The sequence below is a fragment of the Pungitius pungitius genome, chromosome 9, assembly GCF_949316345.1.
Source record: "Pungitius pungitius chromosome 9, fPunPun2.1, whole genome shotgun sequence".
In the NCBI taxonomy this organism is placed as follows: Eukaryota; Metazoa; Chordata; class Actinopteri; order Perciformes; family Gasterosteidae; genus Pungitius; species Pungitius pungitius.
This window is the reverse complement of record NC_084908.1, coordinates 2,585,593-2,657,681: the sequence shown is the minus strand read 5'-3', so window position 1 is coordinate 2,657,681 and position 72,089 is coordinate 2,585,593. Positions and strand designations below refer to the sequence as shown.

The window sequence follows — 72,089 nt, the reverse complement described above, 5'->3', positions numbered from 1 at the left end:
CACAGACGCCCACTTGTAATCCAGATGGAGCTGGCGGAATTTGGGGTTTTGAAAGAGCAAGAGACCGGGTCACTCGAAATACCTTAAGATTAGATGACATTATGTGCCGTCAAGGACCTAAGAATAAGTCCCTGCGTGAGGTGCCCATCACATGTCAGGGTCCCGTTCTCCCTTCAGCCACATCTGCTTACCACGCACAAAACCTATGTGACAGTATTGTTCATGTGTCCATTTTTGATCCATTTCTCATTTTGTGCATGGGCGGTAAAACATATATTTCCATTGCATCGTTAGAGTTTTACAGGAATCTGTGCTGACACTAATGAAATAACCCAAACAAAAGAAAATAATCTTAAGAAAAGTAAATCACGCTCCCTTTCTCTCGAAGCGATGCTCGCCCACTCAAGACACTTGCTGAACGCTTTCTTTATTTCTCCACTCCTACATGGTGAACAAAAAAAAAAACAGCTATTCCTTTCCAGAGAAAGTTTTTCAATTCATTTTTTTTTTTGGTTTAGCCCAAAATCGCAAATTACAAATTTACCTCAGAGGGCTTTACAGTCTGTACACAAGCGACATCCTCCGTCCTTCCATGGGGGGAAAAAAGTGAAGGAACCTCAGTGAGAAGGTCAGAGGAGGATCCCTCTCCCGGGATGGACAGGCTACAGTGGATGTACAAAACATTCAATTCCTACAACAGAAAATCACCACCATCAGATAGAAGCACCATCCACAGAAGCTTCTGTGGGGAGGGAAAGCACAAAGACTCTAGGAAAGGCTAATGTTGGTTCATGATGACCGTAATAGTAACATGATTAATATTTAGAACAGTAATATTGATGATGATGATGATGATGATGACGGCAGCAGCAGCAGGTGTCAGCAGGGCCACGGCAGGAGGCAGGAACAGGGGGGGGGGGGGGGGTCCAGGTTGCACCACGATCCATGGAAACCTGGCAGAAGAAAGCACAACTACTCCATGGAGGAAACAAAGTTAGCGCATTCGTGTTTACAGTAATAGAAATGGAAATATCAAACCAAAATATGGACCAGAGTCCAGACGGAACCACCATCTACCGAGGCCTGCGAGGCGAGAAAGCACAACAAACGAAATTAGTGCATTAATCAAAAGGTAGTTTTGGGGAGCTCGGTGTCCTAACAAGTCCCCCCCCCCCAGAAGTCTTGGCCTGTAGCAGCTGAACCGAGGAGCCGGTCCAGGCCAACCCCCGAGCCAGCCCTCAAAGAGAGGAAGCAAGTGAGTGGAGCTCCACCGAGTCTCTCCCAGCCCCAGACAGGTGGAGTTAACCTCATCTGGGTGTGGGTTTGTTTGTACACGTGATCGCGTGGAAGCCCCCCCGTCTGCAGCCCCTGGAGAAATGAACCGCCTCTCCTGAAGTGAAAAAGCTTCGGAGAGCGATTGCTTAAACGTTTTTCGTTCTGAACGAGGGGATCTAAATCAGGATTTGCCCCCTGTGCTGAGAACACGCAGCCAGTTACAATTACGGTCACCTTGAAGGCCCCCTTTTTTTCTTCTCCCCCATCACGTGACACACACACACACACACAGACGCACAGACGCGCACGCACAAAGTGTCAAGCTCTCCCGTGCTCCCAATAATCAGGCGGCAGCCGTAATCACACCAGCACCGATGATAATGGCCGCGATGTTGCACATCTGTCAGCAGCGCAGCGATAACGCCAAGAGGAGGAGGAGGAGGAGGCGGCGGCGGATGTTCGCCGGCGGCCTTGTCGCACGCCAACACTCCCGCGGGCTCCCACTCGTAGTCGCACATGGGCCTCATCCCCGTCCAATTGTTTTTTTGTTTTTTTCGATGAGTCGTTGTAGTGGAAAGAGGACGGGAGGAATTTAGCAGTTTTGCTCTTCCTCATCTCCCTTCTCACTCGACAGAGGACCGAGGTCAACGAGGACGTGTCAAACCGCTGGCTACTATGAGGAGGCACCTGTGTAAAGCCGTTTTGCTTTTGTCCTTAAATGTAATGAAGGTAAAAGGAATATAATTTAGCCGCCATCTGTATTATTTAGATTTGAGATTGTGTGGGATTTCACACTCAGAAGTAGGATAATTAAATAACTCAAACTACCAAATCCCCCGCAGTGAGACATACCAGGGTAGAGCACTTCATTTTGTTCATTTGGGCTATTAATATTTTAGTAATACATGTTTCTCTTGGCCTTCTCCAGTGTACTGAAATCACATCAAGTTTTTAGCTGTGATTGGCTCGTACTGTGTAGCACTGACATTCCTTAATCCAGTTATCAACCCTAGACTGACCTCCTATATCTTGTTCCATGTTCTAAGAAACGGAGGCAGGAGAAATGCATTCATTACTGTGTTTTATCTTCTGTGCAATGATTGGTCGACGTCCTCCTCTCACTCGAGCGTCTTTTTAGCAGGTCACCGAGCCTTTGTCTCTCCCTCTCCCCCGGGGGGGGAAACCGCAAATGGCATGGCCTGTCAGCGCGGAGGATAGGGCCGTCCGTTTCTCAGTGAATAAAAGACGTCCCAAAGCACAACAGAAAGAAAAAAAAATCTCGCCTTCTTTGTTTTCTGTCACATAACGGAAACGGCTTTAACGAGGGCGACCGTGCTTCCTTGCCAGAAGCACTCGCCTCACGATTGACGTTGTCGGAGCAGAGCCACTTTTCCCGGGATATCTTACGAATGGAAGTGATGTGAGTTTAATTTGGTTCTCTTCATGCAGTCGTAGGAGCAAAGCGTGTCACGTGATCAATGCTGTGAGGTGGTCCATCACAGCTTTCGCCCTTTTTATTTTTCCGGCTTCTAAATCGTGCACTTGTACATTCCACTGGGTCCCTACGTGAAGACATTTCCCATTTGTTTCCCCCTCTGACACGTGGGGGGGGGGGGGGGGGGGGTCCAGAGCCTCTGGGAGATCAAGTCAGATTCATTTGTTTTGAGCGATCGCTCTGGTTTCCTTAATGGGCCCCCCCCCCCCGCTCGAGGCGCCGTCCGTCTCGTGCGTCCCCCGTCCGTGTGAGGAAAAATGACACGTGTCCGACTCGGTATCCAATGGGGTCGGACCGGTATTTAAACGCAGCGGTCGGGCGGGTTTTCCCGGGGCATACGTAAGACATAGCGCATGTATATCTGCCAACCCCCCCGCCCCCCCCCCCACTTCCTCACACACGTGGCTGCAAATAAAATCCATGCTGCATTCACATCGAGGGGGAAAAAAAACAAATGTTCACACCGATTAAATGTACTTTACATCTAGACTGAAACGCACCCAGCTGTAAGGCACTTAGTGCCTCTTCTTATATGATCCCGTGTTTGCCCACGTGAGTTATACATCTGTTTATGGGTAACCCACCGCCTGGCCATGGCGTCCATGCTCTCCTCGTCTTCATTATAGACGTGTAGGTGGTTCTGTCTCTGCCGCCACCGGCCATGTAAAAACGCAGCCTTGTAGCGTTCTTTTCGTCCGCTTGGTTTCCCTCACTTGGATCTTATTTCTTGTGTTCCCCCCCCCCCCCCCCCGCGCCCCGTCGGAGTGCAGGGAAATCCTGGCAGGCGACTCTACCGTTTACTGACTTAAGCGTCTGCAGCTGAACAAATCAATATGTGCCCATTGTCACCGAACCAATCGGTGTCACTGCTGTCAACGACCACGCCAAATGGGTTTGAGGATAAGCAGTGTTCTCCAGGACACCACGCATCATCATCATTTGCAGGACAAAGGTGGGGGTGCAGAAGGAATCAATGCTGGTATTTCACCCGTTGTTCTGTCACACTGACACTACCGGCACAAAGGGCTTCACCAAAATACTCCATTATCCAAACATTCTTCCATTGGGTTCACTCGTAAAATATAATTTTAACGCAGTTAACGTACGATTGTTTACTTCCTGGGTTCGGACATATAGTTTGACATATGTGCGTTAAATGATGGAGAGTTGAGAGCAAAGGGCACGAGAACAGCAAGAACAGTCGCTAGGCAGAATTCTGCCTCCACAATGATCTAATGTGTGTAATTTTGTGTTTAAAATAGCGTTGTCTAAAATGACTCATTGCCTTTTAAGATTTAGTCTTTAGAAGAATAAAACAAAATTGATTCATCACCATTAATCAAGATGAACAGGATAACAGAACAGAATTCTTTAAAAAATACATTATTTTGATTTAACTGGGATTAAATGTGGGCTGTAGCGTCCAATGGGGGCCGCGGCTGAAAGGGCACGCGGAGGCCCCTGTGGCTGCATCATGTCTCCATGTAGTTCACTAGTATGTGTTCTTAATCTCGGCTTCAACTGTCCTTTTTTAAAGGCAGCAAGAACTTAATTTGAAATGAATGAAAAAGTCAGAAATCAGCTAGGAAATGGATTTCATCACCTTGTTTTGTCCAAAGACCGAAGATTTTGTGACATAGTAGTGTGCTGGTATCATTATGAGACTGAATGAAAGTGGGACACTTTTAAACAGCACTCAAGGAAGCAGATAAACATTTTTTTTTAATTTCCTTAAGCTTTCAAAAGACAAACTTTCCAAACAAATAACTGTAATACAATTATATATTCATCAGCCTTTACACACACAATGGAACGACACAAAGATACTCAGATACTCTATCATCAATATTTCATAAGAACAACATCCTCAGCACAGGGGAATTGATGAAATATTAATAAGCCACCCTGTGGGATTTAATGAATGTGTTCTTTGCATGCACAGTGATGTGTGTGTGTGTGTGTGTGTGTGTGAGACTTACACAGCATGTTCCTTGTCTTTGTCTCTTAACTTGGTTCAACCCGTTGCTTCCGCGAGCCTTGGTCCAAACTGTTTGGAGTCAATAATGTCTAAAAAGTCCTGATCACGTCTCACTCAATGCATGCAAAGTGTGAAGGACAAATCCCACGTATCTTCACGTCTCATACAAATGGTAAAAGACGAGCGAGGGTTGGGTCATTTGGGGGGCAGAAAAAGCTGCAAAGTAGAAACCAACCTTAGTACTGACGTGTGCAGGATGTTGCTTGGACGTGTGCCGGTTTAGTTATCAGGTGGAAAATCATTCAGACATAAAATCATAATAGAAGCATTTCATTATTTAGTGCGGCTTCGAGGAGAGCTGCCGTAGCCGCTGTGTTTCCTGAAAATTTAAACAATTCCCACTGTTTTTGCTGCTGGATTCATCTGGTAGAGAGGGGGGGTGGGTGGGGGGGGGGCAACAACATTCGCTGCTTTAATATTCAATCAGCGACTGAAAGTTTGGGATAGTGCACTTACAGAAAGCCCCGTCGACTGTTTCAGCAAAATGCTGTTGTTTATCCCTCTTTTTTTTAAGATAAAGCAGAATGTACCCTACCCCCCAAAACATGTCCTGGGATTTATCAAAACCTTATTGTCCGAGTCAAACTTGTGCAGTGAACTACTTTTCGATGTGCGCTCTGGCTCCAGGAGTGGCGTATCTTTTTTCTCTCCGCACACACGGTTTCACCAGTCCTCTGCTCCATTAGCTGTGAACAGAACAAGCAGTTGCAGAGTCTCCTCTTTTTTCATTGGTTTGCCGTTTTCGCAGCAGAGGCTAAAAAAAAAAAAAGGGCTCAGAGTGCGACAGGTCAGCATAGAAACTGCCCTCTGGCTTATTCTGACAGCTGCCAGAACCCACCGTCTAAAATGTCCTCACAAACGGCGCAAGGTAAGCTACGAGGGTTCGGGCTAAAGAGGATGAATCCCTCTCATTCTTTACAAAAAAAGCCCGGCAGCCCGCCCCCCTTACCTCTTCAAACTCGACGACAAATCGACAGCGAGCGCTTACGCGCAACGACTTGCATCACAAGTGGGACGGGGGAAGACGAGGAGAGAGAGAGACGAGCACGGCGGCAGGGAGAGTCCCGTTAATGCCGATTTCACGTCTCTGGGACAGGAAACGGGACGCCGGCCTCTGGCGTGTGGCGCGTTGTTTCTCTACGAGCCGATGAGTGACCACGGAGCTCCGCTGGTCTCACTGCTGTCCCTCGCTTGCTCCTCCCCGACTTTCCCTCTGGGTGACAACGCAGCCACGTTCCCATGTAACGCTGATTGACGGGAGGCTTTCAAGTGATGTAGGGAAAGATAATGGGGAGGCAGAGAAGACCCCCAACACGTAAAAATGGCTCGCTTGCTTGGGGCTCAGCTGTGCACTTCCAAACATAAGCCTCCCTCATGTTGTATTTTCCTTTTCATATTTGCATTTTGTGTGTGGCATTAGGACTTTTATAGTGTTTTTCTCAAGCTAAATGAGCTTCACTGATGTGAGTCTCACGTCTTCAATGGCGGCGGAAAATGAAGCAGTCTAAACAGCCAGCTGGAATCTTCTCCTCTTAACATTTACTGTAGTGCTTGTGAACATAAAAGTCAATGTGGGGAATGAAATGCTTTAACATGATCTAATGGGAGTAAAATCCAAATCTTCTTCCGTCGAAGCAGCGCTGGTATTTAGGTTTTTGTTAAAGTCGTATCTGGGGGAAGCATTTTCCAAAAGGTTTCTTTAGCTTCATCCATATTTGTAAATCTGCAGCTAGCAAGAACCAAAACAAAATACCCATGTCCCCAAAAATTGCAAACGCTGTGTCCTCAAATCATCTGTCCTTCTGAAGCTGCGTGACACACACACACACACACACTTGTGAAAACACTAGCAGAACGCGTCACACACACAGACACACACAGCGTAAAGGGTTGCATCAGACATGGTCCCAATCTGAATTCTTCTTTTGCACTCCCTCTAAACCCCGGACCCCCGCCAGCCCGGGCGCAGAACACAACGCTCCGTCACACTAACGTACTTCGACGTGGTTTTGGTGTGGAGGAGGCCCCCCCCAACCCCCCCCGGCTGTGTGTCTGTGTGGCGCGTGAACGGCGTGAGGAGTGAAAATCGTCAGAGGAAAATGCTTCGTGGAAGACAGCGACAGCAGCAGGTGCAGGACACGGTGAGGGAGGGCCGGGGGGCTTGTGTCTGTCAAACCCAACGGGATGGTGCATGAAGACGAGTGTGTGTGTGTGTGTGTGTGTGTGTGTGTGTGTGTGTGTGTTGTTGTTGTCGAGGAGGAACGCATTGCGTTGCTTCTATTCCAGGAGGGAGGGTGCCCCTGCTGTCCGATGAAGGGACCTGTTGTCGTTGTAATTTGGCTTTGCAGGAGCAATCAAGACAATATCGCCCCGTCTCATCACTCATTTCATCAAGGAGCCGATTGCGCGGCACTTTGTCAGCAGATTAGATTAGATTAGGTCTTTTTAAATTTTATTTAAAAAAAAAAAAAAAAACAGTGACTGAGAATTAACCAGGGGAGGACAAAAGGCTTTGGGATAAGGGGTTGTTACACCGAATCTTTCTCCGTCCCGTCCCCGATCACTTTTGATGGAGTGGAACATTCCCGAGAGGAGTGACAGACGCGCTCAGCGTCAACAGGCCCCGTCCGTCTTCCTTTGTGTCTTTTTCACGTCCTCCCGTCCGTCCCGTCTCCCTTCGTGGAAACCAATCTGTCTCGACATCTGTGGATGACGGGTCGGATACCGTCAAAACCAGATGAACAGTAGATATTTGAGAAGCCGAACAAATAGAGGAAATTGAGTGAAGCGGGTTTATTACCACCACCTCCGGCTGCCTCTATTCTATCCGGTGGGGTACAAAATAGCTCATTGATCCCCTTCCCATGCAGTCCTGCATCTTATTGAATTGTCTTTTAGATCATTGCCATTTATTGTGTTTACTTTATCGCCAGCAGAATATTTTTTTGCTTCCTTCATGCTTCATGATTTGCCTGAGCCCTGCTCCCACAGCACTGCACCTCCATTCTTACCGTGCACCCTCCATAACAAACAACCCACTCCTCGGGTCCTGCCGTCTTTTTCGGGGCTGACGAGCGGCGCAGCTCTTTGCGCCGTAATAATTAAACCGCGTGTAATTTGCAGTAATTGCGTGTGGGTGGGTGAATGCTCTGGAGGGACGGAGCTGTCTGTGTGTGTCTGTCTGTCGAGGGGGCTTTGCTGTCGGGGTCGTTTCCTTTGCCGCGGAACAGGAGGGAAGCTGAAGCGAAGGGGTGTGGATGTGGGTGAACAGCGTAAATTGAGTGGTTTAAAAAAAGTTAGGAAGAGACGGGGCGTGTGTGTGCGTGTGTGTGTGTGTGTGTGTGTGCGTGCGTGTCTCTCAAATCAACTCGTGGGATATTATTTCCGGCGGGAGCGTCATGCAATCAACTAGCATGTGCGTTGGGCTTTTCTTCTCAGAGTGGGCGTGCACCTCTCTCCCTTCCTTTGGACGCCGTGTTTGGCAGGAAACGCACACAGCTGTACCAGCCCCCGGGGGGGCCGAGGAATGAGGCCGCGTCTTATACGAGCGCTTTGGGCCAATTGAGCTGCGTGTTTTTTGCGTTTTGAATGAAGTGGTTTCACAGCGGTGACGAAGGCGGTGGGGGGGTTTGGGGGGGGGGTTTGGGTTTGTATTCATTCGCACAACACAGCGGGTCGTTGCAAACACACCCGCCCGCCGCCCGGAACTCCTTTCGATTGCACCTTTCTGGTGTGGTGAGCGGTTTTTATGTGCGTGTCGCGCGGTGCAGGGATCGTCAACACGAGAGTCCCTTTGATCCGAGGAGGCCGACTGCGAGGGTTGGTGTCGTCTCACGACCAATCCTGGAGCGGAGGGGGATGCTGGGAACCACCGCGGCGCCCGTGGCGATTCTTAAAAGGGATTCATCTGCGTTTTTTCCGAGCCCCAGCTGGGATGGAAAATTGGGAAGAAGGTGTCTTTTATCTTGTGCAATCATCATCGTGTCTTCATCCTAAGCTTTACAGCCAAGAGGGATTTGGGCTTTTATGTGTAGAACAACGTGACAATTTGAGTTTGAGGATGGATTTGCCATTCGTGTGTGTGTGTGTGTGTGTGTTTTGTGTTTGATCCCTTTACAAAATGGCATCAGTCTCAACTTGATTTATCTGTCAATTCATATCCAGCACGTCCTTCCGTCAGCATTCATCAACCCATTCTCAACCCCCCCCGACAGACACAAATTATAGTTTGACAATAGGAAGTAGTATTACAGTGCAGAGCTGTCTCACAAACACATCAAGTGAGAGTTTTCATTTCCAGCGGCGGCGCTCGATCACATTTGATGTGTCGAAGACAGGAAAGTGTTTTCAAAGCCCCATAACTCTCCAGATCACACTTGTCCCTTTTTTTTTTAAATGCTATTTATGGAGTAAAACCTGGTACTAGCTCCATGTTGTTCAGCGGATTTGCTAGTCCGCCTATCATTTGTGCGGCGTAATTCAGCTCACTCCAATCAGCCGGGCAACAAAAGCCGAGCAAAGGCCCGTCCGCCCATCGGCGCCCTTTCTGTGACCTCTGTTCTTTTTACAAGTATAAAACCACACACACTCACACAGCCCCCCCCCACCCCCCCCGGCCACAATCACACTCTTGATGGAAGGAACCCGGCCACTTCAAAGCCTCCCCCCCCCCCCCCCCCCCCTGCAATCAGCCAGAATTTATTATATTCCACCTGGCACACATTACATCCCTCAGTCATGAGCCTTTTTCACAAATAGTTAATTGTTTCTATTCTAATATCATCCAATCCATCCGGCCCAAGGACTCACAGAGCTTTGAGATTTTAGGACCTTTATTCCAGCTCAGTAACATCACATTATGGCGTGAGCACTACATCATGCGCCGTTAAACATCATTATGTTATCTTTTACATCACAGGACAAATTACATCCATAACTAGGGCTCTATAACGTGGACATTGAATCTCTGTACCAGCCTTTATTTTGTACTTTCTCTCATACGTGCACACGGCAAGCAATGCAGCACTCCATCCACAGTTGAAGAAATAGAAATTTAAAATGAAGAGAAAAGGATGTGGTTATTTACAAAATACTCATCTTCGATCTATATTTGTAGGCTCACACAAAGGGAGGCCTGTATTAACGGGCAATCTCGCAGTAATCCAACAGTATCATAAAGCATATTTATGTAACAACAGTTTTATTATTAAGGCTATTAAGCCTTTTAAAAAACAATATGGAATAGAAGTAACGATACAATTATCATGAATCAAAAGACCTTCAAACACACAAATACAGCACACAAACGTCCTGCCTCTCAGTTTCCAAGAGTCTGTTTAGAGACACTCACAAGAACTCTGTTCAAGTTTCATGCATTTCAGTCCCCAGGAGAAATATGATGTGCCAGAACACTAAATATTCAGTCCAATATGGTTTAAAATGAAGGCCGGTGTGTGTGTCTGTGTGTGTGTGTGTGTGATTTATTCCGCAGCGTTCCGGTGGGGAAGACTAACACGGCACGGACTAGTCTGCCGGCAGCTTCGTCCTATTAGCACACGCCTTTGACTCTTTGAATCTTAAGTCTGCGTTTATCTTACAGAAACAGGTAGTGACTCGGCACAGTACAGCAGCTCTGTGCTGGATGCGTCACTGAAGCCCCTCCCTCGTGCCCGAAAAAACCCCCCAAAAAAACCTTTGTTTGATCTCTTGAGATAATTATTCCTTCCCGGATGGTAAATAACTCGCAGCAAGATTCACTTAGAGTAAATATTTGATTATTTGCAATCGTACGCTTTATAATTCTATTTGGGTGAAATGTTTCCCACTGCAGCCTAATTAGAACTGCAGGGCAATGACGCATTAATCGGCTTTAATCAAATATGTGCATGAACTGATCAAGGTGAGCCAATTCAACACGGAGCCGGACTCACAAATGCCTTTGTTGTTGTTTGTGTCACGGTGCGGTTCTCGGTGGACCCCAAAATGCAGAGACAGGAGACGAGATGGTCTTCAAAAGGTTTAATCCTCACAGCAGGATACACAAAAAACACAAGGCGCTGGAAACGGAGGAGACGACGGAGGTTGAGCTGGCTGGGCTGGAGTCGAGCACGGGAGAAAAGAGCCGGGAGCCACGAGTTACAGCGGGTACGAGCGGGGATACTCTGGCACTGGAGTGACGAGCAGAGCCTGTCTTTATGGCACAAGTGATTGAGTGGGATGGGAACCAGGTGTGTCTCGTTCAGCACCAACCTCGCCCTCCGCCGTCTCCTACTGCCAGGAAAATGGAAGAACACAAAAAACAACAAGTATCAAAAATCACACCACGACAGTTTGTTAACTTTTGGCTACATGATTTTGCTCAAACTGTAGTAATTTAGACCTTGAGGCAGCCATCACTATTTAATGCTGATCTGACCCCGACTACAAATTTTTCCTTCAGCAGGAACCTTAATATTACCTCAGTGTGTTATAGTGCAAGTTAGCTGGCTGACCTGCTCAGAAGTAATGCAATATTATATCGTGCATGTTTATGCATTTCAAATTTTCCAAATGCACACCAAAATGTTCATTCAAAAGGCTGAATTGTATTTTGCTAGGTGAAACAGACAGTAACGGGAGGCAGACATAGGGAGACCTTCCTCTGGATGAGTATAACATCTTATCCTTTGCATTGTTGTCCATGCTCAGTTTCACTGACAAGATCACAGGAGCTTCAGGAAGTGGAGTTATGCAAATCAGACATCCATTCCCACACTTCCTAGACTGTGCACCATTTACATATTAGTTAATGCTTTAGGTCAGAAACTTTCATTTCAATCCTTTAACCTCTGGCCCCTTTACGTTTAGTAAATTGCGCTGCTTCAGGACCAGTAAAATAGGTTTAGAAGCTTTGATGCCGCATCAAAATGCATTGCAGTGATTAGCAATGAAATGAACTTAGCATTCCCATTAGAGCGGATGCTGTTTTCCTGGTGATTCCATTGGATGGAGCACTTAGAACTTGTCAATACGTCTCCTAACCAGCAACAGTGATGGGTAAATAGGCTTATATCTAATATCCTATACAGGCATTCAAATTGGTTGTTTTTGGGCTCCTGTTTGTGTACCGTGTTTGTCCTTCTCTGGTTTGTACCTTAATGTGTGTATTTCAAACATAGAGCTCATTCATTACAGCTGGTCATTAGCAAAACATGGCAGTGTGGCTTCAAAATGACATTTGATACAATAGATCAGACCATTGAAGCCAATATCTATTCATTAACTGTTGCCTTCCCTGACTCCCTTTGCTGCACTGCTGAGCATCTCTCAGCAAGGGTTTTATAACATTATTACATCAGTGTTCATCTTACATTCATTAGCAGCAGAGCAAACCCAAATTAAAGTAGCTGCTTCATGGTTTTTGCTAAATAAACAAACTTTCTAAATGTATTTGTTAGAGGTTTTGCGGAGAACAATAATAAACTAATAAATAAACTAAATAACTTCTAATAACTTCCGAGAGAAATGCTGAATATCAAACGAGCCGCTATTTGTTCCCAGCATCGCCGTTGCTTCAATGTGCTCGGTCCTATGACATGGCACATGGGAACATCGGCCCATCATCACAAAGATGTCACCAGAGCGACCCGCCGGCGGCACACTCTGACGCCGCCATCCATCACGCGGAGCTGCCGGTGTGAGACCAATGCGTCCGTCGCCGAGGAGATAAGTCAGTGGACTTTAGGATTGGGCTGCTGGCGAAGATCCAGGCGGACAATGACCTTGCACCGGGGCGGCCCATTGGCTGTAATTACCTGTCAAGCAGCAGACACGGGGGGGGGGGGGGTTGACAGAGTGGTCGGACAGCGTAATCCAGGTGTTTGCAGTGTCAATGTGTGTCCCTTGTGTCCCCCACACTGTTCACATGTACCGATGGCCACCAAATGGAAGTGGACACATTCCCTCGGACGCTATTTAGTGACCGTTGCACTGTTTGACTCCATATGGAGTCATTTATAGCGTCCCTCAAACAGGAAGACAGCAGTGTTTGTTTACCTGGAGGGGAAACGCAGGGCGGGGCGACACACTCCTAGAAAGACCACGTCGCCCCCCCCCCCCCGGACGCCGTTATCAGCTGCAACGGATGAGCGCCCTGCACGGCCTTGAGCTCACGCTGGTTAAAAGCACGCGCAGACCGCCCAGCTGTGGATGGATTCTACTTCATAGGTCGCAAGCACAAAAACAGAGAAATAACCAAAACGTTTCTCAAGTTAAAAAAAAAAATAAAAAATGGATGTGTCCACGTGAGACCCAATAACAGCCCTCATTCTCATGTCCCAATGTCCGACAGAGTGCACAGGGCTCGGTGAAAGGGTAACAATAAGAGTCTTGCTCAGCGCTGGTTGCTATCTGAGCCACAATGTTCCCTTCCACTCGTTCTCAGCAGCCATTGTTAGATGGTAAGAGTCTGCTCTTTCGTGTTTGGGGGAGGACTTAATGACAGAGCTATCTCAGGAGAGTCCACCTTACAGCCCCCTCCGTTGTCCTGGGCCACTATGCCCGGATTCACAGACACCCTGACCCCGGCGGTGCCGGTGCAATTATCCTAATGAGGTCTTGTGGACCTTTTTTCATCCAGTCGGACTGGATTTTAAAAATCTCCCTCACTGTCCTCGCCTGTGTTGTATGAGTCACTCTTTTCTCCTTTCTGGTGGGGCAACGATGTATAAATCTCTCTGCACGCGCGCGCACACACACACACACATACACACACACAGACCTAGGTACACAACGCTCTCTGCTGAGCTGGATAAAAATAAAGGCAACGGACATCACACAGACAGGGAGGGAAAGAGGGGCAAGAACACAAGTGCCTCTGCTTAATGAGTTCCTGGCTTTTCATAAGTCGCAGTCTTCCTGGAAGTTATTCTTGCATCAAAGGGTATGGAGGTAGGCCCGTAGTCATGGCATCGGACCCGTGTGTGTGTGCTCTGGCCCGAAACAAAAGGTTTCTAACCAGAGATCGGAATGCAGCGCTGCTCGGAGCGCGCCCCCTTAGGCAGAGGAAGGGAGGGATCGAGCCTTAAAAGGTACGGGTTAGTGTAGTTATAGACAGGGCTCATAGAAATGAGAGCTGCTCTCATGAGGTTACAGAGTGGCTTTTCTTTATCAAACTCAGGTAACTGTCTGCGCGTGTCACATATCACATGGTCAGATGGAAGTCGGATGGCGAGTGTTTTGCCACGAATCTGATAGAGTGACTGAGAGACTTTTGCCTCGTTTGGCGACGAGACAGAAGGGAGGTCTCTTTGGGTCGGCTTTACACGCCCAAAGACCTGCAGCGACATGATGGGCTGCGGCCTTGACTAATGTGGACGCTGTTCTGCTAGTTTGTTACCTGCTCCGCCATCCAGCCTTTTCATCCCTCTCCTGTCTACCCCCCCTTACCCCTATGCCTGTGCCTGTGCGCTCCGCAGTGCTGGGAGGCGTGGAGTCCCGCGGCGTGCTGAGGAAGATCAGCGACATGCTGGAGGTGATCCTAAAGAGGATGGACAGCCTGTCCAAACTGGACAACAGCAGCAGCGGCGGCGGCGGCGGCGTGGACGCGCGGCGCCTGGATGAGCTCAGCTCCGCCATCAGCAGGTACGCCGACCCCCCCCCCGTTCCACAGGTCAGTCGTGCGTCTGACCTCAAAGTGCTGGCTTTGTCGTGAGGACTTTCACACAGAACGCACAAATATTTAAGTGCCGCAATGAAGTGACTTTCGTTCAAGTCAACCAGAGCTCTTACGGCGCGGGTTAAAGACATCGTCCAATCACGTGGGGGCAGGAGTCAGAGTGGATGAAATGTTAACGATGCACAGTAGATGTGTCGCTGTGCTGTTGGATGGATTCCCTTTCAAAACACTAGATCTTTGCTGTAATTAGTTGGGTGAGTGAATATGAATCAGAGTTAGTCGTATGCATCGTGTGGCTGTATTAGTGTAGGCATTGTTCCATCCCTCTTACAAAAATGGAAAAGTATAATATAGACACAGAGATAACGCTTTTATGATCACAAGTTCTTTGCTCCGCTTGGATAAATGTAGGAAGCAGCTGGCGGAGCTTTGTAAGATGTCCTTTGCAGCATAAAGTACCAATAATGCCACCATCATATTTGATTTAGTCCTGATTGTAGATCAGCACTCTATCTCTACTGCAGACGTTGTCCTTTGCTTTTCACTCCCTGGCTTATTTTATTTCCCTCTGATCTTCTCGCTTATAGTCTTTTTTACCCCCCCCGCTCGTGGAAATCGACTCCTATTATCCAAAGAGTCTTGTGTGACCTTCCCAGCGGTCGCTTTCATCCAAACGCCTCCTCTGATCGCCCCGTTCTGGACCCACAATTTTGCACGCCGCCGCCGCTCTCAGCCCCTCTTTCTCCGCTTTGCTTTTCAAACGGACTGACTCCACCGAACGCAGGTCAGTGGGGGGGGGGCGTGACGTGATGCTCGCCGACAGAAATCCGCCCTGGCTTCTTCAAACCCTTGTTAAACGATGCCGGGGTACGCGGCAGCGGGTTTTTTTTAGATCCACGGCGGAGGGATGGAGCGATTAATACGGCCTGGCGTTGGTGTTGACTGCAATCAATGTCTCGTAATGGACTGTTTAATGGACTCTCAGGGCGAAGCCGTGGGAGAAGAGTCCCGCTGAGGGTGCACGTGCTACCGTGGCAGGAATCCATTTCTAGCTGTTGCCTCTGAATGGATTAAGAACTGCTGGATTATGGGTAATGTTTGCCCCCTTTAAGGACCATGCCGTCTACCTTTCAAGACGGATGTCGTGTGTCTGAATTTGATACAAATCTACCAGGATTAGCCTATCGCGCGATTGTGCTAATTACACTAAAAGGAGCATAATGTACTGCGTGTTATTCTTAAACAAGCCATTGTATCGTTTTTAAATGATTGGTGCGGGCGCACATTCTGTCCCCGCCCCCCCCCCATGACTTTCAGCTGTACGTCGATCTTTGGATTGTTTGGGATGTCATGTGAGTTTTCAGTAGCCCTAACGAGTAAAAGTGTTCACGTTCTGCATGTTTTAATAGCATAATTGGTCTTGCGGGGTTGAAATACAGCGTGAGCGATCGAAACAGAATCCTATTAGGGTTTAGTTGGGGAGCCTGAGAGGCGCGGGGGGGGGTTTGGGGGGGGGCTTCACTCCAGAGGCCGAGGCTTAATCCCCCGCAACAGAGCCTGCAGCTCTGCTAAACACCCCATTACACACAACTGCATTCAACCTACTACCCGTTTGGAGCACAGATTGCAAAGCTGGTTTAGTTACTTTAAAGTTAAAGTGCATTTCTCACAAAATGTTAATGTTCATATTGCATTGAAATTGCAACTCTAAAAGCGGCTAAATGAAATGGAGTAAGCAACACGGATGAATGTTTTAGTCTTAATATGTGCTCACACCAACACAAATGACTTCAAACCCCCCCCCCCCCCCCCAGAGACATAAGACCATTAACCGAGCCCATCAGGCCTCCTCCGAGCTCTGAGACGTGTCGCATCAGCTGCTGCTGCGTGAAGTTCACATCTCCTCCTGCCTCTTTGAGGAGTCCTCCCTTGAAAGCCGCCGCGAACAAAACTCCTAAAATCAGAACAAACCCCCCCCCCCCCCCCCCCCCAAACGATTTTACATTTTTCGAGGACAATGTCGTTCGTGTTGCGCTGGATGGAGTGAAGCATCTTCAATAGTTGGAGCAAAACTTTTAGTTTCAGGCCGCCAAAGGATGAAAAGGATATCGACTCAGGGAAAGAACAAACCCGCCCACACACACTCACACTCTATGTATCGATGATGGTCCTTTGATAGAAGGACAATAATGTGTTTAATGAGTGTGTGTGTGTGTGTGTGTTCGTGTATTAGATCCCCAGAAGTAACACTTGTTAAAACCAGTCTGGGCATGAGACCAAGGCACAGACCCCTGACCGAGGACATAGCCTGCAGGATTAATGGCCACACGCACGCGCACACGCACACACACACACACACACACACACACACACACACAGTCTCTCTTTACTTCAGTGATTTCTCGTTTCCCCCTCTTTTTCTTTCTCTGTCTTCTACTATTCACATTCACCCTCTTTTGCTCTGCCTTTCCTTGCTCTTCATCTTACTCTTGCACCATTCGATAGACAGAGGGGGGGGGGGGGGGGGGGGGGGTGAGAAGTATGAGCGACGTGGTAAAGTGTGATTTTGGCCAGCGGCGAGAGGGGGCAAATGGGAAGAGAGAGCTTTAGAATTAAAATATATATATATATACATCCCAAATCCAGGCCAGTCAGGCACACGTTCACAAGAACGACACACACGCGCGCACACTGGTCTCCGTTTGAGCGTCATCGGTGCTGACACTCCCGTGCGGCGGCCTGAGGGCCCCCGGCCTGTGATTCGCCCACAGGGCGGCCTCTCGATAGAGCGGAAAATGGAGGGAGGGAGCCTGAAAGACAAGACCGAGGGGGGGGGGGGGGAAGAGGATGCAGAGTTGTTTCACTCCACTTTGCTGTGCAGGGGATGAGAGGGGGGAGATGCTAAGTATCCCCCGAGGTGCCTTGGCTGGACCCATATTTCTCCCCCGCGAGCGGCCTTCGTTTCCACACCGCTCACGTCACCGTCATGCCGCACTTTTTGCTGGTTGAAGGTTAAAATCCCCGCCAGATTGAGTCCCACACTGCCGCATCGACCCGACGGCCAGAAGGCGGAGCCATCAAAAAAACACGCCGTGCTGCAGCACGTCGCAGGTCACGCCGCCACCCCGACAAACATCCCAGCTGCCGATTAGGAAACGGCGTGAGGAACAGACTGCAGCAGCAGCAGTAACTCAGCTATGAAGCGGTGAAGTGCGACGTTTCAACACGGCGACCAAAAGGTGAAAAAGTCAGAGCGGTGGCGAGCCAACGGAAAGGGAGCGACATGCCGTGGCCTTGTCTCATGCATCTCTCGCCCTGGACGTCTTCGTCTGTCAGAGCTGTCCTCCTTCCCTTAAGAAGATCATCTCATTAGATTGAGAGAAAGGCACTTTTTTTTTGCGTCCTTGGAAATTCTCCCAGTTGTCATTTTCTCCGATTTTCTCGCACAGTCTTTCTCTCCCGTTCACCTCCCTTCAGAGAGTTCTACTTCCTCTCGGCATTCCGTCAGTGGGTTGCTCTTGTCGTCTCCCCTCCCTCTATAATCCCCCCCCCCCCACCTCGTTTTGTCTCCTCCGTGCTATTCCTCATTTGTGTCTTGTTCCCCTTATTTGTAAGAGAGCCAACTGTCTACATGCATCAAAAGGGGAGGAAGCTTCCATTAAATATGCATATGCTTGTATTCTTTGATCATAATCATCGTTTAATGTTTCACTCCGTGACTCACTCTGTGCTGTTCTTTTCTTTTTTTTTTGGCTTCCAACGCAAAGGAGCCGAGGACGTCTTCATTTGATTATTTCTTCTCTCTTAACACAAAGGTCCGCCCCCCTTGTACGTTGCTGGCTCGGGTTTTTTTTTTTCCTCGACTCTGGCGGTGTGCGTGTCTCTTGTACGTGTGTGTATTTTCTCTCCTCGTGCGGGCCCCTCCGTTACTTCTCAGCCCTTTTTTTTTTTTATACGTTTCTCCGACCTTGGTCTCCCCCTCGATGACTCCTCTCTGCGCTCATCTCTGGGGACGATTTCACGTGATAGCAGATGTTGGAGGTGGGATTGGAAGGTTGCGTTCTTAGGACAGATTGCAAAGTCACGTATACTCGGCTTACCCAGCGACGGCTTTGTCCTCTGAGTCAGACATATTGCAACTTTTTAAGCACTTAAGTGGCGGTTATTCTCTCCGGCTGCAAACTTGAACCTTCTGTTTAATAATGATTTTAATATCCCTTCCTAGGGGGATAATAGTGGTGGCTTTCATCATAGGACAATAATAGGTAATGTCTTTCGCTAATGCGTATTTGCTTCCCTCCCCGGGAATATATCTAATATAATTAGTTCTGTCAGAAGCTGTTTTCCCACTGAGCATTCGTAGAGTTTTCTTTTTTTTTTTTTTTAAGCTGTGGAGATATTCCCTTTGGTGACTTTTCAAAGGTGAGAGGGAGGCCGTTTTGTGCCACTGAATCAACACACCAACAACAATTTAATAAAAGGAAAAGGTTATTCTTCAACAACTGTGGTGCAGAATGCAAAAACAGTAACACTATGCTGCATAGCGCAAGCCAAGAGGTTGGAATGTGCCTTCCTTGATCCCTTCTTGGTGTGAAAAAACAAAAAAGCCACCTACGGGAAAAACCCCGGATGGCTTGTAGAGCATAAGGAGGGCGGGATGATGAACAAAGTCAGTTCCATGACTTGCAAGTATTTCAGCTCTCTGTGTGATGGACAGGTCGATTGGTCCTGCAGCTGTAGTAATGGGGACGCTTCATTGTTTTTGAAGTGAAGCCTGAGTGTGAATCTCTTTCTCTTTTAAATGAAAGGGGGTCAGAAAAGGGGGTTTGCGTGTGAGTTGGAAGCTCTCCTTTAAAAGTAATCTGGTCGTGTCTAATTGCATCCCATGTGACGTTTAGGCTGCCGGCATAAATACGAAGAATGGATGGATTGATGAATTTTTTTTTTTTATTTGTCCCCGAAGGGTAACTAGATGCAAAGCAATGAAAAGAAACCGCTATTATATTTGCAGGATATTTGTTCAGCCCTCATTCTTTTGCACCTTATATCTCAGTAGACGTCTGTCGGTTATTAAAAAAAAATGATTTTGTGTTTCCAATTCAAATAGTAATGATCACAATTTCACACAAATGGATGAAATCCGTTTTCAGACAGACATGAATGTAAATCGCATCGATGGCGCCATACAATTGCGGGACAGTAACATAGTAACTAGTAGTTTTTACAGTTTGGATAAAACAGAAACAGAAATACTGAATATTATGTCCGAATTTTACACTTCCGCCAATTGTCCAAGAACTAGATATATAACAACTTGACGGGAAGTGAGCGTATTTTACTGGACGCAAAGACGCATTTCAATGCTTACTACTTATACGTAGAAACCTGCTAATGCAGCTGTGACTTGATGGCTACCTCCTTTTGATGTTTACACTTTGTAAAACTGGAAACTTCCATCCCTGTATTCCCTTGGCCCTAGGACTTTTTTTCTAATTCATTTTTAATGCAGCTGCTGTTGTAATTTAGTAACTCAAGCCTTTTAGTCCATCCTCACACACACACACACACACACACACACGATCAATAACTCTAATCATAATCATCATCACTAATGATTTGTTATTTTGCTGAGTTTCATCTCCTGACTTTAATGAGGGTTAATACCATCTGCTGATGAGACAATACAGAGTAACAGGAAGGCACACGCAGACACAACCCAACACACACACACACACGCACACACACACACACACAATATGCGCGCTCAAATCAAGGCATTTGAATGGCCGTAATGGGCCCAGCCGCGTGAGCATGTGTGGATACGCAGCCTTGGTTTCGTGTGATGTGCAATCATGCAGTCAGTCGCTTCGGAGATATGCGGCACTCCGATGAGGACACAACCACGTACGACACTTACACACACACACATCTTATTAAGTGAACGGGAAGTCTCTCACTCTGCAGAGGAAGTGGCATTAACAGCACAGGTCTTTTTCTATTTCACGCTCCAACCAAGTGTCTAACAATTTGCATCTCCCACTAACACTTGTACATCTGTTGAGTTGTAGGAAAGGGGAGGTGGGGGGGGAAGCACAGAGAAGGAATAGCCGGGAAGAAGAAGGCTGTTTCATTTTACGGTTGTGTTGTGTTGTGTGTGTGTGTGTGTGTGTGTGTACGCGCAGGTTTCAGCCCGCCGGCCTGGTGGAAAGGATCCAAGCGATCGCTCAGAACGTCTCCAACATGGCTACCAGGGTGGAGCAGATACTGCAAAACAGCATGCTGCAGGGAAAAGGTACGTACCCATCATCATCATCATCAGCAGCAGCATCAGCAGCAGCAGCTTCGTAATTGGTGCAAAAGGCCTTTTTTGTTTTACTTTACATTGTGCTTGTATAAGACGTCAAAAAACATAACTAACAAAAAATGAATTAACTGCAAACTACTTTGACCATCTCACAATTACAATCAAAAGCGATACACAACTGACACACACACACACTATAAAACAGTATTAGCAATAAGCAGTTCAGCCACTACACAGAACTAACCCGAAGAGAGATTGTATTGCATACTACAAACTTAGAAACATCCGTTGAAAGGGAAGAGAAGTTGCTGAAAGGGTTCTTCCTCAGTAATGGTGTAACTTGTAAGCGCAGCTGGGCTCATGCTCAGCTGTCAGCTCGTGTTGGAGTTACACTTCTAATTGGTCGTAACACAACAGAGGAGAACACACAGCATTTGTGCACACACATGCTGGCTAAGAGGGAATTTGGTCTGCGTCCCGTTACTATACAGTCAGATTATCACTAATAATAAGAGGCCTGTTTATAAAAAAAAATCCCTTCAGATTAAAGAAGGTATTTTTGTAGAAAATAAGATCTGGGTTTTTCTGTCAGATCATCTTCACAAATGATCACGAATGAACACCACTTCAGGCATCTGAACCAGGCACCCGGAAGTGCAAAATGGGTTTTTCTTTCTTTAATTTGATCAACCTAAATTCTAAATAAGAGTTTCAGTAATAATTTTCGGGCTTAACAAAAATCAAAACTAGGAAAGCCTGAAGTTAGATTGCAGATTGATATAATTTGTTGTCTGAATGTAAGACGGATGTCTCCTCTGGCAGCACGTTGTGTTTTACATGTGGGACACCGAGGTCATCTCCACAAAGCTCGTCATCCCTTCCCTGCTTCCATCCACCCCTTGTCGTTTTCTCTTTTTACATTTATGAATCAATAAATGTTGCAGGCACCAATAATACAACCCACACGATGATCCTTCTTTCCTCCATGTTGTCCCTCACTTTTCCCTTGAGTATAATTGCCCAAGTCTTTACATGAGAATAAACGAGTGTTAACATCTCCTTTTGTTCCTCCCTGCTGCATCCGCAGGGACGACGCCGCGTTCTCTAATCACACGTGAATAGAAACTCTGCCGGCAGACTTTATTATCATACGGCTCAGTGGCGGTTTATTTATCTCGTGGTCAGGCGTGTGCGGGGGGGGGAGAACGACTGCTGACAGGGACACACAGGGCGACAGAGAGAGGACCTGATTACAATATCCCCTCCCCCCTCGAGCAACAAGGCTGTTGTTTTTTGTCTTGCAATGACGGCAGTCAAGTTTTTTTTTTATCCAGTTAGTTGACCACGTTTCCAATTGCTCCCGCCGCGCTCGCTGTCGTAATCATATTTGAGAGCGGTGTGTCTGCAGTCGATTGGAGAGCAGCCCCGGGGGGGGAAGACTTATGTGGAGAAATGTCTCACTTTCATTAGGCAAATGAAAACAAACGGAACCTAAGAGAGAGAGAAAGGCGCCTTTATCGGCCCGGGAGAGAAGGAAAAAAAAGAGAAAGACAGAAAAACAATGAGATATTGAACCCTGGACTGTTTTTTTTTTTTTTTTTCCCACTTGGACGACGTCAATTCAATCTCCCTTTCTCTCCATCTCTGTCCCTCTCTTCCTTTCCCCCTCCCCCACCCCCCTCACATCAGCAGCAGTTACTTAAGCCAGCGGAGCAATGAATGCAGCGAGTGTAGCCTAAGCGAGCGGACGGATGTGGATGCGTAACCGTGGGACGGTTGGCAGCAGCGCGGGAGGGGGGCAGGGGGGGGGGGTGACGGGGCCTCGCGAGCGTCAGGCCCAGTGAACGCGCTGCAGCGTACGCCGGGAGCCGCGATCGCAATGTCGCCGTAGGAGTCGCTCAAAGGGGGAGCGCAAAAAGCCATTAATGGCTCTCACTTTGTGTGAAAAGGATGCGATTGGAGGCTTTAAGGCGGCACCTTTACGCCGCTAAATGAGCTGCGTGATTGTGTGCTGGAGTTGTTTAATTGTTAATTGTTCTGATAAAAGGGGACTAACGTGAGAGCAAAGTCTTGACTGACAAAGCCGCTGACAGTGATTGCAAACTATCCCCCCTCACAGGAGTTATGTGTTGATTCATCATGGAGCTGAGTATTTGAAATAAGGACTGGATCCCGGGGTGTGTTTTCTTACCGAATTTTGTCTTTTCAGCAGTGAGAGATGGGACGTCGAGCCAGTGTGAGGTACCGAGAGACCCCCGCTTTCCTGAGTGCCCGGGGAAAGTAGATGTGAGTGTCCACCTGGAGATGATAATAAAGATATTAGGTTTAAGATGTAAGGTCCAAGACACATTAGACCAGTGGTTCTCATCTGGTCTGGCTCCGGGACCCACCATCCCCCCTTTAATAACAAGCCGCGACCCAAATCGAGGAACATTCTCAACTTCTCAAATTTATTCAAAATCAATCATTCTATATTCAGGATGTTTAATTATCCTAAAAACCCAATGTCTCCCCCATATCAGAATGGTTTGACCCAACCTGCCACACGCTGCTGAAAACATGGACGAGCCGGCAAAAAAAAACGGCACTCCCTGCATTAACAAAAGTCCCTTCAAAATAAAATCACAGGAGGATTTCTTTTGTGATTTTTTTAAATTTTTTTATTCTAATTTTTAATTTCCCATGCAGAGGCGGGTCGCGACCCACCAGTTGAGAATCACTGCATTAGACCTTTCACCTCTGACCAGCCACTTCAGACCAGACTATATTTCTTGGAAGGCATCACAAGATGTGATGCCTAAAGATACTGTGAAAACAAACTGTGTCAAGTTGAAGCTTTAACATCGTTTAGCTAGAGTTTTACATATTTGCGACCCAGCAGCAGATCCTCTGTGCACAATGCTGTTAAAGAAAACAATCCATATTCTTTTTTTTTTTTCCTATGCTTTCGTTGGTTGATGCGCTTCCGGTGTTGCCTGTATGCCGTCCAGTGGATGCGTGCGCGTTGGACTTCGGACCCCTGCTACGCCTTCTACGGCGTCGACGGTTCCGACTGCTCCTTCCTGGTCTACCTCAGCGAGGTGGAGTGGTTCTGTCCCCCGCTGGCCTGGAGGAATCAAAGCAGCCCGCCCACCCAGTATGTACCGCAGCCCAAGGCCCCCAAGAGACAGGTGAGAGGGAGACACCTGGCAGAGAGGCATACAGGTATAGCAAAGAATGCTCATGTTAAGTGTAAGGGACGCTGTTATCCCTGTTAGAGCTCATTACTTTCAGTAATTCAACTTTAAAGGTGAAAATAATATATTATATAGACTCATTACATTCAAAGTGAGATGTTCCAAGCCTTTATTTGATATAATTTAGATGATTATGGCTATATATATATATATTAGCTTCACCTTTGGTCTTCACCTTTCGAGTTTCACCTGTATAGTAATTGGTTGGTTAGTTACTGATGGGCAGGTGCCTCTGTGTGTGGTAGGTCCTGCCATCAGTGTATGAATGGGTGAATGATGTCATGTAGTGTTAAAGCTCTTTGAGTGGTCAGAAGACTAGAAAAGAGCTGTACAAGTACAGTCCATTCTTTCAGGGGAATTTAATCCTGTTTTGAATTTAAGGTTGAAACTGTTGCCAAGACAGCAGAGGAACTGCTGCTCTGTTAAAATAATGCAGGTCCCCTTAGTTGTGGTTTTTATGATCCCTTTTGTTTGATTAAAAATACCACATCAAATGAACTAACTACAACGTACAATGCGTGCAACGGTTATGTCAAAATACTATGGTTGTACAATTGATTTTGGGATCAAGGCGACTGTTCCATTAAATTCATACTGTGAGTTTAGAAATGAGGGTTAAATAGTGCAGCTGATTATTTGGAGTAGCTCTTGTTGTATTTAATCCTGTTCCTATTTTTCTCAAGTAGCTGTCATGTATTTAAGAACGAATGTAATAAATGACTCCTTTTTGCAACTGGTGATGCTTTGTGGATGCTGGTTTGGATGTGGATTAGTTTCCAGTGTAATATGGGTAAAGAGATACTAAAGATTTCAAATTCTATAGCAACCACATGAGAATGGGAAGTAAAAACCAGTTATGAGATGAATAAAACATTTTTACCAACATACTGAATCTTCCTCTCCTTGGAAACCACTTTTTGTTAGCAGCCTGTAATAGAGAGACAACAAAAATGAAGAGGGATTGAATGTGGTCGTTAAGTCATCAGAAAAGAGCTCACAGTTCTTTTGTTGTGTTCTGTGCCCTCGTCACTACATACAAGTTGACCTTCACTTGACCCCCTTCACTCCCTTCTAATCCAAACAGGCATGATCCCCTTTATTGTTTACTTCCACCCTCTATTTTACACAACATTAACTTTGAAATGATGGCATGATACTTAGAATTCAAGGATGCACGATATGGATTGCTTTTCACTCGACACAGATAATCAAAATAGGATAACTGGTAATTTCCCATTCATGCTTTTTATAGCTGTTCGTATAGTGTTTGGTGAATAACAAACCAACTTTAAAGGCGGACACGGCCACCGACTGTATCAGACTGTGTGGAAGCAACTTGACTTCATATTTGTGGCCGCGATTTTATCATCAACAGTTTAACTGTCTGAATAATAACCAATAATTAACATTTTCCATCACCAGCCGCTGATATATATCAGCCTGAGGTACGTCGCGCGTCCCTCCTCGTTCCTTACAAAGGCCAACTGACAGTCAGGATGCGGGGTCACACCCACAAAAATCCCAGCACATTCTATTTTTTACAAACAAAGGAAACCCCATGAAACGTAAAAGGTGTCCTGTGTGTCTTCACAGTGATAATAAAGAAATGGGTTTAGAGGTTTATTAAAAGGAAAGGGCGTAGTTCCAAGTGCCAGCGGCCTGGTCAGCCTTCTGCAGGGTGCTTTGGGGTGATGTGTCGATATATACTAGTGTTTTCGGGGGGGGTTTAACCTCGCCTTTTTTGTGCTTTATTTTTGGCGGCAGTGAATCTTTTCGGGAGGGTTTTCAAAATGTCACTCTGAATGAAGACCGATATCTCCGCCTTCTCCTGTGACCCAAATTACTGAACTGTGGATTGCGGTCTTCCTGCATCTCGCACACAAACAAGGCTGAGCCAAAGTTGTTCTCAGAGGACAAAACTGTGAAAAAATGTGTGCTGTGCTGAAACTTTTATTGGACAGGAGCCTGTGAAGCCAGCCTCTGAATACTGTAGTAAAACAAAGTGAACATGGACCTCCGAGGACTCGTAGAGATGTAAATGCCGCGAATGTTTTGTTCTTTAAACAAAGACACCGTTTCTGGGTGTTTGTCTGCCCCTTAAAGAGAATGAACATCACCCAAGTCGAAGCTCTCTTCCGTGTCGCTGCTGCGAAATGACAAAACTGACTCTCGATCCGTCCACCCGCAGGCCGCCTTCCGCACGGACCTGTCCGTGCTGCTGGACCAGGTCGGGGCCGGGAAGGAGTCCCTCAGCTTCATGAAGCGCCGCATCCGCCGCCTCGCACCGCAGTGGGCCGTGGCCGCCAGCCGCCTGGATGCAACGCTGGAGCGACGTTGGAGGGACCAGAAGAAGGTGAGCGGTGGCAAAGACTGGTGCCACAGTAAAGAGATGGCATGTGTGGTGAGGGGATACTACGGGCAGTACAGTACTCAGAGGGATCTACGAGTGCCTCGCCGTTAAATGGAGGATTCCAGGTTAGATCAAATCACTGTTTGCCACTCAGGTACATTTTTTGATGCGTCTTGAGGGTTCTCACTTTGGATGGTGATGGGATTTAAATCACAGAGGAGGTAATGATAGCATGTCCGAGTGTCTTTTTGTAGCCGTTCTCAAAGCTTCATTTTTCAAAGTAAGAATTTATGGCGTTATCCAACTGCGAAGGGAGTTCAACCTCATTTACGCCGCGGTTTACACAGCTGTGCAGCGTTGGTCCTGCTGTCGAGCGCGCGTGCCGAGGGCTCGGCGTGGGCCAACGGAATAGCGAGAGATGCAGGAACGGAAGAAAGAAAAGGTTTCAAAGGTGGGAAGTGATTACAAACTATTGTGATCACGATGAAATGCAAAATGAGAAGAATGAAATGAAAAGGGATTGACAAGAGGCCGATAAATGATGGGAAGGTATTTTAGAATGTGGATTTAGGATATGATGGGGGGGGGGGTCACAATGGGAACAAAAGAACAAAAATTCATAGCTGAGAAGATAATGATGAATGAATGTGTTAATGTGGAGGGGCCGACTACACACATTCTGCTCCTTTTACCCTAAAATGCTTCTCTTCGTCTCCATTTCTCTCTAAATGAAGTTAACAAAGGTGAAAATAGTGTGTTCCTGCGATCGATGTGCTCCTCTGTTGCAATGCACCGAGGGGTTTTGTTTTCCTACATCACGCCACGCTGTTAATGTCTATTTAATGTAATAAATGTACAATAATGTGCCGCAGCTATCTGAGCCGTAGATGTCTGCGCTGGTGTTTGCAGGAGCAAACCTTCCCCCCCCCCCCCCGTCGAAAGCTGTTCGTCAAAATGATTAGAAATGAGAGGCAAATGCGTTTGTGTTTGCATAATTTGCAGTAAAAGCCAAAGGCTGAATCCAAATACGTTTCATTTGAAAATCTAATCTCAGTCTGAACTAGTCGAATGTTAACATTTTTCATCCGTTTCCCCTTCCGCACACGCGGAAAAAGATGTATGCTCACCTTCACTTTTAAGTAAAACAAAGGGCTCGCTTTTAAAATTGAAAAGGAGAACACTGTTTGATTTTAATTAACTGCAAACTCTGCAAAAACACTGTCTGATGTGAGCCGCACTCGCTCCGACCTCCTGTCTTTGACGGAAGCCCTCGGTTCCCGCGGCCACTCGCGCGTTCTGCCGGAGTGTGCAGTGTCTACAATTCCAACGGGGTTCCCGTTAGTTCCGTTCCGTTTCCTTGTTTGTTTGGCTTTCTCTTTGATTGTGAGCGGAGGGGATGTTTACTCAGAATAAGAATAAATTAACAGAGCAGAGAGGCAAGCTTCCAGGGAGCGAAGGATCAAGAGAGAGAGAGAGAGAAAAAGCAGGATGATTCATTTGAACTCTCAGTGGGGAGGGACGGGGAGGTGTGTGAGGTTGTGTGTGTGTGTGTGTGAGATGACCGTGAAAACTTGGAGAAACCAAATTCTGAAGTGGAGTCGTAGACGTTTCAGAGACAGTTACATGAAAGCCGCCGCGTTGAACGAGGCACAAGCCCGCCTTCAAGTGTTCTCGGAAACCTCTTATTTTTGGGATTGATCCGCAGAATTTGTTTCCTCTTTGATCCTGGAGCTCAGGGTGAAAATATATAATCAATCTCTTTCCCCTGCACTTCGCTTTCAAAGCAGGCCCGTTTGTGCCGCTGTCCAACTCGATCAAAAGCCAGGGTCAACCCATCCAGCCGCCATTTTTGGGGGCGGAGCCAATTGCGTCTCTCTTTCCCTTCCGAGACGTCACGGCGGAAACGTTCGAGCGGAGGCCCCCGGCACGGCGGAGAGCTTCTAAGAGACGACGCTTGCACGGATCCAAGGACGCTGACCCGTACCTTGTTGCGCGTCTAGAGCAGATCTGTGTGCCTCTGTGGCCACTTGGCGAGCGTAGCATAGGGTGTTTGTCAGCATCCGCCCGCAACCGCTTCCCTTCTCCCCGGGTCTGGCCTCTCGGGAGTTAATTGACCCCCCCCCCCTGACTGATGAAGTGCGGACAGAGTAGGTGATACGTTGTGGGAGGGGGGGGGGTGAGACGTGAGGGGAAAGCAGGTGTGTGGAGCGCTGACTCGGAGGATGACGGAGAAGGTGAACTTGAGGTTCGGGCAGCGATGGGGTGGCAGCGGCAGCGGCAGCTTGCCTTCGCCGCCCCCGCCGCCGCTGCCTTCCATCCGACAGCTGTGACCTCCATGAGGGCCGTGGTGGCACGGGCGCATTCCCCCCACCCACACACACACACACACACATACACACACACACACACGTGCATTAGCATTCCTCTGTCGTTAGCCTGTTAGTGATGAGTGGGGAAGAGTAAGTGGGGCCCCATACTTGAGAGAGAGAGCCACTTTTAATGTCAGCGCACCAAGGACTTTTCAAGGATTCGACATGTTACATGAAACGGTCCCCGAAACATGAAGGACGCCGTATTTTACTCTTCCGCACCGTATCTTATTAGTTGTATAACTACACATTTCCAAAGCGCACATTCTGAATGCAGATTTGAGCACGAGAGTGTTGTCATGGTACCCCCCCCTCCCCCCCCCCCCCGGCGGAGCTCTGCGGCTTCGGGTTCAAACGGGAGAGACGCACACACACACAGTTCACCGAGGCATGAGAGGAGCGTGTGGCACACAAAGGCACGCAAAACAAACAAACAGACGCACACTCAGACACACGCCATCTGGTCCCTGGAGGAACCCCCCCCCCCCCCCCCACCCGTCTTCATGGTCGAGCGATGGCACCCAGGTGCGAAGCCCACCCTTCACTGGCTCTGCCTCTCCTCTCCGTTTCTTAGCTCTCGATTGGGGCTCTGTGATGTGGGGGTTACTTCTCCGGCGCCGTGTCACCGAGCTCCGCGCTAATCCGCTTCCCGTTCGGGGGGGGGGGGGGGGGGGGGGGGAATTAACATTTCCAAATAGAGATAAATACGGCCTATTACAGAGAGCGAAATCCCCCCCCCCCCCGGCACTCTAGATCCCTGGTGCAAGTTGCCAGGTTTGGTTAAGCACCCTTACCACCCCCTCCATCCCCCCGCCCCACAGTGTGATGTTCCTGGGGTTTATTTAGCTCCGTCTCTTGCGCACGTGGAGCTCGCCTCCCTCTGACTCCGTCCTCGCGTGGTCGCCTGTGTTCGGGCCCCGAGGGTCGGGCACTCGCACTGGCGCCACCAATTCTCACTCTCTGCCATCTGCCACCCAAACTGTAATTAAATTTCACTTATCTTCTTTTTTTTTTTTTCTTTTTTTTTTTACGAAGCAGAAGTTAATAGAGCAGCCTTATTAAATCAGGGGATTTTTCACGCCAGCTGGAGTCTCTGGAGCTTGTGGCCCGCCATTGTCCACACATTTTGTCCATGTTAACTTTAGTGGGATCACTTGAGCCATTCAACTTGGATGATTACAGCTATTACACTGCATAAAAGGACAGCCCATCACTGGATATATCTTTTTTTTTAATCTATATTCAATGAGTAAATATAAAAAATGGAATTTCTCTGTTATTCAGACACAGTCTTGGCCAGGGTCATAAAATGTGTGCGGTTTGTTTGCCGTGCGTTGCCACGGTAACCTTCAAACATTAGTACATTGTGGCTAACGTGCCTTTATGGAGACTGGGAGAGCGCATTGAAAAGGAGCGCACTGCGGCACGCTTCTGAAAAGCTCTTGGAGGCTTTTAATCATTACCTCTCTGGTTCAAAGCTGCGAGGGAACAAACACAGGACCCAGATGCACTTAGATACGAGCAGCGAGAGAGAGGGGGGGGAGGGCAGGCGGATCGCGAGGCATCCAAACTTTAGCTTTCAAACTCCCCACAGTCGGCGTCAAGCTTCATCCCCGTGTGTCGCACGGAGGTGCTGATGCCGCGCCGGCTAATCGGGATTAACGCACGGCCACGGACGCGTCTAATCCCCCCTGCGAAAAGGCAACGTGTCGCTAATTTCTCGGGCGGGTTGCACTAATTGCGAAGCAGCTAAGGTGGACATGCATGACGGGACCGTGGCCTGTAAGCACAATGGTGCGACATGTAAACTGGGGTAATTCCCTCACGTGTGTTGGCGCGGGAGGGGGGGGGACTTTGTCGCAACAGTTATCTGCGCAAGCGCACTGGTGCTTCGTGTGGAATGAGTTGTCCGCGAGGAGGGGATTTGGACACGACGCGCACGCTGTTCCCGTTGGAGCAGGAGACCATGATTCATTTGAGGATTTCCAAGAACTGCTTTTCGGTTTCCATCAGTTTCTGGTGGAAGAGTCTGAAATTCCGATGATTTTAATCCCCAAACTCATTAAAACAGTTTGCACAGCGAAGGCTTAACTTTCAAGGAGCTTAGCCTCATGCAGTACACTATGCACACATTCATGAATGATATAATATAAATCAGATTAAATTAAATGTGCTTGATGACATTGTGCCTGTGTGTGAGTGTAAATTACGGCACCACCATGCACTTCAATAGATTTTGGTAAATAATTTTGAATGATAAATAAATAAAGAATATGGCGTCTTTGGATACAAAGTCAGGCCTTCTAAGCTGCACAACATCATTCCCAATTAGTCCATTTTTCGAAGGGATCATTGTTGGCGATGTCACTAAATGGTTTGTTTAATTAATGTAGTCTTGTGACAATGCCCAAAATAAATTGTAAAAAGTCAAAAGAATGAGTTGTAAACATCCATCACTGTTATAGACCACCTATACTATGCTTAAACCCGATCCCGATCGATTTGTCTTCGAGTGAGTAAGTGAGAAGAAGAAGTCTTCGGCGTGACGTGTCCCCGTCCTCTTTTCAGATCCTGGTCCACGTGGGCTTCCTAACCGAGGAGTCTGGAGACGTTTTCAGCCCCAAAGTGCTGAAGGGGGGTCCTCTGGGAGAGATGGTCCAGTGGGCCGACATCCTCACTGCGCTCCACGTTTTGGGACACAACCTCAAGATCTCCATGTCCGTCAAGGAGCTGCAAGGGTGAGTTAACTGCAACTGCGCTTTAAGCAAATGAATGTGTATGTTAATCCCTTTTATCAACCAGTGCTTTTCTCCTCAATAGAAACTGCTATTAAGAGGAGATTCAATAGATGAAGGGATCATTAAAACAAGGCAGCATACTGACTGTCGGGGTCAAGGCTATTAGTAAACGGAGCGACCCCTTCTCTTTCCTACATGTTTGATCAACTGATTTCATTCATTTTCATTAGGATTCCACAAAATGAATCTGAAAACCACCTTTTTACAACCCTCTTGATTTCCCTTTGCTCTTGCACGTACTCATACCGCAGTTGAAATGTTTGAGGGTGCGTTGTGCGCTGTAATTACACTACTTTTCCAATTCGGATCATGCACAAGGGCCCTAAGGTCCTGTTGATTTATTTGCAGCTGCATTGATCCCGTATGGACGCACTGCACAGCCTCCTGTCAGTGCGACTGCATCGGCGTGTGTCTTTTTATCCCCTGCATCAGCGCGCTTGCATGTTCTGCTGACGGATACAGCTACAGAGCCAACACTCACACACACACACACACACACACACAAAAGATTGGACTGATGTGAATCAAGCCTGTGGGGCAAGATCCCTCCGGCTTCTTTGGTCCAGTCTCTGCTATATCTACTTCCCAGTGGAGACTGAATAAATCCCACAGGTTGTCAGGCCCCCAGTGAAGACGCATATGACTGACGCTGAAGTTTAGACTACCGAGTAGTTACGAGTCTGAGGTCACAGCTGAACCACGCCGCAGACGTGCGATGTCTTTGTTCAGCCGCGATTGGGGTAATTTATTTATTTTTTTCTTCGGGTTTGAACTATAGATCAATATAATGCCATCCACAGAGACCCGGCTGCACCGTCCTCCCGCTGTGTGAGTCATGAAAGAAGCATTGTATTGACCGCCAGCCTTCGGCGGTCATTTCGTAGACGTATGACACCTCTGCAGGGAGCAGGAGGGAGTACGACAGACAAGAGAGATTTTGTTCTTTAAGAAATGGCCGTAGAGGTAGCAGGGACCTTCAGCAGGCCGCGCTCAGTTGCCAGTCTTGAAATTGATGTCGGAACCGTTTTTAGGGCTGTTGTGTCACTGCAGTGTCTCTTGACCCTTCGATTTTAAAGACCAATCTTTCTCGCTTTAGTGCAACAGTGAGCCGGTGTATCAGCACGATGAATCGCTTCCTTCACCTCGCCCCCACGTGGCTTGGCTTCTGGTTGGAGACCTACCGCTGGATCTCTGGATTACTCGGAGGAGCGGTCTACTTTCTCAGCTTTTGGATCGTAACTTTGTGCTTAAAAGACACCAGTTGGAGAAACGGCAGTAAAGTGAAAAAGAATTAGGGTTTTGTGGTGTGTCCAATCCGGGTTTTTTTTTAGCGTCAACTTTTTGTTCTCACACATTTCATTTGCCTTGATCCCTGCCTACGGTAAGATGAAAAAAAAGGTTGAGTCTCCACACAAATATATCCGGTTTCTCTATTTAATCTGTGGCGACCCTAAATGTCATCAATTCTGGGCGAGCAGATGCTACCAGCACTGATTTGAACAAGTTGTGGCGCTCTGATCATTTGTAGTGTCAATCTTTGCTCAAAGGCATATTTATTTGCCTTTTCCGCAAAGCTACACACCCAACTACATAGGGATCTGTGATTTGAAAAGCACGAGCATCGATTACCAAACCTTGCGAAAAAAAAATGGATTTAGGACTCAGCACGGAGCCGAATGTGATGCATTAGTCCTTTTGTATCACTCATTCAGGAGGAGTCCAACGAGAAAGCACCTCGAGGCGCTCACAATCAACTCATTCGGATGGAAATCATTAGACGCATTGTTTCCAAACAGATGGCTGACTGATTGATTGATTGTCAACAGAAGGAGACATGCTGACTAAGGAACAATTTCCTGTTATTTTGTTTATGGTAAATAATTATTCTACTCAAAAAAGCAACCTCCTATTTCATCTCATATTCATTCCTGTAAAACTCTGTCTCTTTATAGTTGCAAAAAAAATTTCTCTGCTTCTTTTCTCTAGTTCCCAGGATTTTCCCGCGACTTTCGTTGTTCCTCCCGTCACAAATAACGCGCTTACAAAGGCGCACAAAGACAGACACGCACAGAGAAAGACAAACTGGACCACTCGTCCTGACAAACCATCGGGAGAAGTAGGGCCGACCGAGATGGATAGAAACCCCCGGACAGGTAGACCCAAACATCCCAAACGACGCTGCCTAGTGGGCAACAAAAAGTTCCTCCACATCCACATGTTACACAACTTTTCAATGGCACCTGTGTGTGTCCGTATCCCTTTGTGTCTCTGATCGTAATCGTAGGCCTCTGAGGTGGAAGCAGGAGGAAGCTGTAATTGGCCACTGAGGGGATGCTTTGGTCTAGGATTGTGTTGCTGTGTACAACACGCACCCTGACTTGTCGTTCCCATTCAGAACCAATAGGAGATGGGCCCGGGGCCTCATTCACTAGAGATGCCTGATCAGAGCAAACAGAGACTCGCTCACAACACGCCGCGGCCCCAAAGACAATGCCTGAGAGGTAAAAATGAGCCAGAACATATGGACAGAAAACAACTTCTCTCGATTCAACCGGGGAAGCAATATTTTTCAGTGGGAAAGCTCCGCTGCACTGAACTCAAACATGTTTTCTGTGCGCCGGTGATTGTGTTGAGGCCTGCACCTCATTCTCATGGTGGGATTCATTCATTTTGAATGTGTATATAGTATCTGTGATTCATCTCAGTCTGTGCAGGATGAGGGGCGGATGAAGAAATATGAGAAGTAGGGAGCAGTACAGCAAAGCGCTGAGTTGGCATCTGTGCAGTTTCTTTTTTGTGTTATTTAAATATGCAAATAAGGCCTTTTTTTTTAACGCTCCCATGATTGCCGTCCCTTTGTTTGGGATCTTGTCCTGTCCCACCGTCCCTCCTGCACAGAGCAGAAAATATCACTTACACCATTCACCTGCACACACACACACACACACACACACACACACGAACAGTTCATTCAATACAGATTTGTGCATCTTCCCGTCTCTGCTGAGTGTGCACTCCTCACAATGTGGCCCAACCGAGCAGCTCGATTAAATGGAGCTAAATTTGGAGCCTGAAATGCATTTGTGTGAGAAGGTGTAAAGACCGGGCTCCGGCCGCTCTCCACGGTAAAGAGAGATGTTGAGCGTTCCATGTTGCTGAAACATTGAGCCGGAGATATGGCCCTTTGGATTCTGACTGTACACTTTCAGAATTAAAAAAGCTTGTTGGAATTGCTGTCTCTCTCGCAGCCCCTCTCTATCGAGGCCTCCGATTTGAGGTGTGGAATCACACAATCTCATCAAAACTGCAGGTGATGTCTTAGTTGCCATGGAAATCAGACTTTGGGACATTTGGGGTCGGAGGTGGAAGTTAAAGCCAATAAATGACAGAAAAGGAGTCTCTTTTGTCCCTGTAAAATACATTGGATAGCGGGACAGTATTTAACCTTCCTATCACTTAGCTGCAAACTTTGTAGACTTCTTTACACCTGAAATAAACATGGAGAGAAGATGAATACGATCATCATTCTATGGCCGAGGGGGCCGTTGTGACACTGAATGCCCTGGTGAGGATCTATTTGGTCTGCTGCTTTAAAGACCACCTCTTCACGAATCCTTTGGACGACCAAGTTTCATCCTTTCATCGCCATATAAAACTGCAATTTATGTACCCTTCCCCCGTTTTTGAGTAATTGCACTTCTCCTTCCACTGGAGCTTCCCGTCTTTGCCTTTTTTGACAAAATATCAAGGTCAGCGCCCCGGTGGCCTCGAGCTTTCTCTCGTAGTATTACAAGCATGTAGACAGACCCCCCTCCATGGTCTTTCCTACTTCGCTCCACCTCAGGAACGTCCGTACCCAGACGGGTCAGCCTGTCTTGCGTCAGAAGATGGATTTTCAGAGAGAGATGCTTGGCATGAGCTTGTGAATCCCTGTGTGTGTGTTTCAGAACGGGAGCACGTGACTGTAAAAGGACTAAAGCTAGTTTGCATCATAAGCTCATTGCTGTAAGTCGTAGTGATTTTGCCCGAGCATAACCCTGGAGATTAATGCAAAAAGAGCCGTCCCCCGGCTTACGTAATGCTGAATAAAATCGGATTGGTCTGCAGATTCTGTCGTGGTTGCACACTTGTTTTTCTCTTAATCCGTTTCTTACTTCTCTTTTTCCGTCTTCTTACGGTGTCTCGCTTTCATCCGTTTGGCCACATTAGTGGACACTAAATGTATTCTGACCTGTTTAAATGATTGAGTCTGAAAAGTGCCTGGAGGATCTATTTCAAGTGAGAGGTTTGGATCTCGCCGACCCCAGCAGCTCAGACCCACATGCAGACATAGGATGCTGATAGAGGAATAAGGGAGTGGATGTGGTTGTGGGAGCTGCTGTTCTTGTCTTTTCCCTCTGAGGTGTTTTATGTTTTTCTCTGTTCAGTGTGGCTCTGTGACCCATAAAGCCTCCTTTTATCTCCCTCTCCTCTCCTTCCATCTCCCCCCCCCTTGACCTGACTGCCTCACCTTTCGGCCATCATTAAAGGGGAGCCTGTAGAGGGACTGGAGTCGGCCACTTTGGTTCACCTGCTGCTCAGCCACAGGCTGATAGGAACACACACGTATCTGCTTATTTTTTCATCCTGATCTTACTTTCCTTTCCCCTTGGCAGTTAGACTGTTATCCCTTTTTATTAAGTCGCTGCTTTCTCTTATTTTCATTTCGTCACCTATGATGTTTTCAGGTTTAGGGCTGGGGTGCAGGGAGAAAGCAGGTTGACATTATTATACACTAACGTTTTTCTAAAAATATCCAAATCTTCAGTTAGGATGGGAGGGTGTGTCGGCTCTCTTTACTCAAAGGGAAGCTGCCGAGGCGTGTGGAGCATCTAAAGAGACTTGGATAAGAGAAGCTTTTGCACATCAACACGAATTAGTTTTTTCTATCTATGAGTGCGTGTGGGTTTGTGTGTGTGTCAGATGGAGCTTTAGCTCGTCTCTTTGTTAAAAAAACTAGAGCGTGCAAATGAACGGTACGCTCCGTCTGCATCGTTATGTCTGCGTGAAGCTCCTCTCCTCGCTACTCCTCGCTTGGCCTTGTGTCTCTTCGTCTGGCTCGTTCTCACTTTGTCTCCATGTTGTTTCCCTCTAAGCTAAAATCAATGTGCTTGTTAGCAACTTCCCAGATTTGTACCGCGTTTCATCACCCCTACTCGTACTTCTAACCCCTTAAAGAAGACACACGCCCTGCTTGGTAAAGGATTTTCTCAATCCATTGTCTCAGATTTGATGTACTGAGGGGGCGGGACTTTGTGTTTCGTTACTAGTGTTGCTCTGACTTGCATCCCTACTTCTAATAGTTTGCCAACTGGGACAGCGACTAGGACCAGTTTCTGCTCATGCTTTTCACGCGTCATATAAGTATACACCAAGAATTGGTGCTATTGAAAATGAATAAATCAATCAATCAATAAAATGAGTGCTTCAATGCGGCGCTTCAATTTAGTAATGAATGAAACGAACGTGATCAAAATTGGACGCCCGGTTGGGGAAATCTGGAAGAATTCAGCCAAACAGCATCTCTGGTTCTGGTAGATTTATTTGTCAGATCACAGCTCAAGTAACATTATGTTTTGTACTTGTTGTCGGATATAGAAGAAAAGATTTCTATTGGCCCTCCTGCCGCAATACAAGACCCAATCACGTCCAATGTGTGGTCTCCTGACATCAATGTAAACATCTTTGTCATTCGTTAATTAATAATTCCAAAGGGTTTAGTGGCGTCCAGGCAGTTTCATGGTGTGTGGAAAGGCTCAGAGAGGTCAGCCTCCACCGGCTGCAGGGCCAACACAGCTAGAGCTGAATCAAGTGAGCGGGGAAAAGCAGCTAGACAGACAGGTACAACGGGGTGTGTGTGTGTGTGCGTGTGTGTGCGTGTGGTTTGTCAACCCAGGCACAGGCGCTGAGGGCTTTTTCAATCTCCTCTTACTGGAATGAAAGCAGGGGAGGGGAGTTTCATCCCTGAATAGACTCCAAGGCCCGGGGAAACATTGAGCCGAGGTAAAACCCCCGCTTTCAGACATTCATTAACCTCATTTCCCTCACCGAGCTCTATTCCTCACAGGAAGCTGACAGAGGTAGATAGCAAAGGAAATAAGGAAAATCACATTAAAAAAAAGAAGCTTGCAATGTGTATATATAATCAAATATAATCTTGTGTTGTAAAATATGACCTTTCCTAAAATGGTCTGTGACCCCGCAGCAATAAAGACCTCTGCTGGTCTCTTGGCTTGTAGCCCTTTCAAAGACAACGTGGTTTTGTCTTCCTTCGTCACAAAGTCAAAATGTCAACTCAAAGGAGGCAACGCCACGCCAAATAATTTGACAAAACAGGTATTTTTCTTTCAAAATGACCTGCCGACCCTTCATTGATATGGAGTATGCAGTGACTTCAATACTGCAGCCTGGTCCTGGGAGAACATATTCCATTTTACAGAGTTAAGAGAAGCAATGAGCCGTGGCTTATCAACGTAATGGTTCTTAATTGTTGTCAGTGCAATGGTGCATTAACACAACTGAGAAATCCTTGTGCTGCACCTGCAGAGCAAGTCATCAGTTTTGATTTAGGGGAAACATGCAGTCATGCATTAAAGGAATATATCAATAGTTATGACATCCATTATGTGCATCGCATAGCGTAAAACTTTAATAGAGGATCCAAAACATTACGCGGTGCTCACCTTTGGCCTTTTTCGTCCTTATTTTACCCTTAAAAAAAAAGGGCTCAGAAATCTCTTGTTATCCTCTTATCTCATCTTGACAGTGCTCGTTAGTTTTATCAGAGCCCCTTGTGATCTCCACGTTCATTGAAAAGGGAATGCAGCGGATGGGACCAGCATAATTGGGGTCTGGCGCCTGCGATGCTCCTTCGTGGAGTTGTTAACGCGGGAACCCGGAGCATTTTGCTCAACGACGCTCTCCGTGTTTCCTCTCCCTAATGGGCTCGCAAAGGCGGCGGGCTGTCAAAGAAAGGCGCCCACCGGTGTCGATCCACTTGATATCTCTGTGCTCTCCCTGAGGAGAAAAGTGGCCCATTTCAGGGCCGCCAGCTTTGAAATAAGGCTGAGCAAGAAAGGGCTCACAAGAAAGGTGTTGATTTCGCAAAATGTAAGTTTCACTGTCTCTCCTCTGCCCCTTTCCTCTTTTTTTTTTTTTGGACTTGAGGACCACTTTTCTCGCTCAGCCTTTCCTCCCCTCTCTATCTCCGGTGTTAGCAAATCGTAAGACTGAAGTGAAATGCAGTTATAAATCCCGCTGGCCACCGCTCCAAATTCATCGCAGCTCCTTCAACGCTCCTTGGTCCGACAGAGAGGTGCGAGCAGACACCTTCTTCTCCTGTGGAGCTTTTTCCGACCAGACCAGCATTGACCACTATGGAGCCCGACTTCTGATTCTGTTTTTTTAAAACAACATTGACTCTGAGCATCAACGCAAGAAGCTAACAGTGGCTTTTCTTCTAAAAAAAAAGATTTCCCTCTTTGAACTCCTCCTTGTGAAGAATTTACATTTTAATAACAGGCCGCACGCTATTTGTCCCTTAAGTGGAAATATGTTTTGTCTCAAGGCATTTGCTTGAATGACCGATGCTTGTTGTTTTTCACGGATAGACGGCCCCTGGAAAAAAAAGCTCATGGTGCGACTGAATAGCCAGTGTCAGATTTAGTAGCTGGGATGCTTTTGCATAACGTTTGAACAAGCCACTTGCCAATTAACGCTTGTCAAGTCGCGATAGTGAGCGAGGAAAACGGAGCTGCGGACGTTTGCCTGCATGCTGGGTTTGTTGTTTATTTGTTTCCTCTAGAAGAGGCGAGTGTGGGTTTGAAGGTTTTGATTTCAGGTGCGAGCCGACAACACGCGTCAATGAGAATGAGTTCTCAGCCGGCGCTCTGCCGAGTCATGCTAATGAGTTAGCTCGAATATTCTGTGTGTGTGTGTGACGATCCACACGTCCACCTGACGTCGGGTGACTTGCGAGTGTTTGTTCCAACGCTTTCATCCACATGTGTGCTGTTGGGTTCCGCTCTGGAGTGAAAGGCCCGCTGCGCCATCGTTTTGACTGGCAACCCTTCCTCCTTTCCTTCTCTCCTCGGCGCGGGGTGGAAGGTTGCAAAGAGGATTAATCTGATCCCCCCCCCCCCTCCCCCCCTGTGTGAGAGCATAACGCGTGTGGTCTTACGTGTGCGTATGTTTTCAATTCCCTCGACTTCTTCCGTCACAACCGATGGCGACTCTTATCCTTCTTGATTCAGTGGGATTGGATCCAAAGTCGCTGACGAAGGGAAAAGGGGCGGACTGCCCGGCGCCTCGGGAGACAAAGCAGGAGCCGACTTTATTAGCACAGCGTGTATATGCTGTGTGTGCATGCGTCTGAATTCACAATTAATTCAAAGTATTGTGAATTTAAAAAAAAAATTCACAAAATGACCAGAAACACGGGGCAGATGTATTTACCTTTCTTATTCGTGCTGTACATTTTCTTCTCTCTCTTTTAACGCTCGAATCTGTGTCTTCTTGCTTCCACTTGCCCCTTTTACCCTCTCTCTCTCTCTCTCTCTCTCTCTCTCTCTCTCTCTCTCTCTCTGTCTCTCTCTCCGTCCCTTGCAACTGGCTTTAATTTGTCCTCACCCTGCGTCTCCAACTCTCCCCCTTTCCACTGGAGCTCCTCTTGCGATAATTGCATTATCTCTGACAGGAGTGGTGGATTCTTTTCTCTTCCTTCTTTCATCTCTGATTCTCCCATCCCCCCCCCCCCCCCCCCCCTCTCCCTCTCGTATTGCTGTTTATGATAGCTGGCGGCTCCCTTATCGTGTGCACCCTGCCTTGGCTGATAACCGAGGCCTGTCAGCTGATTATAGCGCTGCCGCATGTGTGTGTGTGTGTGTGTGTGTGTTTCGGTGTGTGTTTAATGGTACGTAAATATCTGCTCATGTGTCTGCACTTGTGCGCGCGCGCTTGTGTGTGTGTGTGTAAGATAAACGTTGCTAGCACGCACACAGATTGCCGTCCCCTGGGTGTAATCAGAGGCAGATGTAGAAACTGATGATACACGGGTGTTTAAGTCAATTATTTGATTGCACTAAAATAAGAACACGTTGGTTTACAACCATGTTTAGGGCATTTAAGCGATCTCTGCCTCCCCCTCCCCCCCCCCCCCACACACACACACGCATCACTGAGGCAACTTCTTGAAATTGAAAGTAGACCCTAAAGTGGTGATGTTATGCCTCGGGGATCCGCACACGAGAGCAGGTGTTGCACAGTTTAGTCGTCATGTTTTACGGTGTTAAACTTTCAAAGCAGTTTGTGACGTAGTTACTTTTTGACGTTTGCCTCACTCAACACCGAGGCAACATTTCCGTGACATTTGGCACCGTGACGTCCAAAATAGTTATGTAGTAACGTAGTTTTTCTTGCGGAAAATTGACAATAGCTTTCAAAGAAATTAGCTAAATAACTCAAACTTGGGACATCAGAGTACAATGTTTGCTCTTTTTTATTTATGCTTTTTTTTCCACTGATCACATTGAGGTACATTAAACAAAAAACTCAGTCTCAGTTTTGGCAGTGTGACAACACGAGAGCAGAGTGGACGCGGTCTCAGCTGCTTCCATCCACTGTGCACTGTTGACCCGGCTCGCCCCCTGTCAGCCAGGACGGTGGGGATGACATTAGCTGTCAGCACTGATTTCAGAGTGCCCTTCAACGTCTGTGTCATGCAGACAAGCGCACACACACACACACACACACACAGACGCCACGCGTACACTGCACTCACGCTCACAAAACTCTACTAGTACTACTACTAGGTGCACACATCCCTGCGGCCAGTATGGATCGTCACGCACACACACACACTGGTAAGAGAGGCACAAAAGTTGTGCATTAAATCATACAATGGGTACAGAGCTGGAGGGAAAAAGCATAAAATATCTGTATTTCTGCTCTGCTTTATAAAGCCACACACACACACACACACACACACACACACACACATACAGTGGTGGACCTAAGGGCAAAATGATAGATATTAACTCTCCACCAGTCATACACTGTGTTATTGCTCATATTGTGCTTTTGTGCGTCCCACAACAGCCTGCTAAATTGCTCCTTAGGAGATCAATACAGTCATTTGGTATTGAATGGAATAGCTATATAGCACCGTGCACAGGAAAACACAAGCAGAAGCACACAATCAGACAAAGAACAATTGCACACACGCGCACCGGGATTCTGCAGGTTGTTCACATACTGAAAGAGTTTAACGTTTTTAAAGCTTACCTCGCCCGTGTGTCCTCACACTCTGCGCGGGGGTTGTGTGTGTGTGTGTGTGTGTGTGTGTGTGTGTGTGTGTGTTCATTCTGAGGGCTTGTTGATGTGATGCCAGCCCTCAGACAAGAGAACCTTGGGTAATTGGACTCCTGTGTGGCCCTGCGTGGCACTCACATTGTGTTTGGGACAGCTGCCATCCTGTGTGTACGTGTGTTTGTGTGCATTAGTGAGAAGTCTACGTTCAACCTCTGTGCACAGTCTTTTCTGTTTATCATCCCTCATACAGTACATTTAAAGCAACGTGTTGATACGTACAATGTTTATACAAACAATGTGCTGTGGTTACTTTAAAAAAAAGAGAAATCTTTTTTTCTCAACACAAAAACATGAAAAAGAAGATACATTGCTTTCTTTGTGCAGGAAGCGTATAGAACAAATGTAACCAGTAAAGTATTTATTAACCATAGCTGTCAGTAGTAGATTAGAAAGTAAAAAGTAAACAGCCGTTTTCAGTTTATCTGGTTTGTTAAACCTGTTAGAGAAGAAGAAATGACACCGTTATCATTCTCATTGTCACATTGCCACAATTTATGATGCCATAACGTCCCATCCAGCCCAATGAGGTCTCATGAGCCTGAACTGGAATGAATTGTTAGCATTGAGTATGAACATATGAAGATACGAAGAAATGTTCTTCAATTCTTTTTAGGGGGCAGAATCTTGTTTGGAGCAAAGGTTAAGTGATGATCGCTATCAGCCAATATTGCGATTGGGGGAAAAAGGCATTCATGCTTTTATGGGCGTCGATAAATGCCACAGTGTGGAAATCAATGTGCTTATTGTTGCATTTACGTATTGGTTGAAACGCGGAGTCAATACCTCGGGATGGTCTTGCGGTACTTTCTGTCTTTCTGTGTATCTTCCTTGTTTTTTTGTTTTTTTTCGATCATTCTTTTGAATCATCCCGGACAGCATCACTGGAATTATCCAGGCCCGTTTCTCACTGCATTGTTAACGTCCAGCCTGCTATGGCGGTCAGGCCCACACATGGAGTCACTGATAGACGTCTGCAGGCAAACCAAAGGCCCGACGGCGCCGCTGCACTGTGTAATGAAAATGAAGTGTGCGTCCTATGTTACTTCTGCTGTGAACAACCAGAGATGGCGTGGGGAAACATTTACAGTTTTCTATGCCTCCGCGCCTGCCCCCAGTCAAACCTGGGGACCTTAACCTTTCGGTCCATTTGTTCGAGAACAGGATTTTTCGTGATCGTGTCTTCATGTCTGGTACAAAAGTCCACTTGCACACGAGGATGATGTCATTTAATTTTGGAGGTAAAACAAAAAAGTCAAAGGTTGCTGTGACCTCACGGTGGATCCACTCCCCTGAATGCAATCTCTCAGCAACGCCTTTAGCAAATGTTCTCATATTTGTCACTCCCCTCCCCCCCCCCGTTTTCACGGTGTTTGGGATTTTCCAGTATTCTGCATATCCCTGCCTCTTGTGCTCCTGGGTTAACTTAACTTCCCGCCCTTGATCGAATCCTCCTGTGTCAAATCCCCTACACCTCCCCAGTGCGTTCAAACCATTTTTGTGTCCCACGTCTGATAGTCTGTTCCTCACCTTACTTTTGGATGTGCTTGGATGTGTCTACTTGCTCCTTTGAGTTAGCTTGTGTTCCTCTCGTCCCTGCTGGCCTTTTCGAATCCTCATTTTTCATCGTCTTGTTCTCCTGCCGTCGTCTGCGTTTGAGTCCTCCACTGCAGCCGCGTTGACAGTCCTATCCATTTCACTGCGGTTTATAGTAGGACATCTTTCACTTCAATGACCACATCAAACTCTGCCTTCTTTGTATTTTCGCTGGTGTTTTGTGCTGTTTTAGAAGCTGTTTTAGAAGCTGTTTTAGAAGCTCATGTAAGTGCTACCGCACAACACTATCCAGTGCAGCCATAAAGACTCCAGCGTAACACTAGCATAGCAGGGTGAAACTCACCGGGGGTACGAATCGCATTACGGCCCCCATTAGCCTTTGGCCTTATCTGTCTCGGAAGGAAGAGCTAAGTAAGAGCTAGCGGTCTGCTCACAGGTCGGATATCCACTAGCAGGTCGGTCGGCATGGTAACAGAGAGGCCAAACAAGAATGGGAAACTGTACACAATGGATTTCACACTTAACATCTTCTCTACTTTGTGTTATTCTGGTGTGTGTGTGTGTGTGTGCACCATCACAGCAGGTGTACATCACACAAACACTTATACAGTTATCCACCTGACAGACTCGTGCACTAGCCCAACACATCAGTTACACTGTTCTCTCTCTCTCTCTGTTCCTCCATCCATTTACCATCTGTTGTTGTTGTTCGGCTCATCGATGTCATTATGCATTCAGCTCTTTTCATCCTGTTTGTTTGAATGATATTTTGCCAAAGGCCTCCCCGGTGCTACCTGGTTCGACTTTGATAGGAGTCAGCACAACCCACACGATGCCATCTGAAACACATTTTTACTTTGATATGAAGAAACGTTTCCAAGAACAGTGGCAGATGAACACTGATGGGTATTTGGTTATTTGACATCGCCTTGTTATGTGATTTTGCAGATCTCTTGCTGCTGGCGGTCTTAATCAGCTTACATTCAATGCAAAGAATTACCTCAAGTGCGCCTGCGACAGTTCATCTTGGTTTAAATTCCTCTTCTTGCTGGGCTAAAACTCTGGCATCAAGCAGCCATCCATACAGTTTCTCCCACTTGTGTCGGTGTGGAGCTCATGGGCTTTCATTCATTCAAGAGGCATGCATGCTGAAAAGGTTTACTTCTGGTGCGTTTTCTCAAAAACACACCGGGCCATATTTTTCTCACCCCCCTGTGGTGCGGGCACAGATTGGCTGTCAATCTAACAGGATATTCTCAGGAATCAGGAAACATTTATTGCCATAGTATGTCAGACATACAAGGAAATCGACTTGGCGGTTGGTGCATGACAGCAGACAACATAGTGCAGGAATAAGATAAAAAATATAATAAAGTATAATGCTATGGGTTAGTACGCTAAAGCTATGGGTAAGTTAATAAATGAAGTGCACCAGCCAACAGAAAGTGACAAGTGAAGTGACAAAGTGTATGTGCATGTAGAGAGTCAGCCAGGGGGGGGGCCCGGGCTCTGTCTGAGGAGCCCAACTGCCGAAGGGAAGAAACTGTTCGTGTGGCGGGAGGTCTTAGTCCTGATGGACCTCAGCCTCCTGCTGGATGTGAGGAGCACAAACAGTTGATGTCCGGGGTGAGAGGAAGAACATCCTCTGCTGAGCCTTTTTGGTGATGGAGCTGATGTTCAGCTCCCACTTGAGGTCCTGGGTGATGGTGGAGCCCAGGAAACGGAAGGAGTCCACAGTGGTGACGGGGGAAGGTGGGGCTGCGTTTTTCCTGAAGTCCACGACCATCTCCACTGTCTTTAAAGCGTTGAGGTCCAGATTGTGGTCGGACTCCAACTTGTAGGCGGACTCGTCCCCACCAGAGATCAGTCCAGTGAGGGTGGTGGTCATCAGCAAACTTCAGGAGCTTGACGGACTGGAGGTGCAGCTGTGGGTGTACAGGGAGAAGAGCAGAGGGGAAAGAACGCAGCCTTGGGGGGAACCGGTGCTGATGGACCGAGAGGCGGAGACGTGTTTCCTGTCGGACAGGAAGTCAGTGATCCACTTGCAGGTGGAGTCGGGCACGTGCAGCTGGGAGAGTGTGTTCTGCTGATGAAGTTAATCGTGCGGAGCTGGCGCACTTTGTCGGGTCAGCTCCATGCCGTGACATTCCATCCCACACTTTCCATTTCCTGGAGTGGTTTGACCAATCAACAGACTCCTGTGGTGTTAAGCGACTCAAGCGACTTAAACCCATCGCTCTAATATTAGAGTCTGACAGATGACCGGTGATGACTCACAACATAATGGACTATTAGACGCAATACAAAAATTATCAGTTTGGCGGATATTAATTCAATATATAACACTGAAATAAATGCCCCACTGGGTTATTTCTACATAAACATACTCCAGCAAAGGGGGGTGATCCGCAAAATAAAAAAGGTATAAAAATGAACTGCCAGCATACAATGCTGTTCCGTGTGTTTACCTTCTACCACAGTGAGTAATAGAGTGAATAATGAATGCTTGCACCACAGTCGTTGTGCTCACGTTATTTCCGGGGGGGGGTTAAAAATCCGTTGGCCGTGCGTTCCTGCTTGTCTAAACGTAGTATTTTTTTTTTTTTCCTCTCCGTGTGGCAGGTTCCTCGGTGTGCCCCCAGGCAGAGGCAGCTGCCCACTGACCGGCCCGCTGCCCTTTGACCTCATCTACACCGACTACCACGGCATGCAGCAGATGAAGCAGCACATGGGGCTCTCGCTCAAGAAACACAAGTTAGTGGGTGTGCATTGTGATCGTGTATGCTTGTGTGGATTTATGTATCTCTGTTTTTTCCCTTAATGAAAGTGTGTTTGGCAGCAATCTTCCTGGCAGATGGGTGGCGTTAATAGTTGCTTTTATAGATTATATATTGGCGGTAATAAGTTGCACATGTCTCTGTCCAGATGTCTTCTTGTGATTCACTCTCATATAATATATATGTATATGGGTGAAGTCAACAAAATGAACCAGGATTTTATCCGTGGTAATGTAGTGAAACAACTTCACCACACACACTTGATTCCATTAATCACGAGTAGTACGAGATTGGAGGCATATGGGAAATTGACCACTCGACATGCACGTACATTTCGACACGAGGGGTCATGCATGGACCTATTTCCAATCAAACCTTTCTACAGCTTGTTATTCCTTTTGTTTTAGTGCACCCAGAGGCTCACTGTCAGCAGAGAGAGGAAGAGACGCGAGTAAAAACAGGAGACATCTGCCTCGAGAGAAAGAGGGAAAGATTAGCAATAACTAAGAAACAGGCAAAAGGGTTGTTGTTGTTGTTGTTGTTTTTGTGCCGTTACTAAATTGTGCTTAATGGCTTTTGGCATTGCTATAAAGAAGGAGCAACTTGGAAACTAGGCCATGACAGTCATGAGACTGCAGCAACAAAAGAGTGAAGTAATACCCAATTGAAGAACTTAAAGCGCCCTAGTGCATTCGCAAGAAATGATATTAAAAACGTCAGCTACACATCCCTGCAGAGCACAGCCGTACTGGGTTTTATCTTCAGAGGTCTTCCATGTTGTTTCCTCAGAACATAATGCACAAGATTGAAAGTCCAGCCCCTTAAAAACAGCTTGCAGCCCTTACATCTCTGTCCCCATCTCACGTAGTGGTGGCAGCCAGTGACACGTTGCTTTGCCTTGTTCTTGCTTCCGGAGTGAAGAAACAACAGTGAAAGATAAAAGAGGGAGGCGGGCCTCTGTGAGCAGGAGGCCAAATGAGGGAGGAAAAGAGCGGGGAGGAGATAAAACCGCAGAAGTGAGTGGACGGATGGCAGCAAAGGAGAAAGAAAAGAGGAACACAGAACGATACCACAGAGAGCCTCAGTGTGTCTGGCACCGCGTATGAGAGGCTGCTCCGCGTTTGTATTCTTAAAATCCAATTATGAGAGGGAGAGAAAGCATTAGGGGTGTGCTTACGGGGGGGGGGGGGGGGGGTGGTGTTTCTCCCAGCACACAACCTGTTTTTGCTGCTGCTGTCATTCTCTTGATTTGTCACACACACACACACTCATAATTTACCCAGACAAGATGCCAGTCAGCCCGCAGTTTGCACCTAATTGCTCGCTGATGTCAGCAGTCGTCCAGCTCCTTCGTTATGGCGCAGAGAGTCTTGATTTCCGCCCTCCCTCACAGAAAGACTGACTGACAGGTGACTTTTAGTGTTTGTAGCAGCCTCTCTTTTGTTGGACCAGAATTATCGGATTGTTTACCTCAATGCGGATCCTAATGAGGAACATCTGTCTTTGCCGATTTCAATTAGGAGCAGAAGGAGGATGGAGGATGCCCACTGGGGATCTTCAAGTGCGGATTTATTAACCTCAGATTTACAGTCAGGTGTATAACGTGTCACAAAGACCAATTATTTCTATTAATCAACAGTACAGCAAGAATAATACAAAGCCTTTTTCAAAGCTCCCCTGTAAGGTTTGTACTTATCAGGCCTTTTCCCCTAACCTCCTGATCCATTATTTTTACCCAATAATTCCACAATCCTCAGAGGTTTAGGACAGGTCAAGGTCATCCTATTCGCCTCTGTGCCTCCCTCCCTCTCTCTCTCTCTCTCTCTCTCTCTGTCTCTCCGTGTCTCCCTCTCTTTCTCGAGTTGGGTTGGAAGGCATTATTAATCAAGTGCTCCGAGCTTCGGGGCCCCTCGGTTCCCTTTTAATTACTTTTTCCGTTTTTCCCCCCCCCCCCGACATCCACAATCATTTATTGTGCACGGACAACACACGGTGCCGTCCTGTTTTCGGTGTGCTGTGTTTTTGTCAAAGCGTGCGCCCGAGAGTGTATTGCTTTTCGTAAAAAAAGATGGGGAAATCGGATAGAAGATGCTTAAATCACAGCCACTTATCTGATAATAGGACTAGCATATTGATTTTCTCAGCAGGTGTAATTTACTGCTCGGATAACGGCTGATCAGAGGAGATATCCAAGGAAGAAGAAGAAGAAGAAGAAGAAGAAGTTAGTAGCTAGTGGCTTGTTGTTGTTAGTAGCTGGTTGTGATTATGATAAAGTTGTCATCTGTCAACAGAGGTTATATGAATACAGAAAATGGAATTACCTTCTGCTTTTGCCAACCAGTCAAGTTGTAGTTTAAATCCACCTATGTACAAAATCTCAATGTGCAATTTGCACAATTAGAAAGAAAATTCAAGCCACGTTGACCTGGTTTGAAGAATTTACCAATCAGGCAAGACGGACAGATGAATAGTTATGAAACTGATAACACCAAGCGTTGATTTAAACGAGTCTTGACCACCGTCATCTGAGGATGCTGGAATGCTGCTACGGATCATGAGTAATAAAAGGGAACGACCCTGCGCAAAAAGGTCAACTTCACATCTCTGAACACATAAATTAGAAAAATGCGTTCGAATCAAAGGCGGAACCTGGATGTCACCTCAGCAGCTCCTCTGACATGATTCATATCTTTATTCCCTTGCAAGCTTCTTTGCAGCTCGGTGCAACATATTATTCATGTTTTTTTTTTTGTTTTTTTTTGCCACAACAAACAGTGGCCCCTGGTCTTCATGTTTTCTTCACCCGCCTATTCAACCTGGGTTCGCACAAACAGTGAGGTTTATAGCCCTCCAAGATAAACAAGAGGAGAGGGGATTTGACCACACAAAGGACTTGTGCCGACATGATTTTTTCAAGTGTGCAGCTCCTTCCACGGCAGCGGTGGCTCTCGAAATGAAAAAGATGAATTCCCTTCTCACCACAAGCTTCAGCAAATGACTGCCTTTAAATTGTGCACATGAAACCAGACCGAAGATCACAGATCACACCGTTTCTTTTGAAAGTGCCGTAAGGGTACTATTATTATTATTATTATTATTATTATTACCACATACTAGTAGTATGTTAGTGGACGAGGCTGTATGTAATCACACATTGAAGCTCATATAATGTTATTACATTCAAAAGACCCTTTGCTTTTAATTTTATTATATCACAGAATATTATTTACAATCTATCAAACACACACGGCTATCTGGAGCAAAAGCTGATTGCTCAGTGGGCCAGGTAGACCACGGTGAATAATAAAACCGCTTAAAATGAGAGAAACTGCTTTTGTAAAGTCAAATCTTGGTTTTGTTCCCCCTAAAGTTGAAGCCGGAGCCCCGATGGCGGGCACCAACACCCCCCGCCCGCCGTCGTCCCTCGACCCCGGACGGACGGTTTCCGCCTCGCTGAGCGGCCCGTTTAAATCAGATTCTCCTCCCCTCGTCTTCCACTCCGTTTGTGTTCTCCCTTCCTTCTCGGGAAACTCTCGTCTGTGGGCAGAGACGTTTTCGACATTTAATTTCAGGTTCGGAGATGGTTGTGAATTATTCGTCAGCTCGCCGTGACCTCCAGAAATACACATCATCTGCAAAACTCTAAACAAGGCTGAGCAGACGGTTTGGAAATAACAGCATGTTTATAAGCTCCTTGCCGAATGTCCATTTTGGGTTTGCTTCTTGGATGCTGCAGTCACTGACAGAAATCTCTTGGAAGTACCAAACAAGATAATTATATTTATATATATATATATATATATAAAAATTAAGAATCAACCGAGTCAGTGCTTGGACAGCAGATCCCTGGAAGAACAAAGCTAGCTGTGTGTTGAAATGTCGAGCATTAAACGAAGGAGAACATTTAGATGTTGTAAGATGATATTGTGTGTTCAATAGAATACATTAAATGGAGAGAATATACAAGATACAAGAAGGTAATAATGCATTCTACTGTGAGCAGCTTCAAGAGATTATAAAGCAGAATAACAACAACATATTATTTCAGTAAGTAGGTGGTTAAAACTTCATGTACCAGTAGCTAAAGCAAATATGGGAAATTGTGTGCTAAAAGATGTGCGAAGTTAATCAAAAGTGGCATTATCATATATTAAGACATCAAAATATATAAATATGTTAGCATGTTAAAAAAATAGATGCCTCGTGTACAACTGCAGGGCCAATGGTTTGCAGGAGAAAGTTACGTGACAGTTCTGATGCAGAATGTCACTGCACTATTACAGACACACACACACACACACACACAGAAACACATTGTTATCTGGCAAGGAAACGTCTCGGGGCTGAGGAAGTTGAATCTGCCGTGCACCTTTAGCTCCTGTTAATCCCCCTGAGCTAACAGACTGCTACAGACAAGGGCATCAGGAGATTTCTGGGAGTGTGTGCTTGTGTGCTCGTACAGCTGTCTTTGCGAGGACCAATTTTTAGTTTCAGATCTCGGAGTGGGGACATTGTAACCCCTACTTTGTGTGGAGTGTTTGGTTTTAAAGGTTCAGAGGAGAATTGCTTAGGGCAGTGGTTCCCAAACTTTTTCTGTAGAGTCCCCCCTTTGATGGTATAGGAACATTGAATATTGAAGTCGATTTATTGGGATTTATAGTGTCTGCCGTCAGCATGTTTAAACACTCCACACACTGGGGTCTCTCTTCTTGGCCGACCATTGAGCTCAGAGAGCTACAACAGTTGTACACAACAAGGATGATGATGATGATGATGATGATGATGATGATGTGTTGGAGATTAGATACGCAAAACACAAATGAAGATGTCGTACATGCTGGGCAAATGGGGAATACTTATTTCAAGTGGTTGTGCTGTGTCTACACAGATGTCATATTCGAGTGATTGACACATTTGGGACGGAGCCAGCTTACAATCACGAGGAGTACGCAACGCTGCACGGCTACCGGACCAACTGGGGCTACTGGAACCTCAACGCCAGGCAGTACATGACCATGTTCCGTAAGGACCACACTGCGTCTACTGTCAGCACAGCAATGCTTCTGCTATGGATGGGGGTGTTAATCTGGTGTTTCTTTCATTTTCTTTCTTTGTTCTTATTTCTTTAATAAACAATTTCACAATAAATATATTCTTGCAGCCTGCAGCTCACTATATGGCTGCGTTTGACAGTGGCCTTTGTGCTTTGTCAAGGTTGATCCAAACGTCCAAATTTAAGCCGTATGGTTCCTTTTCTCATACTTGGAATATTACCCCCCCCCCCCCCCCCGGCTCTGTAATACATTAAAACTTACCTTAATAGGCTGTCATATCTATTCTATAAAACCAAAGCATTTGAACTTAAAAACTCAAGTTGAAGTTAAACCTGTCCCACAGACACACACACACACACACACACAGATCTGTCACCAGTTTGGCAGTGCTTTCACTTTCTTTGACAGGTCTGTCTGCTTGTTCGCATTCATTTGGATAAATGTGTCTAATGCAGCTATTTTCAGCAACACCGCAGCATCAAGCCGCATCTGCTCTTCATCACGTTTGCGTTCCTCTTTCTGCTCCATGTCGCACAATAAGTCTGATGTGCCGTCTTCGACGCCCCCGTTGTTGTCTGCTTTCTCGCTGCTCCTGACTGAAAACACTGACAGCCGAGCCGCTTCCACATTCCCCACTCGACAATGTCCCGTCAGCAGGGTCGTCACGGGATTAATACGTGGCCCACTTCCACCGAGCTAAGCTCTTACTGCTGGCTCGACAGTTATTAAGGGCTCCGTGTTACCCGAAAGAGCAGCACAAGCCAGAATGGGTTCGTTTTATTAATTGGATAATCATCTTAAAAAAAAAAAAGATAATTGTCAGCGAGGTGGCAATAGAAAGCTGTTTTTGTTAAAGTTAAAGACAGCACTTCAAAAACCATTTCTGTGCACCTCAGATTCACGTGGCCCGAAGCAGCTGGATTCATGACCACCGCTAAGACTCAAGGGGTCAATAATCACACCGACGTAGCCAGTAACACTGAAGAGAAAAAGGATTGTGCTATTTTTCTCTCTTTCACCACTGTCTCTCTGTAACAACTAAACTTTATTTCCCTCTTTCTGGTTTGCTCTCTCTCTCTCTCTCTCTCTCTCGCTTTACGACTATCCTGCTTAACCTTACCACTCTCCCACGCACGCACGCGCACACACACACACACACACACACACACACACACACACACGTTCAGCCCACACGCCAGACAACTCCTTCATGGGCTTTGTTTCGGAGGAGCTGAACGAGACTGAGAAGAGGAGCATCCAGCAGAACAAAGTCAACAACATGGCTGTGGTGTACGGGAAAGAGGCCAGCATGTGGAAGGTACATCACCGTTCACTGTTCACACCTACCGAGTCAAGGTAGATACCTGGAGGGTCACAAAGTGTATCCAGAACCAGCAAATAGACACACGCACACACACAAACGCACGCTGTCCGTATATGTGGGAACAAGCGGGAATAAAGGTACACACACACACACATACGATAACTTACCTACGCACCCCATTGCTTTGCACCGTTACAGCTCAGCATTATGCCGCTCAGTTCAATACACACAATTGTACAGTTTTAATTTACAGGCAATTTCCCTCTCAAAAGCAGCGTGCGTCTTCCTCTGCGTATCGCAGAGCAGCACGTTTGTTCCTCCATTGTAAAGATGCTATTCGCAGCACTTCCCTCATTGTGACAATACGTTCCCTGGGTTTCTTTATCGCTGTTGCTCATGAAGGAGACGAGAAAGGAAGTGAGATGAGGGGGTGAGGGGAGGTATGAACGCACAACAACTTAATCTACAAAAGCCTGATGAGAAGGCACGATGAGTACATTAGTGATTCATCTCTATCTGCTCTCTGTTCTTTGTTCTCCCCATTGTTGTATGTCTGATCTCCTCTTTCTGTCTGGCGAAATTCGGATGGATGCCCTTTAGCTTCAGGTAAGAGTCAGCCACTTTCACCACATATCGCTCTTAAGGCCACATCACAGCCTACAGCACAAGGAACCCTAAGCCATTAGCACGTCGAGGACTTATTCAATCACCATCATTGGATCCGGAGAAGTGGTATCTGAGAAGCAAGTGCACTCGAGATGCACCACGGCATTCACAGGATCAGCCGTCATTCTTGGAGAGCTCGACGTATTGCAGCGATTATCTATTTATCCCCTTGTCAGAAAGCACAAGGACGGGTCCGTTCAGTCACAGGAAGGATGCACGTTTTGCCTTAGAAAACCGTGGCCAATGCAGCACTAATGACAGCGTCGGCCTCAGGTTTTCCTCTGCCTCTGAAATCAAGAAACCATTGTTTCATAGCTCCACAACAGCATCGTGCGTTCTTTGCATACATTTTATAAGGTGAGGCTTTAGGGAGCTACAATGTTTCAGAGGAGGCCCGGATGACCCGCTTGTTAATTCTGACATGCTTTCATGAACATTTTTGGAACAAAGTTGTCCCCCATCATGGGCTTTCTTACACAGAGACAAGAGCGTGCGCATGATGCATTAAGTTATTAAACTTGACTAATTTGGCAGCCAGCTAGTTATCTACCAACCTTGCTGATTCCATCCTACTTTAATGCTACACTGGTTAACTCTACAAGCCCAAGTAGGGGCTGGTCTAGAGTGAGGACCTGTACATATTGTGATACAATATAGCCATTATAAGAGGAATAACATTATATATATAACACTCTTTAGACCTAATCCAATGCACGTTGAGAGACAGCTTGGACACACAGAGCGAAAGCTGCATGTGCAGGTTCTGAAATCTGCACCCGTGTTTCTCCTTCTGCTAATTCATGTCGTGTGCTGCTCTCGCCGCCTGGGCTAATCTCCTAATTGGCCGAGAAAATCCGCACAGAGGAAACTATCGATCGCCACAGCCTCCACAAACAGAGTACAGGGAGACAGTAAGCTGCTCAACATACTTCGGCCCAGGGGGTCACGCCCCATTTCCAATGATTCAGTTTTTTCTGCGGACTTATTGGGTGTTTGGTTTTAGTTCTCGCAGTCATCATGCTCAGCCTCGACTTCCTCACGTCTGGAGAAACAAGCAGAGCTGTTAGTGAGTGCAAGTATCACCCACACATTTCCCAGCGCAGTCATTTTGCAAATTAGATATCCATCCGCTGCGGTCAATTACATTGGGTTTGTTTTTTCTTTTGGATAAACAGCCTGTCGATTTCATTTAAGTATATTCAGGGTCAAGTAGATTATACTCTCACTAGGGAATAAAATAAGTAGGATCCGTCCATCCAATGGACATTCTCTGTGTCCAAAAGCATCTTTATAATAAACACAGGGGAGACAGGGGAGTGGTAGCAGGAGTAGTTCCACGATGAGAGAGGCGTTATTTTCATTCATGTGAGTGTTTACCATTCACAGCCTGCAGCTGTTAGTTTTTCCTCTTTATCTCTCTCTCTCTCTCTCTCTGAAGTCTATATCAGTAGCAGTTGTTTTCTGGTTGGACTGTCATACAGAAACACGCACACCCTGTAGATAAAACAGAGACGTCAAAATACAAACATGCCCCAAAGAAGGTGAGTGCGCCACACAGGCCGTGTTTTCTTCGGGATCGTGTCGGTTGTCAGGGCCTCTCGCAGTATTTGATCGTTGTGTCATGGATTTTGGCATCGTGTATCACATGTTCATGTCTGACACGAACGGGAGAAAAAGGAGAGAAACGATTAGAACTAAACGATGAGTTCGGCGGGTTGGGTTCGACCTCCAACCTTTAGCATTTCGGTGTTTTTCCAGACCTGAAGACACAATTGTAGAAACAAGTTGATACAAGTCTTTTCTTAAGATGTATTCCCACACTTGAAAAATTAGAGACAAACATGAATACACTGCACTGTAAAAACAAAGACGTAACAAACACAGCAGCCGGGGCTCGGACACGGATTCTTTAATCCTCCCCCCCGGCCTGTCGTTCTCTTCCCACACATCGTCCTCAATCCCACCAACCAATCCCTTTCCCCTCCTTCTCCTCCAGCAGGGTAAGGAAGGTTTCCTGCAGATTCTCCACAGGTACATGGAGGTCCACGGCACGGTGTACTATGAGACCCAGAGGCCTCCGGAGGTCCCGGCCTTCGTGAAGAACCACGGCCTGCTGCCCCAGCACGAGCTGCAGCAACTGCTGCGCAAGGCCAAGGCAAGATCATCTGCATTTATACCCGGAAACGGATAATGTCACAGACACTCAACAACACGCCACGATACTGACCTGAAGACATCTTGAACTAATTATCATAATTGCTGCATAACCTACCAATAATAAATCAAACTAACTAACTAATAAACTAACTATTGTTCTTCTAGCTCTTCATTGGCTTTGGTTTCCCCTACGAAGGCCCCGCCCCCCTGGAGGCCATAGCCAATGGCTGCATCTTCCTGCAGCCCAAGTTTCAGCCGCCTCACAGCTCACTCAATCATGAGTTTTTCAGGGGCAAGCCCACATCTAGAGAGGTAAGCTCACCACGTCCAGTACCCCCTCCACCGGTCAGTCACCGATGACAGTATTTTGGCCGCTGCTGCTTCCGTTGGCGGCCAAGTTGCCAATTAGCCTGTTTAAATATATCAGACACATAAGATATTTGTGTTTGTTAAATTAATTTAATACCATTCAATATAAATACACAAAACAGTAATCACATCATCATCATCACTGTTAGGAAAGGGGATGATCTTTTGCTTTTAGAAAGTGTTTGTGTCATGTGTTTTGTGCAGGTGTCCTCCCAGCACCCGTACGCAGAGCAGTACATCGGCAATCCTCACGTCATGACAGTGGACTACAACAACTCCCAGGAGTTCGACTCCGCCATCAGGGAAATCATGAGGACCAAGGTACTCTTAGAAAAGGACACGTGCATCTTTTGACTTCTCCTTCATGTGAAGCAGATGTTCCGCGCCGGCACCTCATGGAATCCTCTGCATTGATTTACATATGAGCCCTGGCAGCAGGCCTGTTGGAATGGTCTTTTTCAGGTCTTTGATGTGAATTAGCTCGGCATTAAAGAAGAAAATTAACTATTTAAAAAAATAAATAATACAATTTTGCAACATCAGATGAAAAAAAACAACTGTTCATTTACACAGTGAGGCGAGATTTATAGTGGTCCTTTGTTCTGTTTTGTAGTTTTTGTTTCCATTCACCACAAGGGAGCTGTGATAAAGCTACGCCAACGTGCAGCAATGGCATTACGCAGGACGGACGGGTTGAGCGAGAATGTGAGGATTGTGGGAACTGCCGAGTGTGGGAGAGAGGTTAATTGAGGAGTCAACCAGGGAGATTAAATCTTAAAGAAAGGAGGGAGGGAAGAGGAAGTTTGAGAACCAGATCAAGCAAACGTTTGAATGGTCTCAAAATCGATGTGCTCTCATTAAAATAAAGGGACACATAAAGTACCGTATTTTCAACTAAAGCACGTTTAGAAAAGTCACGATTTCAAGAGCATCAAGAGGGTGAATCAGCGGATCACTGTCAACATTGCATTTTGTCAAAATATATATATATATATAATATATATATATATATTTCTGAGGCCTAACTGGACACACAAGTCACATTGTAGCTGTGAAGTCACAAAACGCGAGCATTAAAAACGCTTGGGTCTCGTCTGTGTTGTCAGACAAGATTACAGCTCGGCGGCCTCGGCCCGCTGCTCCGTCTGCTCTGTGGGACCACGAGGGGAGCGCTGATGGACCTGCTCACCCTGCACCGGAGGCACGGCGCCCCGGCAAACGCACACAGACGAGCGATGTTATTCCCCCTCGCGTTTATAACGGCACTCGGAGCCTCACCCACACATTGCAGATGTGGACTTCAAGACACACACACACACACTCCAACAGTCACGCTGTGTGTGTGTGTGTGTGTGTGTGTGTGTGTGTGTGTGTGTGTGTGTGTGTGTGTGTGTGTGTGTGTGTGTGTGTGTGTGTGTGTGTGTGTGTGTGTGTGTGTGTGTGTGCGTGAGAGAGAGTTTCAGAGGCTCATGGTCAGTCATGCAGGACAAAGCAATCTCTGGCTCCCTGACAAATCCTCATGTTCCAATAAATCCTTTCTTCATCTCATTCATTGTGTTTTTTCTTCCTCTCTGCGCCTCCGCGTGTGTCTCCTTTCCCTTCAGCTTCAGTCTTTCTCACTCCATCCACCTTTGCACAATCTTTGGCCAAATGATGCCTCAATATCCAAGCCTGCAATCGATTAAAAAGTATTTTACTCTACTACTGATTCTTCTTTAAACTGCTGACAAAATACCTTTGACGAGTCACTTTGCCTGGTTAAGTAAATAGCAGTAGATTGTGAGGTCCCCCCCCCCCCCCCGTGCACCTGTTTACTCTCTCCTCCGGCTTCCAAAGTGAATTAACGCAAGGCTTTGATCAGATTTTCAGTGTGCAGAACTTTTTTCAAATTGCATCATCCCGGCGTACTTTCTGCACTCGAATTGGGCCACGTCTGATTTCACACATGGTTGAACATCATGACCGTTCTTAGATCTTTCCGGAGATGCAATTTGGGGAGTCGTGTGTCATTTGCGGAGGCGTTAAGGCAAGCCGCTTAAATCTCTGCTGAGATCAACGAGGAGTTTTGTTTAATTCTCCATTTGTCACACTTCTGCAATAACGTCCTTTACGTCAATGATGAAACTCTGATTGATATTTTAATGGAGTGTGGCAGATTTCTAATTAGGATATCAACGATACAACACAACAGCTAAATCAATGTGCGTTAATCCAGGCACTGCAGTCGGAGCTATTTTACATCCGTCCAGCATTCGTGTTTATCAGCGTGAACTGGTACTAGCGGGAAAAGAAACGTTTCTTTCTTCACTTACAGTTCATCACTAATTAAGATTATTTTATTCATACAGCAAGCCCAGCAGGGCATGATCCATTGGTATGTAAATAAGGCCTAATGAGTTTCAAAGAAGGGTTTACAGGAATCTGAGGAGAAATCATCACCCACCGAAACCATCAAAGAGCGGAGACAACTTTATTGCCGTTAGTGTGAACTGCCAGCAACAAAAAGTACTGCTGTATGCACAATATGAATGTGGTGTGAACTGCGTTTGTCATTTCCAGGTGGAGCCATATCTGCCTTATGAGTACACCTGTCAGGGGATGCTGGAGAGAGTTCATGCCTACATACAGAATCAGGTCAGTCAGCGTTCTCCCTCACTCTCATACATACTGTCTTCAGCAGCTCTCAAACTCCCCGCTCTGCTTCATATTTCAGCACTATGTGCATTCAACACCCAGGACATTATGTATGTCTGCTCCAGTGTGTGTGTGTGTGTGTGAGAGAGAGTCATTATCTCTGTACTCCACGTATGTAGACTTGAGATTAATCTACATGCTAAGTCTCATTAAAAACCACATATCTGCCCCGGAGCTCTGAAGCAGAAGGTCTCCTGACACTAATGAGGAGGGATGAGTAAGGAGAAAGAGCAGAGGTGTGGGCATGAGGATGATGGAGGACACGAAGAAAAGAACTTTCCCACTCTGGACTTCAGACAAACTGCAGAGGTGTCTCTCAACAACCTTCGTCTGCTCTTGTCCGGCAGCTGGTTTTTGGATACAGAAATCTCTGCTGCAGCATGTATTCTGTGGAAAGAGGAACAGGAGAAATTGTTAATCAAGATTGACCATGAAGACCACTGCGTCCATGTGGTAAATACGCATGGAGTGATACACACAGGCCTGCTGTAGCAGCTGAGGCTGACCACACTTCTCCTACCTCGCCTCACTCTTTCTCAGACGTTTGGCATGTTTTTAGGTTCCTTGCCGTCGTTTTATGGGCTGTAGAAGCTTTCAGCACCCTTCACTGTTTCCAATGGAAACACGCTGTGCTACTGGCGTTAAAGTATCAGCGGCACAAAGCGCGCGCGCGCGGGGGGGGGGGGGGGGGATTGGTGCTCTCGTGAATTCACAGCTTGATGTCGGATCCAGGTAACCATGGGAAAGCGTTGCTGTTATTTGAGTCTCTCTGACCAAAGCGCTATTGTTAAAGGGATAGATTCACATATTATTTATCTCTTGAAACAATGAAGCAGTTTCTCCCTGCTGAGATGCTTCCTCCAAAAGAGATTTAAGATGATGTTTAACCAAGTGGATATTCTCCAAAATGTGGCTCTTTGTTCCCTTACTGTCTCCCTCTTGCCGTTGGTGTCCCTCCGACAGTCTCCCACAATGACCTGATTGCACAAATAAAGGTCACCATGTCTTGCCCCTCCAGGACTTCTGCGCCCCTGAGCCTCCCTTCGTTCCAGCCAACTTCTCCAGACAGGTGTCGGCCGGTGGCAGCCGGATTACAGGTTCCCTGTTTGGGCCCCGGGACAATTCCACAGCGCTCGGCTGGGCGTCCGACGCGACGGCGCCCGCCGCCTGGCCTCCCCTCAGCTCCCTCAGACTGCTCATATCTCAGGAGGGCCAGTCCTGTGTGGAGGCGTGCCACTCGGAGGGTTTCACCTGTGAGCCCGCTCACTTCCGCTTCATCAACAACAAGGAGGCGCTGCGAGGGTAAGAGACAAAAGTCCATCCGGGTCACGTGGACCCCGCCTGTCACAATTCCTCATTTGCGGACTTCTGGTGATACTTACTTGTTTAAATCCCCTCAAAGACAAACAAAGGGCTCCTGGTGATTACATTTCATCGACTCAAAGTCACAGGTTCTAGATCCACCGCACAGGAGGGATAACGTCTCGCCACGTATTTATTCACTGTTCTGTACCAGCTCCAGGCTGCTGAACCACAAAGCTCCTCTCCTCCAAAACATCCCTCCACTGACTACTTTCAGCTCAGACTCCAAATTCGTTGGCCTTTTCATCCAAGAGTGTTCTGTGTTTAGTTCTCAGTCTTGGCGCTCTTCTTTTGTTTTTTCTTTATCTCCCTTCAAAACTCAAAAGTCTGCTCTCAGAAAACAGACGTTTTCTTCCTCGCACTGACACCTCGTACCTGCCTTGCAGTTTTATCCAACTTCCTTGTCACTTCTCCACTAAATTTCCTTCTCTTTTTAAACTGACAACTGAAGTCTGATGAAGGTGAAAAAAAACAATTTGCTTTTTTCCTGTTTTTCGCTTGCGGTTACCCCAATTTTATTTCTCCTGTTGCTTATTTCATATAAAAAATGACTTCAGCAACATGGCCAAACATTGTCCCCGTCGTCGAAACCTGATCAACTGTGGTTTTAGGGTGACGCCAGAACGCTTCTCCTTCGTTTTCCCCCCCTCAGGTTGAAGGTGCAGTGCGAGGTAGTCGACTCCGAGGCCAACCACATCCTTCCAGCCTTCTCGGCGGCACGGCGGGAGTGTGGCCTCCAGCGGGAACCCCTCCTCTTCAGCTGTGCGGGACACTCCCCCAAATACAGACGCCTTTGCCCGTGCAGAGACTTCCGCCGTGGCCAGGTGGCTTTGTGCAGAGACTGCCTACAATGAGGGGGGGGGCGGGGCGGATGGGACGCACGCCAAAGAAGGACGTAGCGACCGGCGTCGTGGTTTGAGGCGGAGACGGGCCGTGGAGCTGTGACGCGGATGGCGATGACGTCGCAGAGAGGCTGCTAACACCCCTCCCCCGTAAAAAAAAAAGTAAATGTAGAATAGTGGGTGTGTGGAGTCAGAGAGCTAAAGGCAGGTTATAAGTGAGGACTTTGGTTGTTGTAACTTGCCGGGGTTTTAAAAAAATACCAGTAAGACGTTGTAGAACAGGGCTCTAATGATAAGAGGTGGAAACTGGGTTACCATTGCCAACAAACCTCCGACTACAGAACCAGCGTTCTTACAGGAGGTTTTCCATCCTTTGAAGCTGCGTCGCACCAAACTGTAAGCTGTTTAAGTTTGGGAAAATGTGTTCTCGAAGAAGCATGTGACTGCAGCAAAACTCAAGCATTGGGGACTATTGTCTGATTCCGTGACAAAGTCTTCAAATAAGTTGGCGGCCTGAAGAAGGCGAACCTCGGGTCAATATCCAATCTCCTCTCTGCACTTGGACAAAAGGATGATGGACAACCAGGTTATCTCCCTCGCTTTTACTCTCGTCCCCCAATGATGGACAGAGTAATTTATCGGACTGAAGCGAAAGTCTGAGGCGGCGTCGGTCAATGCAATCATCGCTCGTCACAAAAAGGAGAGCAGGAGAAGCGGGAGGACAGAGCACAAAAATGAGGAGTTTGAGATTATTTTTCATAAAATATTCTTTAGAGCTCTCAACTGGATTTTTAGAAACTCCCCCGGGCTTTATTATGGAAAAAATTGAAATGAAAATTAAAAAAAAAAATGTGAACAGATCAAAGTGTGGAGGTGGGTTTTGTGTTCGCTGGGGGGTCTCCTTTCTTGTTTCTTCTGTTCCTGCTCTTACACCCATCGATTACGATCCTCCCACACTACAAACTCCTCTGCATGTCCATCAATCCAACAGGAGGGAGAAACGTTCTTCTCGTGTGGCGGGAGATTCTTAGATTAATATCCAGTATTTTGCTAATACGCCATAATAAAGCTAAAAGTCTAGAGGTCCCAAATAGTTCTCCGTCTCCCTCCTCCTTTTCACCAGATGTTTCAAAAACTTCCACACGAAGACACCCTTTATTCAACTCTGATGACTTAATAATCTTTGCCAGAGAATCGGTGTTGCTAAAGGCTCAAGGACGTGGCTGCTGGCACTCGCCTGTCTTATTCTGCCTTTGACTGGCGGCCGACTCCTCACTCATTACTGGCAGCGTGCGTCCTCCAGCCTCAGCTGCTGCGGATCTGCCCTTTACTGACTATACATTTCCTATTGTTTATTTACAGCCAGATTGGATTAACCGTAACCGTATAGTCAATGCACGGATCTTTGATTAACTATTGTGTCTGTAGGTTGGCGCGTGTGTGTGTGTGTGTGTTACTGTGTGGGCGTGTGTCTGCGTTAGAGAAACAGAAAAGCTTTTGGTCTAGGTCCCAGTGAAAAAGGAATGAAAGGAATAATGAATCACAAATGTGAATGCCAAAGTAGATTCATCAAATCCTCATTGACCTGCTACAGTATGGGGAAAAAGGTCCCCACTTTTTCACCAACGCACTTTAATTTCGATTTAACACTAGAGGGAATTCAACTTGCAGTGACTACTTTCCATACATCTTCTTGATTGATATATTTACAATGATCATAAAAAAGCACTTAAGCCCTGTGTAGAAAATCAACTTTATTCCATCAGCCTGACAGCAGGCTGCAGCCAATGGAAAGGTTCCAATAGCAAGTCAATGGGCATCATTTGTGATGACGACGCATCACAGTTGATCCCATGTTGTATTAGCTACAACTATAAGACGTTTATTCCTATTCATATCCCCTTATGGAAAATTTTGAGGAATACGCTGAGGTATTGACAATTGCAGACTTTTCAGTACGACTCACTGAAGAAGTTAGATGCTTTCTGGGTACCTCGCTGTCCTGAACACTTTTGCTTTGAACTGCTATTAAATAGGGCTAATCCATGAGAGACCTGGTTTTAATGGCACTGTTTGGGTCTCTTACAATTGTGTCCATCTGCTCTGAAGGTGACTTTAAAACTTTATTCATGGCTGCAGAGGAACCACATGGGAAATTCTTTCCACAGCTGTGTATTTCCTGTTTTTGTTGAAGCCCCCCGTCACAGCATCTCTTGACAGACTGTGTCTGCATGTGTGCGTTTAGAAAGATGCTCCACACAGCTTGAACCTAAACGGTCTTTAAAGTGCCTTTAGGCCACAATTCATCTTGAGTGACTGCTCCATCCAGCAGACAGAAACATGTAAACCAGTAAAGCAAAAGAAACAAATGGCGCAGAGACAGCATGTCATAAGCGTGTATTTGGTCACAGCATTATGTCGACTTCGTCATGGTAGTATCTGCCACTCAGTCAAAAGGTGCACAGTGGGGAAACCACAGAAAAAAACAACATTACATCTGCTTTAACATGCACAATTGTAGCAACAAGATATTGACACGTTAGTAGTTTGTATTGGCTAGACTCTCAACAGAGTGATTGTGTACCGTAGAGCTGGAGCTGTTATTATTATCAGTCAATTCACAGAAAATCAATTATTCATCATTTTCTGCTCCGTAATTTCTCCCGTCGCAAAGAAACACCATAAAGCTTTTGACTAGTCATGCTATGCTAAGGTAAAGGTAAAAAAAAATATGCAATTGAGACTCTAGGCTCCACAATGTTAACATAGATAATAAATCAAAGTGAGATTTATAGTTGTTATTTTTCCTCATACAGTCTTTTTTAACAGTAACTTTAAATCGGCTGAGCTCCTCTGGACTCAGATGGTAATGAAAAACCGTAAAGAGCATGTTGAGTAGTGCTGCACTATACGCCATCTCAATATTTAGTTGGATTATTATTACTGATGCATTTTAAAAGTACCTGGTTTATTGTAAAGCAGTGATTTGTAGTGATATAAATATAGCAACGGTATAAATATTATCCTAATTATGTACAAGAATGAAGCTAAAGGAAATGTGTGTCTAATCCTGGTCCATGTGATTGTCTCTGGCTCGTTGTTGTCTGCTTTCCACAGAGCAGCATTAACCAGCTTATTATCGGCCCTGTTTGGGCTGTTTTTTGAATCCAAGAATATTACTTATGCTGTTTAAACAATAATTAATCACGAAGGGAGCAGATTGATTTACACGGCTGAATAATTACTGAGCCACAACACAGACAGTGAGTGCAGAACTCGAGCGAAAAAGTGTTTGTCTGAACTTGCCGATCCAAGGTACTGTGCACACTTGGACCAACACCATCTCATTTTTCTAACACCTCTCGGTGGTCCAATTCGCCGACAAAAACAACAACAAAAAACGCTGGCAGTTTTTTTTGGTTTATTTGTTTGCTGTACATCGATTAGCGTGCTTCCCCTCGTCTTCACCTCGGCCACGCGGGGCATCGGCCCCCAGTTTGTGCGTGTGTGTGTGTGTGTGGGCGCGTTCGTGTGTGTTTATGTTTGCATGTGTCCGAGTGTGGAAGCAAAGCCTTTGTAAGTGCGGACACTCGTCCGTTTGTGCCGCTTCCTCGCGTTTACTGTCGCCACTTTCTTTTTGAAATGGAGGACGCATCCAGGGCCTTCAGTCACGTGGTCAGTTGGAGCCTGTTTCGGGTGCAGATTTAGGAAAACCATTGTAATACTCGATTGAGCACAAACTAATTTCCGGAATAATCTCCAAATCGAATAAGATGGAGGTGTGATTCATCTTTGTTTGGACTGAAATGACACCAGGGGGGGGGGGGGGGAATGGGAGATCACGGGAGGGAGAGAGAGAGAGAGATGAAGAAAGAAGCCAAATGAAGGTCGCGGGTGATCAGATATGAGGTAATTAGCAGAGGAAAAAGGCTAGCGTGACAAAAGGAAAGAAGATGAAAAAGGGAGGAGAGGGAACGAGGGAAAGAGGAAAGAGGAGAGAGGAGCGGGGGAGACGGAAGCCGACGGCATCCTCGTCAATAATGGATTGTAATTGGCTGACTCCTCTCGAGCGGCGGCGCGGCCCTGAATAAATAAAGTTGCGTGTAAATGAAAGAGATGCTCAAAAGGAGACGCAAATCAATGAGAGGCCCCAGGTGAGTGCCCCGCTCCCATCTCCTCGCATCTCCTCCCCCAGCCCCTCTCGCTCTCTTTCTTTATGCTCTTCAGTATTGAGGCTGTGTGGCTCAAAGCTGAGGTGTAACGATAACCTGTGCAGGCAACACCTCAAATATTCCTTTAAAGTCACAATGTGTCGAATTTAAACTCATTTTGGTTTTCAACGCGGTACAAACACAATTCTCACCGAAAACGTCAGTTGTGGACTGACATCTCCCAGAAGCCCCTGCTGCTGATGTTTGGAGCACATCATTGGAGCAATTTGTAACAACACAAAATGAGAAAAAGAGATGTGAATCCTTTGTTAATGTCTCTTTCGTCTACGGGAGAAATTGGTTTAAAACCAACAAAGACAGAAAAAGCGTGAGACGGCATGATGAAAGATAACAGTCAGTAGAGGGGGGGGCCGTGAGGGGGGATCAGCAGGAGGGCTGAAGGGGATGAAGAGGGGCCTCTTTGGAAAGGATGGGAGCGAGAGCGTCTTGTAACGTTCGTCCAAGGCTGCCCGTGTGATGTCTGAATCATCCTTGAACGCCTCTCACTTCACACGCTGACCACAGCAGACAAAAAGGGAGTCAGCGAGCGAGACAGCAACCCACAGAGAGCAACCCACAGAGAGCAACCCACAGAGAGCAACCCACAGCGAGCAACCCACAGACAGCAACCCACAGTGAGCAACCCACAGAGAGAAACCCACAGACAGCAACCCACAGCGAGCAACCCACAGAGAGCAACCCACAGACAGCAACCCACAGCGAGCAACCCACAGACAGCAACCCACAGTCAGCAACCCACAGCGAGCAACCCACAGAGAGCAACCCACAGACAGCAACCCACAGACAGCAACCCACAGAGAGCAACCCACAGACAGCAACCCACAGACAGCAACCCACAGCGAGCAACCCACAGAGAGCAACCCACAGACAGCAACCCACAGAGAGCAACCCACAGCGCGCCAACGGGTAAGACGTGTTTGCTGCCTGGTTCAAGCTGATTTCACACAGTACGTTTTCTATAGCAGGTAATATCCTGCCCATTGTCTTTCTATGTTCTCTCTCTCTTTAAAATGCATGAAGCTTTTACTGTCTTCAGGCAACAATTCACCGAAGGAATGAGGACAGTGGAACCCTGATAGGAACAGAAAATATTTGCATTTCTTTCTACCAAGAGTCCCATTTTTGTATCCTTTATTGCTGCTGTGTCCGTGTAAAAGTGTAAAAAACGTGTTCATTTCATCCTATAACGGCCTGCTTTATCTCCATTCTAAGCCCCATGGCGCTCAATGACATGTTTTAGTAGCGCCGAGTGCAAAACGTGGTCGGTGGTAGGATCAAGCCGGTCCCAGCTGGGTGTTTAGCGACATGCAAATCCCACGTGACGTTAAATGAGTACCTTCGTGGCCGTGGGTCGTTAGACTGGTGACGGCGCACACTGGAAACACGTCAATAACACCGTGGTCTGGATCAGTGTGCGTCAAAGGTTTTGAGAAGAGGAGGAACTACAACGCCAGCTAAATGATTACCAATAAGAAGGCGGAAGCCTTCAATGGGAAGACGCAGGCGAACAGCAACTCTGAAACACGAGCACCTGACCGTAAAATGACAGCAGAACTTCATGTTTTTTTTTTTTTAACCTCACCATAATTATTCTACAGTTTGAGGATTATAAATATACATGAATGAATCACAAACTCATAAAACAAAACTTCTTGAGATTTATAGAAATGAGTTTGGCATCGATGTGTGTCTTTACATGGAGGACAGTCGGCACAAAGGAAAGTTTGGGGAACGCTAACGGAACCAAGAAGAGTTACGTAGCAGCTTCAACCATTTCAAGGGACATTTGGAGTTTTCCAGCTGGGTAACCTAAATATGGTTTTAAGATTGTGTAGCTCTATTACCCAGTTTAAAACATTTGTTTGTATAATAAATCAGTTACATTAATTTGAATAAATGAAATGAACTGAAAAGGATTAAAATAGATTGATTTTTCAGTTGTACGCTATATCTCAATGTTTAAAAAGTAATTTCTGTTTGCTCATTATTCATGTTTTTATTCACATTTAGCATTTTATGTTTCATTTTGATACTGCAATCTGATTTGGGATATTTGTTTTCCCGCCACTTTTGACAGGCTGCCTCACCCTGATTAGTTTCACCTGTCACTCGTTAGTCTGCTCACCTGACCGCACCTGTTCCTACTGCCCTAACGAGTCTTTCCCTTCATATACAGCCCTGTTTGTCTTGGAGGTGTTTTGTTTTTTGTTTTTTTTGCTTTAGTTCCTCGTGTTACCACTATTAGTCGTACATGATGCCGTTTTCTCAATGAATCCTTGAAATCATTTTCCACCTCTAAATGATATGTTTGGTTCCAGCATGTCACTAATGTGTCGTCTTCAACACTAATCCGTCAGACTTGCAGGGAAACCCATTAAGTGCTAGAACAATATTCCTACTCTCATCATTTGAGCACTTAATAGCGTGACACAGCTTGTGTTTATCCATGAATGAGATTACGCTTCAAGCTTTTACTTATTAATATTTATCCGGCCAGCCAAAACGCTGCCGTCTCTTTTCTTTGTATCCTCTCTGTTGGGTCAGTGCCAGCATTGGTTGCCACTGGCAATAGAAAGTTAAACGGGAACCAAAAGCTTTTTGTGCGTAACAATCACCCAACGATGACAAACAAGCGGCTGTAGACGTGGCAGGAAAACAGGTTTACCAAAACAATCTGTATTGCAGCATCAAATTACTCACTGGAATGTAGTGAATGTCACAGAATAAAATGGTATTGGATCTTTTGGACTGAACCCAGTGCACGTTTAAGATATTTTCCTATCTTAAAATGTGTAACATGCAAGCTCAAATCCATGTTAACTTGAGTGGTGACAAGGGTTAGCAAGGCACGGAATATTTCCATGTGAAATTAAGCTCGGGAATTTCTGAGATTTTGACAGTTGTCTTTTGCAACAGTTCTTTGCAAAGGCATACGACAGGGAACAGGAATGTAGTTGAGAACGAGAATATGCAAGTCTAGCTCAGCTGGACCCTGCATGCAGCTGGTTGGGAACGGCCAGTTTTACAGCAGGGAGAGGTTGCACCTACGTCCACACGAAAGTACACCATCACCTCCATTATTCACGGCTGTCAGGGTCCATCAAAAAGGGCATGTTGGCCGAATAATAATAAATAAAAGCAATTAGTACAAATGAATGTCTGAGCAAAAAAACATACCTATTTTTTAAAGCTGCATGAAATACACCATTTTATTGAACGTTCGTGTTTTTGTTATATTCAGTAAATTTTGCAACCCTAGTGGTGACTACAGGTTTATAAAACACAGCAGCAAGCCGTGATTTTTGTGGGCTTTTATTCTCTGTGTGTGTGTGTGTGTGTTTTATTCAAGAGTACATGCTCAGAACTCCTCTAGAGCAGAAAGCATCTTTGATCAGCCAGGTGGACATAGTAATGGTGAAGGATGTTGTAGAGTGTGTGTGTGTGTGTGTGTGTGTGACAGGCAACACACATGGGATAAGTAATGTAACTATTTCCCCCCCCCCCGGCTCTAAGGCCTGTTAGTACATGCTGGATGATGATTATAGAACATTCAAAGTATTCTAAACACTCTGAAGGGATAATTGGCAGGATTATAGTTTGACTTTATTATGCTTTTCTGTTGTCAAGATGCTTCTCATGAAAATCGGGTTAAAAATGCCTTCAATTGCTTCGAATGTGCCGACTGAGTACTGAAACATCAGCAGTTCTATATATTTGACGACCTCTACAATGCACTGTGCAACGTGTTGATGCACTATTACAAAACATAGGAAAGCGCTAGGCTCATTTAGTCTTCATGCTGAACCAGGCTTTATCTCGCTCCGTCCCAGCCTCATACTTAATGCATTTCGGAAACGATAAGAGTATAATATCAATCTCCTCGTACATAACTTTAAAGTAGGGGAATATTTCACAGAGTTTTATTACTTCTTTAAGCTCTTAGGTTTTCTTTCCGAAGAGAGCTGCAGGTTGTTTTGAGTGTGTTCCGCCAACCAGCCAGAATAGCACATCTTTTCAACCCCAGTTCTGCATATGTTTATTGTTTAAGTTGCTTTTTGAGGTCTAAAACTTATTGATATGAGTTCATTTTAATTTATTCAAGGTTGACCTCCAACATTCTTATTTTTTTTAGATGAAAATGCTTCAGGCAAATAGTTGTTGTAGTTGTATACAAACTACAATGACTCTCATTGTCCTGTCAAGTGTTTACTTAGCCTCCAGCCATTTATTTATACCGTATATACAGTATTACATTGTGTTCATACTGTACAATCCTCTCCTGTAGATCCTCCGCTTCAGTACAAACCAGGAAAGCAGGTTGTTCTAAATTAACATGTTAATCATTAAAAGGTGTTTTACTTTCTGTAAATCCCTCCAAGCTGTAGGTGTATTCCACACAGATTAAGAATACTATTACTATGATAAAAGGCTTGAGCAACATTTTCAGTTCTTGACAGTGAATGTGAGAAATAATCAGACTACTGGCGTCAACGTCGTGCTTCCTTTGTCAGAACCCTACAACGTTCACTCAATAGCTCCAACAGATTTCTGGAGGTTCTGTGAAGGTTCTGTGGGTGTTGAGGGCGAGTAGCTGCGAGGGCAGGAAAACTCTTTCCGATATCTTGCATCTCACGTCTCTGTACTGCAGCGCAGAATCCTTCACTCCCTTAAACTCTCGTCCCGAGGTTCAGTGGGCTGAGGTCGCTGTGTCGATTTCGGGATGAAGGGTCTCACGCAGGGACACCGAAGGCTGCGATTCCATTTAAAGGTAGATGCTTGTACGCTGCGGCATCTTCTGACATTCAGCGGCGGTTGCTTAGAGACCCCCTGGTCCATGGGGCCCCCTGTGGAGAATCCTTTTGTGAACAGGAGACAATAACTAAATAAAAAAAACTCTCTGACAGATGTGTGAGAAACCAACACACGTAAGCATACAGTACAAAGGTGTAGTTTCTGACCTTGACCTCACGCTAGAGCTTCATTTGGAATGTCATCTCTTTCTCAGAGACAAAGTTGACCCCCCCCAAACCAGTCATCGCCCCCCTTATCCTTAAAATTTCCTTTTGCTCCCAGTCGTTTGCGATGCCTGATGGTTTCTCAGACAGAGATGTGAGTTAATCTGAATTCTGCAGAGCTGAAGCGACGAAAAAAAAAGATGGAACCTCAAATTCTCTTCATATGCACCTGGTTGATCTTCTTCTCTCAGCGGTGGCTGTAATCCAAATGTGTATTTTCTCTCTGCAGAAGTCCACTTTGCAGTCTTTGATATGCTCGGCACTCGGTCTCATCCTATTTGCATTTGCCTGAGGACGGGCGCTTCCCCCTGAATATATATACGGACACGGTCTCAAAGTTGTCTTCTGTTTTTGGTGTTTTTTACTCTGTGTATTTCACCGTTAATTATTTGGCTGACATGCTTAAGACATGCATCAGGAATATGTCCTCTGAATACCATTTTCAATCCCTGAGACAAGAATCAGACTCGTTTTATCCGATGAAGAGTGATGAGTGAGGCGAGAGGCATGAGGTGCATGCTGTTGTTTAAAAAGGAAGTTCTCTTGGCTCAATTATCAACAGTCAGCAGTTTGCTTTCGGCTTTTTCTCCTCTAAAGCGTACGAACATGGTGCATCGAGTTCAGCTGTCGGCAGAACCCGAGAAACACCTGTTGTCATCTCCACCGTCCACCTGCAGCTCTTCTCTGTGTGAGCAAATACGATGTAGGTGGTTAATCGTTCTGCATTTGGCAATCACCAAATCTGTGCGGGAACATTCCAATGGCTCTGTGAATGCAAATAACACGGGCAGTAATGGAGAGTCTGACCTCTGCTGCTCTGGGCAAGGTGATGCTGTTGGCTAGCGGCGGCAAAGCTTCTACTGTGCTAGCAGTAGTGGAGTCAAAACAGTTATGGAAGCCTGGAAGTTGAAATGAGCGCCAGGCGGCACGGCGGCCACGTTCCAGGCCCTCAGGGCATCGCTGAGCCGCGCTGCCCTCGCTGGAGGACATTCATCCAAAGGGAACCACTAAAAAGATTTCAGCACACGGGATGTGGTACTTGAATGAGGTGGCTTAATCCTATTGGGACTTCAAGGTCATTATAATTTAAAGACCTGCACATGTCAATATTCATTTCCACAATAAATAAAACTGAAATTGCTTTTCTGATTCTGATATATATATATAGATATATATATATATATATGAGACGGAGCAGTTTTATTACGTAGCGTCATAGGCTATTAAATCTTTGTCTAATGCATTTCCGCTCTCCTAATCTTGTCATCTGGAAACATTATACCCACTAACAGAACGCTCTGTCTTCCAAACAGGTGGACATTTAAATAAGTGGATTATTGAGTGTCTCCAGAATGTTAATTGGCTTCTTTTGTAACTTTTATAGCAGCGAAAATATGGAAAATATTTAGATTTTTAACAATAGTATATTAACTACGGTGTAAAAGACCTCTAATATAAGTGAAAGTCCTGTGAACTGTAAAATCACAAAATACACTCAGGTCTGTCAAATTATGGGGTTATAATACGTGTTGCATTATTTATTATATTGTATTTTGTATTAGTGAAGTTCATTTGCAAGGTAACTAAAACAAATTAAAGGCGAGTAAAGAGTAGAAAGTTAGACAGATGGGGGAAAAAGCTAGTTAAGTAGCACTTAAGTCATGTGCCACCCGGCAGCTTCATCTGAGTCATGATCTGCAGGCCTGAGGAGACCTTTCAGCCTGAGGGAGGCAGACTGGTCCATTCTCAGCGAGCGAGGTAAACACACGTTACGGAGGCCGAAAATCCATTTGGAGCAAATCTTCAAGACAATCAGACGGATGGATGGATAGAGGGGGGAGGAGGGGGAGTGTAAGTGAAGAGCGAGGGGCATTGTGCACGTTTCGGTGGCGACATGATGGGTTGAGTGCTTGTGTGTGTGTGTGTGTGTGTGGTGCTCACTATAATACTTGTTTTGGCTGCTCATGGACACATAAACACATCTGTACAGCCACAAGATCCGGTAATAATTCTAATTTTCTTCTCTTTTTGACACACACACACACAATGTACTTTGTCTCAAGCTGCAAAAAAGCTTTTGAACTGTGAAGCCTGATGACAGGAAGGACAAAAGTCA

The 72,089-nt window shown here is 46.3% G+C and overlaps 1 protein-coding gene across 1 annotated transcript; it reads left to right on the top strand.

Moving 5' to 3' along the window:
- The first annotated feature begins 14,238 nt into the window (after window positions 1-14,238).
- LOC119218172 (alpha-1,6-mannosylglycoprotein 6-beta-N-acetylglucosaminyltransferase B-like) lies at window positions 14,239-60,760 on the top strand. The gene is made up of 16 exons (XM_062564331.1): window positions 14,239-14,429; window positions 20,646-20,755; window positions 22,977-23,053; window positions 23,758-23,937; window positions 26,192-26,356; window positions 31,291-31,460; window positions 46,104-46,235; window positions 51,147-51,280; window positions 52,500-52,630; window positions 53,237-53,242; window positions 55,299-55,457; window positions 55,625-55,771; window positions 56,033-56,149; window positions 58,388-58,462; window positions 59,541-59,824; window positions 60,537-60,760. The coding sequence occupies exons 1-16, from the start codon at window positions 14,239-14,241 to the stop codon at window positions 60,736-60,738; spliced, it is 2,280 nt and encodes a 759-aa protein (XP_062420315.1). The 3' UTR covers window positions 60,739-60,760.
- The last annotated feature ends 11,329 nt before the right edge of the window (window positions 60,761-72,089 follow it).

Excerpts from the sequence above, each read along its gene's own strand:
- LOC119218172 (XM_062564331.1), top strand. The coding sequence starts at position 14,239 with ATGCCTGTGCCTGTGCGCTCCGCAGTGCTGGGAGGCGTGGAGTCCCGC. Across the intron at positions 14,430-20,645 it reads CTCAGCTCCGCCATCAGCAG|GTTTCAGCCCGCCGGCCTGG; the intron begins GTACGCCGACCC and ends GTGTACGCGCAG. Across the intron at positions 20,756-22,976 it reads CAGCATGCTGCAGGGAAAAG|CAGTGAGAGATGGGACGTCG; the intron begins GTACGTACCCAT and ends TTGTCTTTTCAG.